Source organism: Cyprinus carpio, chromosome B1, assembly GCF_018340385.1.
Source record: "Cyprinus carpio isolate SPL01 chromosome B1, ASM1834038v1, whole genome shotgun sequence".
NCBI classification, from domain to species: Eukaryota; Metazoa; Chordata; class Actinopteri; order Cypriniformes; family Cyprinidae; genus Cyprinus; species Cyprinus carpio.
The window spans coordinates 24,893,573-24,965,661 of record NC_056597.1 but is presented as its reverse complement, the minus strand read 5'-3'; positions in this window follow the sequence as shown (position 1 = coordinate 24,965,661).

The window sequence follows — 72,089 nt, the reverse complement described above, 5'->3', positions numbered from 1 at the left end:
TCCATTTTAATGGCATTTCAGAGAATGCAACATGAAATAATTACTGAGTGCACCTTTAATGATATTTGCAGTTGTGACCCTTATACTCATACAGAATGAATAAATATTCAGTTTAACAAAAATAGCCTTTTACGGCGGCCATGATTTAGTGCATAAACATTTATTGTATAACCCAAATGCGATTTCCAATTACAATAAACAATAGTAAAGTATGTCAGAGGAAGCAAGAGTCTGAGTATCCTGATAAATGCATTGAAAATGAACTAAAAATGCATAACGTTTGTTTTTAATAAATTTATTAAAAATGTATCTTATTTAGATGTATATAGTGTAAATAATAATAATAATAATAATAATAATAATAATAATAATAATAATAATAACAATAATAAAAAAAAAAATTGTGATTAAAACACAGCCAATCAGGATGCATTATTCAAATATGTCATTTGTTACAAAATGAAGCCAAAAAAGGCAAAATGTTACCACCTTCCTGACATGTAACCAATCATTGTCCAGAAGGTAACCAATCTAGCCAATCAGCTTTCAGTATCGCTTTACTGCGATACAACTTTTAAAATATCTTTGAAATACAAATTATTAAAGGATCACAATACAACGACGGGGATTTATAAATTAAGGAGTGGAGGATGGAGTTTATTTTCACACAGGTAAGTAGATGTTAGATGGTTTTTCTCGTGTATAATCGTTACAGTTTGTATGATGCCCCTTACCAATAAATAGTATACTTGAAGTATATTTTATTAAGTAACACTTAAGTAAAGTTCAAGTATATTTTTAAGTATACTTATGTAGCAAGTATACAAATATCAGTGTTCTAGTAGTATACTTGTAAGTGTACTGTTTCATACTCCTTGGGACTAAATTGGCCCACTTTCTAGTATATAAAAGTATACTTTTCTTTTAGTATACTTTAGGTATAACAGTAGCAAACTTTTGAGTACACAACTAGTTTACCTCTATGTTTGTAGTTTTGTACTGCAGTTATACTAAAAGTGAACTTATAGGTATACTGACAGTTTTACTAATTAAATACTTTGTACACTGAAATATAGTCTCAGGTAAACTACTAGTTTAGTAGATTTATACTGCAAGTATACTCATAATTTTTTTTAAGTGAACTTTAAATCATACTTTAAGTATACTGCTATGTCCCTATTTAGGTTTTAATTTGTATATATTTTGCTATATGAATATCTGAACATACAAAACATCCAAAGAAAGAACAGTGTATCTGCTTGTAAACAAAAAACATTTTAATTCTAGCTTCATGCATGCATTCTTTTTTTAAACACTTTAATGTGGGTAAGTTTCATAAAAATATAAAGAACATTTTGAACAAAAAGCTGAAAAAGACTATGAATTAGATTCAGAATGATAATCAAAATGTAGATGGAGTCGATCAACACCCCAAAGCTTGCTGTAATTATTACCTCTTCATTGGTTGACATTTTATTCCTTAAAGTTACAGTTTTGATGCTGTTTCATGTCAGAAGATCGTGTTAGATTACATGTGTTAGTATCTGTTGTTTCTTTTTCTTCTTCACTTGCCATTTCACTTGCGACAAGAGCATTTTCCATGAAGATATTTTGTAAATTTCCTACTGTAAATATATTAAAACTTAATTTTTGATGCATAGCTAAGTACTTAATTTAGACAGGTGACTTTTTCAATATTTAGATTTTTTTTTTTTTTTTTTTTGCACCCACAGATTCCAGATATTTAAATAGTTGTATCTCGGCCAGATATATACACTATTAGAACACTAGTCACTAGAACACTAGTATAAAACCACAAGAGAGGGAGACTGCCTTGGGTAATGACGCTTAAATGGTGCTAAAGGGTCTCTGTAACATTTCACCCATCCCTGACACAAATGTGCATAGGGCAGAAGATTAAATATTGTTGTTTTTATAAGAAACGTAGGTGGATATTGAGCTTGTAAAGCAGGAGTTTATATTCTGTATCAGATGCCTGAGGGGAGTTCAACTCATTTGGGAAATGTACAAGGACTGTTTTTTGAGTCAGGGTTAAAACTGGAGCTGGTATTACAGCATGTGCTTCTTTACTTGCACAATGTTTCTGTTAAATCAGTTAATGAGAATCCAGGTAATCAGTGAATTGCTCAAAGTGTTTGCTGAGGCCAGCTTTTATATTGCTGTTGTGCATTAGGGATTTAGAGTTCATTTAAAAAAATAAAAGGTTCCTATTTGGAACATCCATGGAGCTTTTCTATTGCACAAAAGGTTCTTTAGTAAAAAAAAGCTTCTTTAGTTTATTAAAATGCAGGGATTCACGATATTATCAGAACGTTAATTGGAATCAGCTGATAAAGGCTTAAAATGTAAACATTGGCGTAGGCCGATTTGAAAAATTATGCTGATTATGATTGAAAAATTAGACCTTTAGCTTCTTACAATTTATAAAATAAAATTTTTGGATCTACAAATTTATTCATTAATTATAATTTTTAAAAAAAAAAATTTTTTTTTTTAACGGATTATGAAAACTTAAGGAGCTCTAAAAGAATTTTTAGGAATTTTTTGGAATTTTTACAGCTCTTTTGCTTTATATCATCTGTTAATGTTAAATCTACAAATAAAATGTTACGGTTTTTCACCTGCATCTGTCTAAAAATAAAATAAAAAAAATGGAGACTGATTTTATTATAGCTATTTTCAAAGCTTTCAACGTACTCTCATAAAAATAAAAATAACTAATGTTTATTAGTTGTAACAAATATGTTTTTGCTCAAATCTAACCAACGTTAAAAATAATTTGTTTATAATTTCTGCACAGGGCAGACATGGTGTTGTTTCAAAACAGAAGGAAATATATATTGGCCAAAATGATTTGAAAAATATCAGCATATTGGCAAAAATCTAATATCGTGCATCCCTAAAAATGCTCTTCACAGTGAGAGAAGGTGATTCTTTTAGGCTGTTTGGCAAACCCAAAAATATATTTTTTTTAAGTGTCAATGGTATACTAGCCTTTTATTAAAAAAACAAAAGGTAAAATGCAGAAAATAAGTGTGTGTTGTGTGGGGTTTTTTGTGGCTTGTGGCTTTCAGCTGCTTTTTCTGAAAGGCATGATGGTCTCAGAAGATCAGAGGTTGGCAGCTTTTTCCACCAGAGATGAGCAGAGAGAGTGAAGGCTTTCGAAAGCGACTTTGTACCTCATTGTGAAGGAGCAACGATGCAAGACCGTGACTGGCGGGAAGGTTCACACACTCGAGTGTTGAGGTAGGGTTAGCATCGAAGCCTTAAATCTGACTCTGGCAGCTACTGGAGCCAGTGGAGTGAGATCAGGAGAAGTTTGACGTAGTCTTCTTTGGCTCGTTAAAGACCAGATGCACATTCAGAATCATATGCCGAGGAGGGGTCTTGAAAAGAGCTTGGATGATAGATCTGGCAAACACTTTTGATCAGCCAGATGTTTCGTGATTGTTTAATCTAAGGGAATAGCATCAAACTGAATAAAAGGCTTTGTCTGGCCTACGAATGATCCTGAAACAAAAAACTTCAAGCACAAGGGAATAAAAGCACTTAATTGCACAATACGCAGTTGCTATAATCTGAATCAGTTGTACTTGTACTGTAATTATGTAAATTGCGTTATGTTGTCAAGGTAATGATTGTTTCGGGGGAAAAAACATCTTGCTGATGCTGAGTGCTCATCGGGGGAGCTAACAATACACTTTCATTTCATTTAACAGTAAAATATACCCATGTGTGCTAGCATCTCTATAGTGAAACACTACCGCTGTTCAGTTTAAATGCACAAACATACAAGGGGTCCATTAGCAACATGAACCGAGTGAGAGTCTAAATATGTTTGAGTGAAGAGTAGCTGAATGTGTACTGCATTGCTAAACCGTATAATTTCACAGGCACTTGTTACGATGTTGTTCTGCATCGTCCCATCCGTAGATTCGACTGCAGCCCGCAGCGACTGCAAGTGTTCTAAAACAGTGGGAGGCTTTTGAATGTGCAATAACAGTGGTGTAATTTGTGCTTGTTTACTGGGTTTGGGGCATGACGGATGCGTTTGCTAGGTGACAATTGACCTTGGGAACAGATGGCGAATCCAGCAACAACTTTCTGACATTTTTCTCTCTGTTTCTCTCTTTGCCTCTTCGCATTCATACAGCAATTAGTACCAAAGGGAGACTGTGCTTTAGGGAGACATTAGCATTTATAATGCATGAGCCTGGAGGAAGATCGCTCCATAGATCATTCTCCTTATTAGCACTTATTTTTGGTTGCCAGATCTCCAATGGCCAAGCAAAGCTTGAGGGTTAGGCAGACTTGGAGAGTGATGGATACTGGTGGGATGTACAATAAAAAGATTACATTAAAAAGACATAGTGAGTGTGTGTGTGTGTGTGTGTGTGTGTGTGTGTGTGTGTGTGTGTGTGTGTGTGTGTGTGTGTGTGTGTGTGTGTGTGTGTGTGTGTGTGTGTAAACTAGATTACAGTACAGTGCAATTTATTAAAAACTCAGACTACTAGATTTTTAATGTGTAATCTAAGAAATGGCTGATGTGGTAATCTACTGAATTTGAATTGAGATGGCAAACAATCCAGAACTGCAATACTAATTTAAATTGTTTGTCTTTGAGGTCTTGTAATAACCCAAAACAATTTGACTATTTAGTTCAATTTAGGTTGCTTGCAATTTTGAGTATCTTTAGATATGTATTTATTTATTTGGAATATCTGGGGACTCCAATTATTCTTAAAACATAACAAAAAGACATGGTATCTTCTAAGCTAAGGGATGGATTTTGTGAATTTTCACTAACAGATGATTGAAAACATCCACCCAAAATTTAAAGCTAAAATCACAGTAGTAGAAAAGGTGAGCAAGAGTTTCAGGAAAGGAAGAACAGACGCTCAAATTAAATTCTCTTCTTTAAAAATGTCCTCACTCCCATCTCTGGCATTTTATGAGTTTAATGTAAGTTGCATTTTAGCATCCTGGGACCAGAATTTATTAAATATTCTTAAGAAAAAATAAAATAAAATTGGGCTGAATGAAAATGAAGGAAACAGGCTCTTTAAAAGTACAGTCCATTAAAAAAGTGAATCCAAGTGTCCTTCAAGATGGTTGTGATGAAAATAGTGTATTCAATCAGATAAATACTGATTTTATTTTTTCTTAAGAATTTTTTTTTCTTTTCTTGAGCATATCTGAAAACCTTCAGTTTTTTCAAGAATTGCACTTCAGGCATTTATCTTAAGAAATGATTCTTACTTCTTAAGAAGACTTTCGTGAATCCCGCCCCTGAATGGTCCCCTGCACTGCAGGGTGTCTTAATGTATGGCAGGGACCTTGCAGCATCAGTTGATTGCATAAAGCTAACTGTGAAGTGAAGAGAAAACGATCGCAAACAATCAAACACGTTCCCACCGCTTTACACTGCAAGGTCAATTGGCAACTCGAGAACAAGCTGAGAGCCATCAAACACGTTCTACAGTCAACTGTTCAACAAGATTAAAAGCTTTAAAAAAGCACTTCATGGATTTTGAGTCTCGGAGGTCGTTGTAACAACTTCATAGATGCGCTGAACTATCTAACATTACATCGATTAAGTGAGATACAGTAAGTGGAAGCAGCATTCTGGAGAGCTGTGGTGCTGTTTTCAAGCGTACAGTAAAACCTTTCCCCTTGAAATGGTCAATTATAGCATCTTGTCAATCAGTTTCATTATGCTTGGCACAATTTGGTAATTTATTTTTAAATGTATTTGATGTTTAAAGAGGACATAAAGCAACCAAACCAATCACATTAAACATACTACAGACAAAATATACACAGACATGATTTTTTTGCATATACTTCAGTCTTTCTCTGTACTGTTGTTTCTGATTTAAGTACATACTTTGCAGTGCTTCATGGAAGTGGACGGTTTGCTGCTTCGCTCGTTTGCCGTGATTAGTGTTCTCTTCAGGATTATGGTTGTCAGTCTTCATTGGAAATTCACTGATTCACTTTACTGTATAGTGGAGGAAACGTACTTATCACATGAATATTAATTATACGACATGGCGTTCGGCCTGTAATCGTAATTGATTTGCTAAAAAGCAGACATGGGTAAGCATGCGCTAGTAGGATTACCCCTTACCAATTAGAATGGTTGCTGCTTATTGTATCTTTAAATGTTGAAGATGAATAAGCTTCTCTGCTTCTTTATTTTCAAAGCCTCTGCTGGCGTATGGGCAAAAAGGCATAATTGCTTTTAAATCAGAATGATTCCTAACCCAACAGACCCGCGTGTCTGCTTATATTGAAAACCCATTAGAATACTATGAGGGCAGCACAAACCCCCAGAGCATGTTTTATAATGCTCTTCAATTTGGTCTCACGGTTGGTTCAGTCGTTCGGTGGCGGTCCAGACAATATTTGCAGAGAGCACGCCGAGCCCTCTTGACAAGTCGAAAGAGATTGGAAAAGTTTGAAAGAGAAAGTTAGAGCCGCCCCGTGGTTCCTGAGCTGATTTTGCAGATAATGAAACGTCTACAAGCAGAAGGTCATACAGTAGTCAAACACTCGGTCATCAAGCAGCCTTGTGTCCCTCACTTCATAATAATTACACACAGTGGATCCAAAAGTCTGAGACCTCCAAATAAGACTTTTTTTATTATTATTGGATATTATGTTGTACAGGGTAATATTTGCTGTTTTAGAGAATAGCAGACCATTTTTGTTTTTGTTATTTAACCCTTATTTAACCATGACAGAAGCCATGTCAGATCACAAATGTCTCACAAATGTCTGTCCTGGCCGAGACAGGCAGCAACTTAACATTCAAAACAATACTAATAGTGATGATAATTATTGAATCGTCTTAAAACACACAAAATTTATTTAACAGGATGATATTTCCCCCCCCAAAATTTTTCCTTTCCTTTTCTTTCCTTTCCTTTTCTTTCCTTTCCTTTCCTTTCCTTTCCTTTCCTTTCCTTTCCTTTCCTTTCCTTTCCTTTCCTTTCCTTTCCTTTCCTTTTAAAAATTGCTCATAAAATTCTTGTTATGCTATTCTATTACCAAATATTTGTATGTAATATATATATTTTTTCAACTTGTTTTCTTTCAATCAGGTTTTTTTAAAGGTTAGTCATTTTTTGACTCAGGAACAGAAATTAGGTAAAGGATTTTCAGCATTTTTACATTATAAATTGTTAGATGAAAATTGAGTGACCGAGTGAAGACCATTTACTCTTTCATCTTTTAAAATTTTAAGCCTTATAAGCCATTGTAAAAACTATTTGTTGTGTGAGTGAACTAGGGTAGTTCCTCATTGTTTATGATGGCTAGTGTTTTGAAACTGAGATAATTATAAGTTTTTCTTGAAAAATGAATTCATAAAGAACATCATTTTAACACATCCTGATCAGTTAGCATGTCTGAAGGGACTGCAGTGGCTCTTGGCTGCATTTGCTGCATTGTCTCTCAGAGTAATATCGGCCACGTCTCAGTAAAATGAGCATAATTAAAACAGACAGAACAAACGGCTATTATTTCAACACCAGTGGATAATTTCCTCTGAATGCAAGAACTGAGAGATAATTAACAGAAAAATATGCTCAGTTACTTCTCTGTCTATGAAATGTATGCATGTTCTATTCTGGTAATATGTAACTTTACCATTGTAGACGTTTTAAATTGATATTTTATGTATCGTATGCTTGAAAGTCAAAGGGTTAGTTCAGCCCAAAATGAACAGTGTTATAAATTAGCTTTTGCTATAAACTACTTTTATGGTGTTTCTCTGTCCTCTTTAGTTAGTGTTTTTGCTGGATAGAAAAGAGTGTCATTAGATTCTGCTTAACATCTCCTCAGGAGAAATAAAGTCATGACAATGAGTTTAGATGACAGCATTTTCATTTTTGACTGAACTATTCCTTTATCTACTACAGCCCATTATGCAATGCGAGATCTTTGCGTCACATGTGATTATAGCTGGGGTTGAAACAGAAAGACAGATAAAGCAAAGCATGTAAAAGGAAAATGAGAAAAGACGACTCTTCCAAAATAGAAAATGTTCTTTAATATTTTCACTCTGATCTGAGATGGGTTTCTTCTCTTATCGTGCGCGTATAGCAGAATATTCAGCTCGGCTGCCCTTCATCTGGTGCTTTAAACACCTCGCTCTCAGATCTGCTGCTGTCGCCTGTTACTGATCTAATTACAGCTTTATATCGGAGATCTCTCATAACTGTGCTATTGATGTGCAGCAGAAACATGTTTTCTTGTGCACAATAACCATCAGAGGACAAACTCACAAGGACACTTATTTTTTACGTTTTTTTTTTCTTTTCTGAAGGACATGATACATAACTCAGTGTAATGAGTTGTTTATTTAGACAGCGTTTCAAAGGAATAACAGGCACAATAGGGCCTACATGTTAAAACCTAAATGTTAAAAGTAAAATTGTAAAGTAAAATAAAAGTTAAATTAAATGTTAAATGTTTTCTTTTTTATTTCAGCTAGTTGCCAAAGCAACATTTATCATTTAGTTTAACTTCATGTACCAAAATAAATAAAACTAAAAACTACAATTAAGACTTAATAAAGTAATACAAAAATAATAAATGACAAAAACATTACTAAACAAATTACTAAAACATTAACTAAAATTAAAATGTTAACACAAAACATCATTATAATCATTTATATATATATATATATATATATATATATATTTGGAACATGCAAAATATGTTTTTTATATAAAAAAAAAAATTACGCCTTTGTTATGTAAATGTATTTAAGTGCAAATTTTTTTTCAAAGCTTTTTTAAATATATTTTCAAAAAGATACAAAAAATGGCCAAAATATATTGGTAGAAAATATTTTTTTAAATATTTTTAAAATGTACGTTAGCATACATATTTCTATATATAGAGAGAGATAATTTTTTTTTTTTTTTGTTTACTTTTTGTGTATTTTGGAATATCTTAAATTTACTGATGATAAATTGTATTATTATTATTATCTTATTTCCTGCTGTATGGCAGGGCAGCTCAGTTTCTGAAATGGAGTCTTGAAACCTACCCTACGCATGTAGTGTATGCAAATGCATAAATTACTTGCTTGTTTAAAATCTTTTAGAATGCATTGCAGTTCATAATGCTTTTGGATTCTCAGCAATGGTTTCTGCATTTGTGTTGTATTTTTCCAGCCTGAGTCTACATGCAAGCTCAAACCTTAAGCTATTTGAAATCTGTATGAGTGTGAAAATAGCCTGTCTGTCTGCCTGCCTGCCTCTGCTCGCTCACACACACACACACACACACACACACACACACACACACACACACACACACACACACACACACACACACACACACACACACACACACACACACACACACACACACACACACAGCTCCTTCATCAAATGAAATTCAGCCAGTGAGTGGGTAGAAATGCACACATCTTCTCATGCGGCTCTCAGCTCGGTCGAGACGTGCCACTTCTTCAAAGTAATTGTGGCATTCTGCTTTTCTGCTAATGAGGAGGTAAAATATGATCAGCCATTGTGGCCTTTCTTTCTTTCTTTCTCTCTCTCTCTCTCAATCTACCTCCACACATCCGTTTGTAATTATTCCTCAGAGACACTCTCACCTGCGCCGGCTTTAATCCCACACAGGGGCAGAAGGGGAATTAAAGTTTAACTGCTATCTCTTCTCTTGTGTGTGTGTGTGTGTGTGTGTAAGAGAGAGAGAGAGAGAGAGAGAGAGAAGAACTGGGTTCTGCGAGAAAGTGTGTGAGTCGAGCGAATTCACCAAACAATTGTGGAAATATATGCGTTATTGCAACTCAAAAAACATGCAATCTAATTCAGCCCGGTGCTAAATGTGATGCTATAGTGCTGTGCTGTGAGTTTTTCAGTTAAAACACACCAGCTTTCCATGTAACACAGACTTGTTATGGATTGCACTCATTCACAAAATTCAGGGCTGTTTGTCTGCTGCAATTACTGTCATGCAATTCAAATTTAGAAGAGATGCTTACATTTTCTGTTGATCTTCGGTTTCATTCCACAAAAGCTTCTTTTGAAACCTATATTTTTAAGAGTGAATACCACAGAAGAACAATTTTGGGTTCCCCGGTGATCAGTTTTTAAAAGAACCATTTCTTCTTGGTCAAAAAACATTCTAATAATCTAAAGAAAGTTTTTCCACTATAAAGAACCGTGTTATGGAAAGGTTCCTTGCATGTTAAAGGTTCTTTAATAATCACTACCAATAAAGAGCATTTAGTTTTAAGTGTGTATAGAATGAGAACTTGGGGGATTCAATCCCATTTATGAATATGGTTGTCACTCCCAAAACTTATTTGTATGTGGCCCATATAGCTCCAGTAAGTGTGTTTATCTTATTACTCCCTGGAGCCAGTTTGGTATTTAATGTGCCCGCTGGGTGTTTTGTTACTTATTGTGATTGTCTAATTAATCACTGTTTGACTTCATGTTATCTGCAAACGCCAGAGAGTTTAAAACCCACTTTCTGGGGTTTGTGGGAGCAGATTATCATCGCATGATGTGTGATGCATGCATGTTTCCTAGTAAAAAAGTATTCAGAAACTTAGTTTGCACATTTACACATTAACATTTCAAAGCAACCATAATTTAGTGTAAAAGAAAAGACACACTTTTAAAGGAAAGCTTGATGTTTGTGTGGTTTGAAGTGAAAGTAAAACGTTAGATCTAATGTTGAAGATGAAGACTGAAAGTATTGTGGCACTATGAAGTCAATGTGAAAGAATAGACCTGTGGTTATTTTTGTTAGGACACCTGAATAAATCCTCCTAATCAAACCAGCATCCAGATCAGTTTAGTTGATATGAGAGCACCTTTCTGATAAAAGTTTGTTGAGGGGAACTTTTTTTGTTGGAATGAAACCGAACGATCAGCTTCAGGCTTTCGAATGAGACGAAGGAAGCGTGTGCGTTTCTCCGTTCCTTTAATGTGATATCAGGATGTCTGTGTTCCACAATGAGTCACCAGAATATTGAGATTCATATAAACAATTCTGAAGCGTTTCCTTGGCTTATGCTTATGAAACCAACTAAAGAGGCTCATGAGAGTAAGACTTCCTCGTCATTGCCGTCTTTAACAAAAGTGCATCCCAGTTTCATTGTAACAACATTATTTAATTTAATAATTATTTGGTTTATACGTATTTAATTATATTAAAAAATTAGAAAATTAGAAAATCATTTTGTTCTTCCTTCTCAAGGAAACATCTGACATATTTAAAACACAAAGGAATGCATTATTATGGATTATGGGCTCATGTTTTGGCCAGAAGCAATGGTTTGAAGTTAAAAACATCTTAATGCTGGATTTGTTTCAGCTTGTGTCTTCTCCAGATGTTATCTGATGGACTGGAGTGCTGTGGATTACTTGTGGTTTATTGTGATGTTTTTTATCAGCTGTTTAGACTCTCATTCTGACGGCACCCATTCACTGCAGAGCATCCATTGCTGAGACACTGATGCAATGCTACATTTCTCCAAACCTGATGAAGAAACAAACTCATCTACAACTTGGATGGCCTGAGGGTGAGCATTTTTGGCTGAACTATTCCTTTAAGTCTTATGTGTTATGAAACAGCAGTGCAAAGTTCCTCAGCTTTGAGCCCTCCTCAAACCAATGGGACCTGGTCTTGATGGTTATGTTGGTTTTGTACTGGCACAAGTTGGATATTATTACATTTTAATAGCTTGGCAGCAGAGGTGACATGCCTAAAGTAATATAAAACACCAAATATATACATTAAGTGCAAGTACTATATGTTTTTACTAACATGATGACACTAAATATATATACGTACAGTAACTAGCAGATGGTTGTAACTTCTGCTGATCAGTTGTTTTTCAAGCAGGAATCATGTGGTATGTAAAACTCAAATATGGAGTGCCACATTATTATCTATTAATCACTTACAGCAGGTTTCTATTTATACATGAGGAGCGTATAATGCGCGTTCACGCTGATTGGTCCCAAGAGCTTCTTCTCATTAGAGCTGGTCTCATAATTATTCACAGATATAGTCACGTTGCCTGCAAGTTTGCATTGTTGGCAAAGTGTACTTGTGCACTTTTAATTAATGAAGTTTTTCCCCATCGCATGTGTGTTGATTTCTTTAATTTGCTAATAATTTTTTCCTCCATAATTTAAGAAAAATAAATTGCTGGAGATCCTAATTATGTGACCTATTCATCAGAGGAAGATTAAAAAAATTAAACCAAACAAATCAGAGGGGGACACAAAATTATGTCTTTCTGTCCAGGAAATTAAAATGTGCTGGCTAATTTCTAATCATCATCTTGAAATATGAAAGCAGACAGCAGTTTCACTGGGTCCATTGAGCAGAAATAAAGCAAGCGACGGCTCTTTAAATGCTCGTATTTGTAGGGAACAGGACAGACATCTGTCCTTGTTCGTATGAAGTTAGCTAGTGAGAGGCATTTCAAATTACTTGCATATGAATATGAGACTGTATCTGATGCTAAATGTATTACTGGCCTCGAACCTGTTGCCATGAGATGCATTTATCCTCTTTGGCCACTTAATGTGCATTTTAATGAGAGCATGCAAATGATTTGGAGAAGCACATTAGAGCAATGTCATCTGTCTGATTTTGATAGATATTAGCATTTATTTTTTTATTTTTTTAATGACATGACAAACAGCGCAGTAATGGGTAGATTTTAAATCATATTGTATGCACTATTTGTTATTGAAAATATCATAAAGGCAAACCTTGCTTCCATAGTTTGATATCATTGCTAAGGTCATATTTAGTACTTAATATCCACTGCTGCCTGATGCTTTCACTGTTTAAAGTTTATTTACAGAGTCTTAGCTCTTTTGAGTGTGTACATTGATATTGTTTGTATGATTGTACCAAAATATGTAAACCCCAAAACCTATGTTTTGCAAGAAAATTAAGCAGCGCAATACAATAATCTAAAAATCATGCGGTCCAGATTTCTAAATAAATCACCATAAATTATTTACAAATACTAACATGATGTATACACTGGGAAAAATTTATTCACTTAAATTGAGCTATAGGAACACAAATGTGACCCTGGACCACAAAACCAGTCAACCAGTCGCAATTTTTCGAAATTGAGATTTATGCATCATATGAAAGCTGAATAAATAAGCTTGCCATTCATTGATGTGTGGTTTGTTAGGATAGGACAACCTTTGGCTGAGATACAACTATTTGAAAAATCTGGAATCTGAGGGTGCAAAAAAATCTAAATATTGAGAAAATCACCTTTAAAGTCCTTAGCTGTGCATATTACTAATCAAAAATTAAGCTTTTATATATTTACAGTAGGAAATTTACAAAATATCTTCATCAGAACATGATCTTTACTTAATGTCCTAATGATTTTTGGCATAGAAGAAAAATCAATCATTTTGACCCATACAATGTATGTTTGTCTATTGCTACAAATATACCCCAGCGACTTAAGACTGCATTTGTGCTCCAGGGTCACAAATGGTAATATTTATTACAGCTTAATTTTGTTGTGTTCAGTCCATTTAAACATTAAATTGAAGTATTCTTGGTCCATTTGTGTTGGGACTAAATTAATCATTTTTGCATTCACTGAAACTGCATGGGTATATATATGCATTGCATAGGACTGAATTAAGAGATTGTGTCATTTTATGCATTTTTAATTAAAGGGAAAGACCCATTTGTTAGTATTGTTCATTAAATTTAATGTTATTATTATTATTATTATTATTATTATTACTATTTGTTGTTGTTGTTGTTGTTACATGAACATTGAACAAAAAAATTCTGAAATTAATTTAACACTCAAGTATACAATAATAAGAAAATAAGAATTATGTACTTACTAATTTTACTGAGCTTAGTTAAGTGTATTTTACTCCATTCCATCTGTGAAAAAAAAAAAAAACCTAATTCAATTTTAATTTTGTTTATATAAATGTACATTTAATGCAAGACAATTAAATTTAAATTGTAGGTGTTTTTTTTTTTTTTTTTTGCGTTATGCATTTTGACAAAAATGTGTTTAATTGTCACCATGTCAAAATGCACAAAGAAAATAAATAAATAAATAAATAAATAATAAAAATAAAAAAATAAAAATGAAGCTTACTTTTAGCGCCTTTACGCAAAATCTTTTTTCTTTTGACTTAAGGGGGAAATATGAGCAGATCATCTTGTCGGTTTTGGTGAAATTCACTCAGTCGTTCTGTATTCCAATTGCATAACGCTATGCATTCATCAGTCCCCGACCCTGCCAGCCCTGCAGAGCCGCTCTGGAGTCTGATAGCACATGTGAAGGAGCCGCTGTGATGGAGTTCTGTGCATTGTTTGTAGTAAGAGAGCCGCCTCGGGCCCGACAGGTCTTTGCTTCTGAGCTGCTGTTCTGAGGCGCTTCCTGCTGTCATTAAAGACGACATCCATCCCTCGCTGTCCTACACAGATACGGATCACATGCACAGGCACTGCTGAGAGTCAAAGAGCATTCAGAAGCAGCCCAACAGGGGAAACACAAAAACTGACAAGCGCTCGCTCAGCCTCATGAATTCAAACCAAGACTCGTGTTAGTTTTATTCCAGGAGCGCTTTATAATGTTTCGGTGAGCCGGCAAAACCCCGACGCAATGAGCGATGAGGGAAAGCTGAAAGGTAAACACGCCGGAAAAAGTGAAAACCTCAATGGATATCAAGAAAAAAATGAGTTTGAGTCCTGCAATGCTGACTTTTGTATTCGCCTGCAAACATATCAGCCTTTTTGTTTTTTTTAGCCCATTGCTATGCAGTGTCTAGGATGTTATGGTTGGTTGCCAAGGTGTTGCTATGCAGTTGATAAAGTGTTCTGATTATGTTTTTGGTCATTCTTGTGCCATTGCTATGCATTCTGGATGTTGTATTTTTAAGCTTGTTGCTATGTCTAGAGTGTTATAGGTGGTTGCCAGGGTGTTGCTATGCAGTTGCTAAGGTGATATGAATGGTTTCACATGTTGCATTATGGCTGTTGTGACTGGTTGCCAGGGCATTGTTTTGCAGCCACTAAGGTTTAAGCATTTTTTACTATGTGTGTGTGTGTGTGTGTGTGTGTGTGTGTGCATTTAAAGGCGTTGCTAAGTGTTCTGAATATTTCACTGAATAACTCATTGCTATACAGTGTCTAGTATCTTATGGCTGGTTGCCAAGCTGTTACTATGCAGTTGCTAAAGTGTTCTAAATGCTTTTAGTTTGTTGCTATGCAGTGTCTGGATTGTTATGGGTGGTTGCCAGGCCGTTACTATGCAGTTGCTGAAGTGTTTTGAATGCTTTTATCTTGTTGCTATGCAGTGTCTAGGGTGTTGAGGTTGGTTGCCAAGGCGTTGCAGTAGAGTTGTGTAAGTGTTCTGAATGTTATGGTTTTTAGTGTGTGTTGTCTGTTATGGGCAGTGCTGGGTAGTAAGTGATTACATAATCAGATTAAACCAATCCAATAGATTGTTACAAACATGTAATGTTTAATCAGTAACGGACTACAATTTGTAAGTTGTGTGTATTATCTTTTGGCATTGGTGGTGTATGTGGGTGGTTTCTAAAGGGAGTCTCTGATACTCTCAGCCTATGTATAGGCTAGATTTCTATTTATTTTTGTCTATACCAGGTGAAAATTGTTCACCTTATGACTTACAACAGTAATATCACACGTCTCCTCAACAAGACACATGATCTGAGGATTCATTCATGTATGTAACACATCAACATCATGCGAGCAGTAATAATAATGCTGGTCTCAGCTAACAGCGCTGCTTATTAAACTGCACTGAAACACAGTCGGTTCTGCTCCAGCACAGTGTTAACAGAGGAAAGACACAGCTGTCTTCAGACCACACAACGGCCCGCCAATCGATATCACAACATGTTTTCTTCATGCCTGACAGCAGGATTCTTGAGATAAAGCCATAGGTCAGACGTCCATATAGGATACGTGATGCTCACTCAGCAAGACTGGAGGAGAAAAAGTTCACCAGGCAGATGCATGACTGAAGAATATGGACATTTATCATGCAATTCCTGTAGAGAAATAAAAACAGACACAGTCAATAGTTGCAGCTTAAATTGTATGGTGTGAGAAATGTCCATAGTGAGACTGGTTTGGAGTATAATTTATATTTTAAGTGAACCTGAGCACAGTTTGAGACATTGTTGAGATTTCTCTCTCTCTCTCTCTCTCTCTCTCTCTCTCTCTCTCTCTCTCTCTCTCTCTCTCTCTCTCTCTCTATATATATATATATATATATATAGTCCTATATAGGATATATAATCATTCTGTCACTTATTGATAGCAATAAATATTATGAATTGTTTATTTTACAAATCACAACTTCTCATATTCCTTTCACTTTTTCCCAGCCTCGTAATTTTCAATTTGTCAGAATCGTCTGTCAGCACAAGCTGTGATATGAAGGAAAAGGTGGTTATTTTCCATCCCTGCAAACCTCTAATGGAACCTTTAATTATATCGCATGTCAAATTGCCCTTAATATCAGTGGCAAGTCATAATTTGTTAGTCTGACATTGACGTTTCCAAATTTCCCTTGCAGTTTACTGAGAATTCGGCACATTGTGTTTCTTGGTTAACTCATGAATGACTTATTGACCTTATTTCCCGGTCTTTGTTTTGATACTAGATTATATTTGCAGTAAATATAGGAGACATCATGTTTGATGTGTTCTGTCATTATATGTGATCTTCTGAGTAATAATTTACTGAATTACAAACCCTCGGTTGCACGGAGTGGATAGAAATGAAACCATGATGAAAATGAATCGTGATTTCAAAGAACAAAAACACTTTTCTGACATGATGCATTTGATATTTAATACCACTGAGAATAAAGAACATGCTTCAAAAACACCACTGAATATTTAACGATCTATAGCATTTTTCTGGATGACATGTATATACTCCTTCACTAAAAAAGCGTGTTTATCAGGGTTATTATATTTAACTAAAACTAGAACCATAAAAAACATTTTTGTTACTTGAAATAAAATAAATAACAGATTTTTTTTTTCATACTTTCTCATTATTTAACATAACTTCATGTGCTAAAAACTATATTGACATTTAAAAAATTAAAAAGCACCCAACAAATGACAAAACAAACAAACAAAAAATGTGTGTGTGTATATATGCATGCACTTTGAGCCTTTCTAATTTCTAAAATATAGAATAAATGTTTATTTTAAACTTACAGTAAATGTGCTTAGTTCTTTATATTGATGTCTGTTTTCATGAATCACCTGTGATGTGTGTATGGAGAGACACTGAATAATTTTGAGGTGTGAATGTTATTTCTAGTCAGGCTCAAGTAGGTTTAGATAAAGCTCATAAATCTGCTCTTAAACTCCTGAATGATGGTCTAAAGTCGAGATGGCATATCTGACTGTATGTGCTTACAATGCCAACTAGATTATCGACGCTGAGACTTCATCTTTCCACAGTCTTTGATTTCCCAAAGTGCTTTAATTCCATGAAATCCTTTTGCTCATGCTAAGGCAAGCATCACTACTTCTATTGTGTGTGCTAGGCTGTTTTGGTGTGGACACTGCATTCTGCAATTTCGCTCGCTGGTTGAGAAAATGTGTAGAAGATTTACATTGAAGAAGGGATCCGAGCTGATATCTGGAAACTAGAATATCATAGACAGTAAGAAACCACCTACAGTAACCATACAGCAAAGTAATATCCCGCTGGCTGTCTTATGAAAGAATGGAAACGGCAAATACTATGAGATTTTCCCACAAGAACATAAACAAGGCGTCTTGTTCACTTTCATCAGCACAGTCCTGCCTCTTGGAGCTCTGCTGCTATAAAAAGAGCATCTCACCGCTCTGTCAGAAGATGCTGCTGCTTTCAATAGCACTGAACATGCAGCATGAACCGCCAGAGAAATTAACGCTTGACACTCCTTCGGCATCACCTGCCGTTCAACTGTTGCTCACAGCGGGTTATTCTGCTAACGATAGAAAGATGTGCTACTCCAAAGGGCTACTTGGGATTTATGAGTGATTAATGATGTAACAGCCTGCTGTCATTCAGATACTCGCTGCTTCAGATGTTCAGATAATTAGATGCAGCTTACACTGGGAATGGCATGGACCAGGAAAACAGCATTTTTGTTGCCTGCCTAAATATTTTTGAGAAAGACAATGACTTTTTTTTGCTAGTCAAAGTTAAATTTGCATCTTTGCATGTTTTAAAACCTAATTTGCTGCCTACCTAGATACAAGTAAAAAAAAAAAAAGGTAGTTTAAAAATGTTAGAATTATACATTTTACATCTGTGACCCTGTTCCACAAGATATATTTGTAGCAATAGCCAACAATATTTATGGGTCAAAATTATAGATTTTTCTTTTAAGCCAAAAATCATTAGGATATTAAGTTAAGATCATGTTCCATGAAGATATTTTGTAAATTTCCTACTGTAAATATATAAAACTTAATTTTTGATTGGTAATATGCATCGCTAAGAACTTCATTTGGACAACTTTAAAGGTGATTTTCTCAACGTTTTGATTTTTTTTTCTCCCTCAGATTCCAGATTTTCAAATAGTTGTATCTCAGCAAAATATCGTCAAACCACACATCGATGGAAAACTTATATTTCAGATGATGTATAAATCTCAATTTCGAAAAATTGACCCTTATGACTGGTTTTGTGCTCCAGGGTCACATATAGGATTTGTGATCTGAATGTCTGCCGAGCTAACGGGGATCGTTCTCATCGTTTCTCAGAATGCAATGCAACACTGAAAGACTATTTTAACAATTGCCTGGATGACCCGTTGCCTCAATGGGAGATGAAGGGGTTGGAGATCCTGGACTTTTGGGGGTTTACCCGTTACCTGCGCCATCGTGCTCAGTGGGATACATCAACCACACTTGAGTCTCCAGACAAGATGGCCGCCAGCCCAGCGCCACAGCACAAGATGGCCGCCAGCCCAGCACCACAAGGAGCCACCGGCACGCCATCATAGAGGCCGCAAGAGGAGGAGACAGGCGTCAGCCGTTCCTCAAAGCCCGGAGGACGTTCCCGAGCAGGCCGCTGCCGTCCAGGAGGACGTTCCCGAGCAGGCCGCTGCCGTCCAGGAGGACGTTCCCGAGCAGGCCGCTGCCGTCCAGGAGAACGTTCCCGAGCAGGCCGCTGCCGTCCAGGTGGACGTGTCCAAGGTTCCCGAGGCGGTGCCTGATGCCGAGGCAGTGCCCGAGATGGTTCCGGAGGCCGAGGCGGTGCCCGATGTTGTTCCGGAGGTCGAGGCGGTGCCCGAGGCCGTTCCGGAGGTCGAGGCGGTGCCCGATGCCGTTCCAGAGGTCGAGGCGGTGCCCGAGGCTGTGGCCGAGGTTGTTCCGGAGGTCGAGGCGGTGACCGAGGCTGTGCCCGATGCCGAGGCTGTGCCCGATGCCGAGGCTGTGCCCGATGCCGAGGCGGTGCCCGAGGCCGTTCCGGAGGTCGAGGCGGTGCCCGATGCCGAGGCAGTGACCGCTGCTGTTCCGCAGGTCGAGGCGGTGCCCGAGGCTGTGCCCGATGCCGAGGCGGTGCCCGATGCCGAGGCGGTGCCCGAGGCCGTTCCGGAGGTCGAGGCGGTGCCCGATGCCGAGGCAGTGACCGCTGCTGTTCCGCAGGTCGAGGCGGTGCCCGAGGCTGTGCCCGATGCCGAGGCGGTGCCCGAGGCCGTTCCGGAGGGTCGAGGCGGTGCCCGATGCCGAGGCAGTGACCGATGCTGTTCCGCAGGTCGAGGCGGTGCCCGAGGCTGTGCCCGATGCCGAGGCGGTGCCCGAGGCTGTTCCCGATGCCAAGGCGGTGCCCGAGGCTGTTCCGGAGGTCGAGGCGGTGCCCGATGTTGTGCCCGATGCCGAGGCGGTGCCCGATGTTGTTCCCGATGCCGAGGCGGTGCCCGATGCCGTTGCAGTGACCGATGCTGTTCCGCAGGTCGAGGCGGTGCCCGATGTTGTTCCCGATGCCGAGGCGGTGCCCGATGTTGTTCCGGAGGTCGAGGCGGTGCCCGATGCCGTTCCGGAGGTCGAGGCGGTGCCCGATGCCGAGGCGATGCCCGAGATGGTTCCGGAGGCCGATGCGGTTCCGGAGGCCGAGGCGGTGCCCGATGCGGTTCCGGAGGCCGAGGCGGTGCCCGATGCGCAGGCCGAGGCGATGCCCGTGTCCAGGGCCGTTCCCGAGGCGGTGTCCTTGTCCCATGCCGTTCCTGAGGCCGCTCCCGAGGTGGTGCCCGAGTCCGAGGTCGTTCCCGAGGCGGTGCCCGAACCCGAGGCCGTTCCCGAGGCGATACCCGTGTCCAAGGCCGTTCCCGAGGCGGTGCCCTTGTCCAAGGCCGTTCCCGAGGCGGTGCCCTTGTCCAAGGCCGTTCCCGAGGCGGTGTCCAATGCCGTGACCGGGCCATCGCCACAGTCTGCTCCTCACTGGCTCCCCCCGAATGGCAGGTTCCGTTCGGGCCACTCAAATGGCGAATTCCTCCCTGGCCGTCTGCACAACGAGAATGGACTGATCCACCGTGGCCACCTGAACTGCCTGGGCCCTCGTGGTCCCCTGAAACTTTCGGGTCCACCGTGGCCACCTGAACTGCCTGGTCCCTCGTGGTCCCCTGACCTTTCGGGTCCAACCATGGCCCCCTGATCTGGACCGAGCCACCTGGGCTACCAGGGGACCCATCGCTGCCGGTCCCAGTTCCCCTACACGGGCCTGGCCCGCCATCCCTCCCCCTTACTGTTCTGCCTCCACCAGTCCACCTCCCTCCTGGTCTCTTTGTTTTGTGTTTGTTTTGTTCTGAGGAGCATCTGGAAGCTGCTCCTTAGAGTGGGGGTAGTGTCACGGTGTCTGGTTTGTGTATCCCTGGGTGTCCACTAGGTCTCACTTCCCCTTATCGTCACCCCACTTTAGGTCTGCATTTCCCATAGTCTTGTCTGTTTCATCACTGCTCATTGCACTCAGCTGTCTCTGGTCATTAATCATTGCACTCAGCCAATTCCCCGTTAGTATTGTAATCACCTGTCTATATATACCTGGTTTGTTTCTGTCTCTGTCACGGAGTCCTTGTTTAATGTCACCTGGTTTTGTGTTTCCTTGCTTTGTTCGTGTTTCTTGTTTTGGACTGATTACCTGGATTTTGACCGTTGCCTGACTGGATTATGAGTTTTGGATTATCCCAATAAAACACTGCAAATGGATCTACCTGTCTGTGTGCGTTTCGTGACAATAATATGCATTTGTTTGTACCTTATTTGCGCAACGACTCCCAAACGTCATGCTGACGTCAACATGAAACATCTTGGGATTCATAAAAACGACTCATTTAAATGACTCTGAGTCAGTTCCTTCTTTTGAGAGACAATAACTTTAAACATGAATTTAAAACTTTGCAGGATGTTTTCATTCACTTATAGCTGACACACAATGAAAGAAAATTAACAAAAAAAAATAATAGGGGCACTTTAAAAAAAAAATGTTACTATTAGTTTTAGAATGTTCAGAGAACATTCAAAAGTAACATTGCCATAATGTTTGCAAAAATGATAAAATGATTCTGATTTCATTAGGCACTATTGGTAAATAACTCAAAGAATAACAAAGTGTTGTAGTAAACTGTAAAACTGCAAACAAGTGTATTTATGTTTATGATAATAAATATGATACAAATAGGTGTGTAACAGTACACGTATTCGTACTGAAAATTTATGATAGGGGTCTTATGGTTCGGTATGCAGGTGTACCAAACAAATCATTAAATTTTTTTCAGGAAATTCAGACAATAAATGGCGTTTTGGTGCTCTGTGACAGATAAATACATAAACAGCACAGATCGAGAGTAGCGTGATCAACGCTTCCTCTTCTTTACTAATAGTTTTAATGTGAAATATACATGAATTACCACCTCATGCCTCGTGTAATCGCACAATCAGTGTTTCACTTACGGAAAGATATGATTAAAATGGCTTGTAAACAAAAATGTCACGCAGACCCACCTCAGGCAAGTCATCAGTGTCCACAGCTCGTTAGTTCACCAGAGAAATCAAGTCGCCAAATATTAGACTATAGTCTCATTATATTTCACTTTACCTGTTAGTGATGTCCTAATTATTTAATGTTGGCTATATTTAAATAAAATCTTTTATTAAACAAGTTATGATAGCCACTGTGTTTCAGCAACAGATAGAAACTGTATAATTTAGAAGTTAATTTAAAAACTGCATTGAGTGCAATTGACATGTTTGCATACTTCTTTTGTTGATTATTATAGTTAAAAATAAATAGTAGCCTAACTGAATTTAAGTTTGGGTTATGTTGTTAATTGTAACCTTATAGAAGAAAAAAAAAAGAGCTACTGTAAAATGGAGCTAAAATTAACTGGAAGTGAATGATGCCAGAAACCTTGTGTATTCAATTTTACAAATGGTTGCAACCAGTTTTGTGTTTAAAAATAAGGTGGGTATCTGTTCCTGAGGATATCTATCTTACTTGCTGGCAAATGCATCAAATAAAACCCTGAATATCTTTTTGTTGCAACTAACCTTGAAAACTTGACTGCCAGTCTGTGGGCATGTGGCCTTGGGTCTTGATGGTGTTGGATGTGTGCCAGTATGTCCGTCACGGAGGTAGTTTCAAATTGTAGTTATCACTCGCCCAGATGAGCTGGCAGTTTTCTTTTTCTCCTCTTGCGTGAGTGTGTTTTGACAGTTACCCGATGACTTCTGCTCACGCTGAACACCCTGAACATGAGCTGCATCCCAGTTCACACACTATACGCTCTGATTAGAATCAGTGCTTCCCAAGTGAATGTGCATCCCACGATGAAAATATTGTTACTGTACTATATTATTTCCAGTGCATTTCATTATATTGCTCACAAGCTCTTTGTGCAAAAGAGGATGTTTCAGATTCTGATGCTTCTCTTTTTGAATATTTGTGTTGTACATCAAATTTAGTGTCAGTAATTGTTTTTATTATTTTTACATTTTGACACAATTTTGACTTTTTTTTTTTTTGTTACAATTCAGACTTTTTTTTCTTGTCATTTTTGAGAATTAGGAGTTCAAAAGTCGCAATTACCTTTTTTATTTGCATTTTATTAAATTTAAATTTAGATGTGGTGTAAGACATTGTTCTCACAAAGTTAATATTTCACAGTTCAGACTTTTCTGAAAAGGTAATTGCAACTTTATTTTCTTTTCTCTTTTCTCTGACTTTAGTGTAATTCTGAGTCTATATTTTACTATTCACACTTTTTTCTAAGTTTTAATGGTTTTGAAAATTGCATGGAAGCCCATTTTCCCACTGAATAAAGAATTTAAAAAAGTAATTGCAACTTTTTATCTCACAATTCACTATTGTTTCAACTATTGATCACTATTGTTTGCAATTGAATCTTGTAGTTCTGACTTTTTTCGGAGAATTGCATTATATAAACTCACAATTGTAAGAAAATCCATTTTTCTTTCCTTAAAATTGGACTTAATATCTCAATTCTAAAAAAGCAGTCAGAATTGTGAGATTAAAAATCGATATTTCCTTGTTTTATGTTCTATTCAATTGCTTTGCAAAAGCCACAAAATAAGTCTCCATTCAGCAACATAAATTGCATGAATTTAGGAGATCTGTTAGTCTAAACCAGTAGAAGATGTGCAATTCATTGAAAATGTGACAAAATGATTAGTTTTGTGGTTTCGTTCAGTGATGTTTATCAGTGCAGAAGCTGCACACTTCAACTTGAAACATTTGCTAGATCTCTGTGCGTTGAAAAATTCATCACTGACGCTGTCTCAAAATGACAAGTTTGGAAGGCTTCTTTAACACGAGGACACAGAGAAACAGAGACAGACAGAGAAGGATACGTGCTAATCACACTGAACGCCTGCCAATGTGTCGGCCCTTTATCACGCTCACAATGGGGCCACACTGACATTAAGCTCCATCACTGTCAGCGTATCAATGGGGAACACATCATCTATCACCTGACTCCAGGAACCGCTAACTCTCCTCTTCTCCTCGCCCTCTACAGCTGATACCACAATCCATTTTTTCCTCAGTTCAGCCAGAGAGGGAAGAGCAAAAAACGAGCCCGGGTTTTATCACGTAATATAAAAGATAAGAGACGGAGAGCTGGCTGAGAAAGGTCAGGCTGCAATGGGGATGAACAGGCAGTGAAGGTCACAGAGATGTTGGATGAGATCTAATGACATCTGAGCCCCTGAGTTTAATTGTGTCACTGCGATATCTGTCCACCTTTTGGATTTCGTCCCACTGGAGCTTCAGCCGAGGAAGTTTCAATCGCTTTTATACTGTAAGAGAAGTTTTCACACGAAGGTTAGGAGATCATCTGCTGATCTTTGACCTCGTGCATGAGACTGATATTTACACACGGCGTTTAGTAGCAGATGCTTTTATCAAGAGCATATTTGCATTTATGCATTAAGCAGATGCTTTTATATAAAGCGACTTTCAATAGAGGAATGCAAGCCAACAATATTTAAATGCAATAACACTGTATTCATATTAGATCTATGCAAGTACAATTTAATTCCCTGCCTTCTCTAAAATAACACCGTTTTAGTAGCGGAAACGTGTAACTTGGTAAGTAAACATCGACTTAAAAGCTTTTAAATCAAATTATGCATGAATTGAGCCTGTCCTTGGTAGTGGTCAGATCTTTAAAAGCCATTTTTTGTAACATTGTAACTGTAACATTGAAATACATGAAGGCCTTTACCTATAATTTTATATGACTTGTGTGCTTTAATTATTACAACTTACGTAAAAGTTTAGGATCAGTAAGATGTTTTTGAAAGAAGTCTCTCCTGCTCACCTGTATTTTTGGATCAAAAATACACACACAAACAAAAACTTAAAAATAGTAAAATATTATTACAACTTAAAATAGCTGATTTTTATGTGATTGCATGTTAAATGTAATTTATTTCTGTGATACGCAGCATCATTACTCCAGTCTTCAGTGTCACATGATCTTCAGAAAATCATTCTAATATGATGATTTGCTGCTTAAGAAACATTTCTGATTATTATCAATGTTGAAAACAGTTGTGCTGCACAATATTTTGTGGAAAACTGTGATGCATTTTATTTTTTTTAGGATTCACAGATGAATAGTAATTTGTAAAGAATATCATTTATTTGAAATAGAAATCTTTTGCAACATTATAAATGTATTTACCGTGGCTTTTGATCAATTTAATGCGTCCTTACTGACTAGAAGTGTTAATTTCTTTAAAAACTGTACTGGCTCCAAACTCTTGAAAGGTATGTGCATTGATTTTGGATGATGAAGATGATGATGCCTCAATTTTTTTAATTGCACACTTGTAACTCTGAATATCAATCAGGAATATCAAGCTTGCCGGTTTCTCTATTCTGGTGTTTTTTTTGCGTCATTCTTCATACTGATCTCCAGCTGCTGCAGATGTGGCCTCAGTAATGCACTTTGTCAAGCATCTCAGCGCTTTGATGTTTGCAGAGCTTCTCTCGGCTCAGAGCTCATGTACTAATGCATTTTGCCTCCAGCCACTTTATGCAGCAGTTATCTGTGGACTCATGGACAAACTCTTCACTCACACCGTCTGCTTTCATACACGCTTATAATACGATGTCTGCCCTGGAGCTCGTGTAAACCCAAAACTGTGACTGTGTTAATGTGATCATGCTCATCATTAGTAATCATGGTCACAGTAACATATGTTTAATTGTGTTTTAAATGTATTTCTTTCACTCTGACGAAAGTGTGCATGAGCTGTAAATGGATGACATGTTTATGCATTCATAAAATGATAACGTCAGTGTTCAATAAATATATTGCTAATAGTAATCTATCAGTCTTATAGTAAGTTGATGTTACATCACTTGTATTAGGCTTTAAATGTGGCTCATTCAATCAGAATATGTTTTGATTTTATAATGCAACTTTGATGCTTTCCTTGTACATAAAGGTGATTTTGAAAGTGGTTTTCTGTTTGCTTGTATGCTCTCCACTTGCTTTTCAAAGCAGTCAGAAATGCATCCAAGACTTTGTTTCTGTCCCACAGTGTTTCCAACAGCTTGACCAAATGTTAAATAATTTGTCTTTTATCTAATCTGACCACTACAAACAGAGTCACCTCACCCCATATGTAAGCAGAAACTGCACTCAGCATCCTTATTACACCCAAAAGTGGACATTCTGTCTTCATTTACTTTCAATCCAAACCTGTATGAAGTACTTTTTCCTCCTTCTGTGGAATGCAAAAGAAGATTTTGAAAAAATGAAAGAAGTCTGCGCTTGTGAAAAAGAATCACACTTTTACATTAAAGTATATGTTCTACAAAAAAAGTACTATTTTTGTCTTTCTGCTTTGTTGAATTCAATGCATTACTAGTAATTATTCGTATAAATGTAAATGTATAATTTGTGAGCGAAAATTGTTTCTACAAAAGTTTTTTAATTAAAGTGTACTTTAGAAATAATATATTTTAAAATAATACTTCAGTATGAAAGTGAATGAGATGTTTTTGTCTTTGGAAACATGGTTAATATCATTTTGATTAAAAGTTATGTTACATACAGTGTTTAAATATATTTGAATGTAACATATTTGTAACGAAGCTGCAAATTTAGTACATTTAAAATGCCTTTTAAATGTTATATCAAATAACACTACAGTTAAAATTAGTCAAGTACTTTACATGTGATTTGGAATATTAGTTAACTAAATTTTAAGTACATTACAAGTGCACATGCAGTGCATTAAGTGTGTGTGTGTGTGTGTGTGTGTGTGTGTTTGTGTGTGTGTGTGTGTGTGTGATTTGTTTATTTAATGTGTGTGTCCTTTTAGAAGAAGGAGACTTATGCAGGTTTGGAACAACACGTAGGTGAGTAAAGCTAAACTATCCCTTTAACCACCCAGCTCGCTTTTAAAGTTAGACATAAAACACTCCTTTTATGAACGTACCCTAAACCGTGAAAAAATCCCCCCATGAACCTGAGAACTAACGGAGAGCCGCTGTAGCTTTATGGGAGCTCTGATGAGGTGCTATTAGCTTCAGGTGCCTCATCACAGTCTGTAAGCGGGACTCTGTATCTGTGCCGCCGCTGGAGGGGTAATAGCTGGGGAACGGGTCATGATGACACAGGGAAGTAGATCCTGCTTCACATTCGCCTCTAAGCATCACCGTGATCGCAGACACAGACACCTGCTCTCTCGCCACACAGGTGCGACTGCACTGAAGTCTGACACTTGTTATTGCTCCGAGCTTCTTTCACAACTCTGGAAAAACTATTAGAGGTTTAATTGTAAAGTTGATAACATCATTTAAATTGGTAAAAAGTAAAGACATTTATAAGGTAACAGATGATTTCTATTTCAAATAAATCTTGTTCTTTTGAACTTTCTATTCAGCTGAAATAAAATGTATCACTGTTTCCACAAAACTATTGTGCAGCACGGACTGTTTTCAACATTGATAATAATCAGAAATGTTTCTTGAGCAGCAAATCATCATATTAGAATGATTTCTGAAGATCATGTGACACTGAAGACTGGAGTAATGATGCTGAACATACAGATGCGCATCACAGAATTAAATTAAATTTTACATACATTCACTTAGAAAACAGCTATTTTAAATTGTAATAATATTTCATAATATTAGTTTTTACTGTATTTTTGATCAAATAAATGCAGCCATGGTGAGCAGAAGAGACTACTTTCAAATCAGATCTTACATTTTTTGAAGGAGTTAACTTTTGAGTTAAGCAATAAATAATAAATGAACGAAACGACAATTTTTATGAATTGTATTCATTTAAATATATTTGTCTGTCTTTGTCACAATCATATTATGTGCAGATGTGTGCACATAATATAATAAATGTATATTTAATAAGTATGCAAAATATGTAATTTGTGAATATTGTATTAATTGTCTTGGTAAAAAGACTGAAATAGAGTTTTCTTGCATACCATACTACAATGATTTAATTTTTATTTTATTTTTTTCGTGTTAAAGTGCATTTCTGTGAAACAGAGACCCAACAATCACCAATTGTTACACTTTTGTTATCAGTAAAGTTATTTGATTTGATATCATTTTCAAAACAACCACTTCAAGACATCTTTACATAAGATTTTTACATAAGATAAGATGAGGTAGAGTTTCAGTGTGCATGTTGAAGTGCTTTAACTTACTTACTTTTCACCTCTTTTTGCTGGACCAGTTTGCTGATTTCAAAATGTTTATATTTAATTCAATATGGCATTTCTTGTAATTATTTGTGAACTTCTCTTGCAATTTCCGAGTGAACAATTTTATAGTTACAGGATTCATATTATATTGACTTTAAACATTGTAAGCAGGGCATATTCAGTGATAAAAAATCAATCATCAATTCTGCATTTAATTTAAGGTTTGAAGGCACTCCTCGAGTAAACGGGTGATGTTACCAATTAAAATGATTCACAGAAACCGAGCCACTGAAGAAACCTGAGTTTGTTTTCCCTTTCATCATTATAAATCATCTACATGCAATTAGTGATTAAAATGAAACTGATTATCAAAGGCTCTGTAAATTCAAAACATTAATCTGAGCTGCTCCCACTTCTATATTCTTATTCTTACTGTATAACCAATGCATCTGTATGTTTCTTTTCTAAAATGCGTTTAGCAGCATCTGATCCTACTTAGTCATTTTGCAGACACTTTTATCCAAAGCGACTTACAATTGGGGAATACATAAAGCGATTCTTCTTAAAGAGGCGAACAGACACAGGATGTGCTTGTAATACCCAGTTTCCAGCCATTTGTTCAAATAAGTACAAGATAGAAGGGAAGGAATAAGTAAAGGGAAAGACAAAGTCGTTTTTTAAATTTAGGATGAAGGATCCTGTGATGAACATCCAGTAACTGAGATTTTTCCAGAGATATGAAAAAAAGCAACATCAGCTTCTTTTTTACTGAGCTAAACAGACAGAAACTGATTTATACCTGTCAGTAAAATCTAACTCCAAACACGCGGTTTGTATTGAAGATGATGCACGGCAGTGAAAAGAACAGAATGCATTATACATGCAAATTCTTCTTCTTTTTAAAATGAATCGGTTGCATATTCTCATCCCCCGCTGATGGAAATATTCCCGTAACAGTCGAGTTTCCACTGGTTATGTTTTTGCCCACGTATCATTGTGAGCAGATGGAGACAGACTCTGATTCGATTGGACAGCTGCCTATAATTGATAGACCAGCATCTGCTGTACTTCAGGATTCATCTGCCAATAGTCATTGCATTGAAGGAGAATATCCCCACCATTCATTTAATGCAGGCGAATGACGGACACACATTTCAATGCTCCAGACTCATTCCTCCCACTGTTTGTTTTTTTGCGAATAACTTTGGTCGCACGAGCACATTATTTGGTGCGCAATTTATTTATTTTTTGATAAGAAAATAAAATTTTAATACTAAAACAAAAAATTCTATACACATTTCACTTTTTAAGACTAAAACAAAAGATGGATTCTTTGTTATCCTTAATTAAAAAGCACAACAACAATAAAACGGTAAGATACTATGACAAACTAGCTAACAAAACGTTTATTAACAATAATGAATAAGATGAGGCATGGCGTACACCACATTCTGTATTATATAACGACTAATAAGTTACAGAATGTTTAGCAAACACTGAGGAATCTTTTACTTTAGCCTGAAAACCTTCCATCGTTTCCTCAATATTTGCGTCAAATTCAAGCTAACAACAAGTCAAGTCATTTGAAAGTACGTTTACAATTTAAAGAGGTCATATGACGATGCTAAAAATTATTTTTTTGTCAGTTTGGTGTAATGCAATGTGTTTACATGGTTAAAAAACACATTATTTTTCACATACCGCACATTATTGTTGTTCTCTCTGTCCCGCCTTTCTGAAACGTGTTGATTTTTACAAAGCTCATCGTTCTGAAAAGCGCTTTGTGCTTTGATTGGCCAGCTGTCCAGTGCACTGTGATTGGCTGAATACCTCAAGCGTGTGATGGAAATGTTTGACGCTCCTTACCATATTTGGAAAACACACAGCGTCTTCACGACAAACAATACTACAGCGAGGACAATAAACGTTACGCTTTTGTCTTTCTTTGCATATGCATTTGGGTGGTATTATGCAAATCTTTCCCACATACTATATATGAACAAACAGCTTGTACACTCCAGAGACAAAGGAAAACTTGAAATCGCATCATATGACCCCTTTAAACGAATAGCTTCCCCCAAAATAAAATATTTCTGTGGTTTTTTTTTTTTTTTTTTTTTAAGAGCTTCAGTGCAAAAGAACATGGAATTTGGTCTTTAGAAATTCTCCTTTTGTGTTTTCCCTGCCTGCAATAAAGCAAGTCTGGAACATCATGAGAATGACTAGCGTTTCATTTTTGATTCATAATTTCCATTAATTCAGGTTTTTAAACATTTTTGGTTTCAGTATTAGTTGCATTTCACTTTAGGTCCCTTTCTATTACGAGTCTGGAGTTTTAGCTGGAAAATTATAGCATACAGTTGCTAGAGTTCATAATCAGCTTGCAAGCTTCTTTTGAAGGTGTTTTATAAAATAACATTTATTATTATTAATATTATTGCTATACAAGTGAAGTTATACTTTATATTGCATTAGGAAATTAAAATGTAAGTCTGCTGTTTCCAAAAACACTGCTGTTGGCTTTAGAAAACGCACTTCTATTACATAAATTGCAGGTGCACGCCAATATTTTTTCATCAATATATTTTCAATCTAGATGTTTTCTTAGGCAGATTTCTGTGTTTTTTCTCATCGCACCTGAAATGATCCCTGCGACTGAAACGCTGTTGTGTGCAAAGCAGAATAATTTAATAGCAGCTGCGTGCTTGTTTTTCTGTTATTACAGTAATTTCCACGCTGCTACAATATTCTGTTATTGCATTCAATAAAAGCATTTCAGCAAGAGCACAGGGTGATGTGCATATACATAATAATAGCCATAAAGATGCCATTATTAATAGGCAATGATACTAATTTCAGCTGCTGTGACTGGGAGGAGATGATTTGTAACTATAATTTGAATGTGACCTACTGAGTCATGTTTTGATTTATTTCTAATAGATGTTCTTTTGATATTTAGTTTCATTCTGTATGCGCTGCACAGAGGGCTGAACTGTGCTTAATTATTTTGTCATCTCTCACCTTACCAAACAAATTACGCTCGTATTCATGGCATACCAAATGAAGATACTGTGTCATTTGGGCAGAATAATGAGGAAGACCTGAGATATGAGTTTTGAATCAAAAAGTCCATGAAGTTTTTCAAATGTTTTTATACATTACATGCAGCTGATTGTTTATTTCAGTTTGCTGAAATCCATGATTTGATATTTTTGTGAGTTAAAGACAAAAAGGGAAACATATAATGTGGCCTGTATAATTTTTATTTTTTTCACCATACCTCGATTTACAGTTTAAACAAAAAATTATACATATAATTCAGTGTAGCAATAGTTCATATACAGAAAAATCTTAATAAAAAATATAATCATTTAGTATGAACTTTTTTTCTTTTTTTATATTATAATCAGTGCAGGTCAGAATAAATATGTTGTATGAGTGGCAAAACAAAGCCATAATTCATTCTCCTTTTGCACGCATACATTTCTATTCTCACAGGCTTACATTCTCCTTTCGCATACATACATTTCTATTCTCACACACTTACATTCTCCTTTCCCATACATACATTTATATTCTCACATGCTTACATTCTCCTTTCCCCCATACATACATTTCTATTCTCACAGGCTTACATTCTCCTTTCGCATACATACATTTCTATTCTCACAGGCTTACATCTCCTTTCGCATACATACATTTTCTATTCTCACACACATTACATTCTCCTTTCCCATACATACATTTCTATTCTCACATGCTTACATTCTCCTTTCCATACAACCATTTCTATTTCTCACAGGCTTACATTCTCCTTTCCCATACATACATTTCTATTCTCACACACTTACATTCTCCTTTCGCATACATACATTTCTATTCTCACACGCTTACATTCTCCTTTCCCATACATACATTTCTATTCTCACACACTTACATTCTCCTTTCGCATACATACATTTCTATTCTCACACGCTTACATTCTCCTTTTGCATACGCATATTTCTATTCTCACACGCTTACATTCTACTTTCGTATGCACATATTTATATTGTCACCACGCTTACATTCTCCTTTCGCATATGCATGCACAACAATATCGAGCTAAAATAGTATCTGTCACTATTTCTAAGTATAAATAGCATCTAATTAGCTACTATTTACACATTCCAAAGATCTGCTACTTTTACAGAACGTAAATAGAATGGCTATTTCACTTACAGTACACAGTGGGTAAAACGGTGCATCTCTAAAAATCCTGCTGTTTTCACTTAGTGTAATAGTACCTATCACTATTTTCACTGTAAATAGCATCTATGCAGGTGCAAAGTCCCGGCGCGGGCCCGAATACGGCCAGTGGATGAATTTCAAACAGACTGCAGCTTTGTCTATTGGAATGTAGGCCAATTAGAAGTGGCCCGCCAGTCATAATTTACAAAATCATGAAGTTTTTACCATGTCAACACAAGGTGACAGCACTAAATTTTAGGTCAGATCATGTATCAGTAAAACGTGAGTGACAACAATTTTATATAACTCATGTGCTGCTGTCATGTCTTTAGTGCTACTTGTGTGAAGCGCGCTGCATGGACCATTATTAGCTCTGCCTAAATACAGCACAGCGTGTGCGGGTTTACAACTCGCAGGTCTCGGTCAGGCGACCACCAAACAGCGCTGTGAGAAGCGTTCGCATTTGGTGCAGAGCTCTCCCAAGCGCAGATACAAACCACAGGTTCTGCTATGTGTGATTTAAACCTAGTTTAAAAGCAGATGAAAACGGCACTGCCATTATCAACAAACATTTTGCATTGTGGGAATTGTTTTTCATGTCAACAGAGTTATGACAACTTCTAATACAAATATGTTTTCAACGACCAGAGTTAGACAAACTTAATTTGGTAAGCATTAACACAATTAAGTTGATTACTCAAAACATTAAGTTTCTGTCATAACAAGTCTCGGAGGGATTGCAGCCACAGCATGCGGCTTTTGAGCATGTACGAAATACTGCTGTGTGCACATATATGAAAGATAACCCCATATAGCATACATGACTCACCTCGTAGCAGATACAGGTGGAGCTGGGGAAGGTGGAGGGTTTCTGGAGTGCGCTGCAAACTGCTACACGCAGGCACTAGTCAAGTATTTGAATGTTGACCATCAAGCTCATCTGCTGCAGATACAAAAATCCAAACTAGCATAGCACATGCTAAATGTAACTTATTTTATTTATATAAGTTTAATGAACAAGTAAAGCTAGCCACACACTAGACGATTCTCAAATCTTAACCGAATTTAAAAACCATCGGATTGAGACCACAGACATAAAGACAGATTCAACCGATTTAAGTATCGCCTTATTAATCCTCTGAACAGGGACGTAAGTACTCTAGATGATTGCGAGCAGGAGGGAAGACACACGACACGACGGCACACCATTTGATGATAAGGTGTAGTAAGACGATTCCTTCACAGTGACACAAGATCTCACGGAGAGCTCACAAGACTCAAACGTGACTATAGAATGCATACACAATGATAGAGGCACAATCAACATCGTCAGCTGGCCCTCCTGCCACATGTCGATTGTTTCTCACAGTAAAACTAAGTATACACAAAGAATATGGGTGATGTTATAGTGGCCATGTTTGTGGCAGCTTGCCGTCGTGTTATGAGCGGCTTTAGAGTAGCACACGACATCCGTAAGTGCCGCGCCGTTGCTCGCTCTCTTGGCATTGGGGTACCACCGTCAGAGGCAGCCAGATCAAGAGTCCTACATATCAACCACATTTGAGTCAGGGACTCTCCGTCTCGATCGGGAGCAGTTAAATATCGTAATGACACCACCCAGTAAAGGATTTTTTTGGAGAAAAAAATAGTTTTGCCGACTGACGGCCAACCTCCCGCTCTCTCTCTCGTGAGGCCAACAAGGAAGTGACTAAAACTGCAATTCATCGACCTGGCCGCTGTGAGGCTGGCTGCAAAAGGGAGTCAGTCCCATAGACTCCCCATGTTTAAATGCCCAACTTTACAGCAGAAAAAAAAAACATGTTACAGGCTGGTTCATTTTGCCCTTCATGATAACTTGTGACGGGGTTGAATTTTAAACTCATCCGTTTAAATTATATAAAGCCTTTAAGTTCTGCATAATTAAGGGCGTGGCCACTTGAGTGACAGGTGGATGCCGTTGCTGACACTGCCATCGCGCTAGGTGGGCGTGGCTTTCAGCACCAGCTCCCCGCCTTTTTGCCCATTTTCTCTTATCCGTGAGTGACGTGCGGTGACGCTCCCCGCTGCCAGTATGCCGACAGCCGCCGCAGCTTTAGATCTGTTTGTGTTACTACCATGGTCATTGCTAAAGAAGTCAAAAATTTAATTTGATGTAGATCAAAATTTGTATGTAAATAAAGTAGGGGGGGAAATGTAATCAAACACTTAAGCATCAAAAATAACGGTATGAAACAGTCTTTCTACGTCCTAACATATAAAATAACACTTCAACATTTACTCCCTACTCATTCATATGCAAAGCACGAGATCGACTGCCTACTTTCCAAAGTTAACAAGACAATTTTATCAATTAATTCAAAACAATTTTAATTAACAAAAGAAATGTACAATAACACACACAATATAGTGTAATTAATCAACATTATGTCAAAAGCGAAACACTTGATGTCAAAAATATCAAAATACATGTTGGCAACTTAAAATTCCAGAATTAAATCTGAATTCAAGTGGAATTTTTAAAAAAAAATTTTTTTATTCAAAAATCAATTGTAGCCATGTCAAGTTGTGTATAGCCTACAAGGTTTTTTTTTTTTTTTTTTTTTTTTTGCACTGCCTTTTGTATATCATGTTGTGGTTTCTTAACAAGAACCCAATGAAAATAATAAAAATCGTTTTAATGGGTGTATTTATTTGGATGGTGTTGTTTTACAAAATAGTATTTTTTAGAGGTAAAATGCGACATGGGCATGTTCTTGACAGATCGCAGTGATTCGCATTTGAGATCCATTCCTAGCCACACACACATACACGCGCGCGCTCGCGCGCGAGAGAAGAGAGAGAGCGAGAGAGGAGAGTGAGGAGGAGAGAGAGAGAGAGAGAGAGAGAGCGGCTGGATCGGCTACTTTCATTCGGCTCACTGAGGTTTCGACTCGCGACACAAGCGGCTGTCTGTCACTCTCAACCTGCTGAACAATGATGCTCAAATCCACCTGTCTGCTGGGATCTTGCTGCTCTTCGGCTTGCTCAAGGTAAACGAATCAACATTTTTTGGCACATTTGAGTGGGCGGTCTCAAACAGCGGCATAAGTTGGGCAGGCTTCGGCTCTGTCTGTCTTCGGTCTGACTGAGGGGAGATATGGGTGGTTTGCGGTGCTATATGGATGAACACTGAATTATAGACAACAGTTGTGCTGCTATTTGAGCGAGAAGATCCTGCGAGGAGAATGAAATGGCGTGTCACGGGATGTTTACTGTTGAATTCCTCGGCGATAATTTATGATTGACACATGATGTGTGGTAAACGTGCGGTTTCTGCAGTTAAACGTTCATCTTTGAGAAAACAATCAGTTTTATCAGACTTTAGTAGCTGATCGGATGTTTATGAAAATATGGGATTTGTTTTGTTAACACATCATCAATACACTCTAGAAATGAAATAATCCGCACCGTACCAGTGCGTTATGATGTCCCCTCTACTTTTAACCGTTATTTTCGTTCCCGCGTTAAATTATTTGAAACGGGGGCGCAATCGTCCTTTTCCTCAGAGTTTGATTGATTTGTATTTGTTGGTCAGCTTGTTGTTCTCAGTTTTTATCTGTCTCTTGTAACATGATGGATTTTATTCAAAGACCATGTGCGCTGTGATGTTTTATAACGGTTGTAAAGTCCGAGGAAGGCGCTTATTAAATCCTGGCACGCGCGTTTTGGAGGTGACACTTCATCGCGTTTATTACAACTCCCACCAAACGCACAATAAACCGTCCGATGAATTTAATTCACGAAGTCTGTTGTGTTGGGTTATCTGTGGACATTGTAACTAACTGTGACAGAGTTTCAACGCGTGAGGAAAGAGCGATGGAAAACGCGCTTCTGTATAACGACCGAAGGGGATCAGAACGCCCCGCCCTTATTTAAAATACGCTCGATTACTTGGGCGCGCGTTTGTACAACGGCTTCGTTTCATTATAACGCTCGCGTTCTAGATTGGTATATTGGCAGATACGGACAGGTGAGAGGTAGAGTGCTGTTTAGTCCATATCATTTGCGCTTCTAGTGTATATACGCATCTCTCTGTTCAACCACCATCCAGATCTTACCATGGGGGAATCTTTGGGAAAAAGCATTTGGGAGTTGCTTTTAAATTAGTCGTGGGGTTGTATGCCTGTCTTTAGTCTGTTTAGGTTCTAGTTATTAGGCAGGTGACAAAGTAACTGTTTGCTGAATGGAGAGTTTTACAAGCCTTTGTTCTTTTTTTTTAAGTTGCCATTGAAATAGGTTGCCTGTGTCTGTGAAATTAAAACCACTTGTTTCGGCCCCTCTAAAGCGATTTATATCAACAGATTTTTTGTGAGCTTATTTTAAATGCTGGAACTCTATACTATTGGATGGTTCAAACTCTTAAGCTATTCATTTGAAATGTAAGTGTGCCTGTGCCCAAACCAATGGACATCTTTCCTTTTTTGGATATTGTTTTGAAGACTGTTGCTTAAAAATATAATCAGTGCTACTTTGTTTTTATTGGGGGGTCAGCAGCGATGTTCTCGATCAGGATGTTGCCATCACACGCAGTGGATGTACGATAAGGAAAAATTAGTGGAGACAAAATACCATTCTTTGGGGCTGGTGGTGAGTGCTAATTTCCCCCCCCTGATAATATACCCACCATGCGTTTAAATGATTACTAGATCATTTCAGGAAATTTTGATATGTGTAGCAGTATCTGATATGTGTTGGGACTGGCATTTAATGGATTTTGAATGAGTTGGAACCAGCTGTTTCAGTGATACATCATCCATGTTCAATATCTAGGTGCATTTAAGTAAGTCAGAATAATTGTCCATTTACATCTACTATTGGCTTGCGTCCCAGAACAGGATAGCTAGCCTAGCTAGACAGTCATTGGCTCAGCTAAGGATGAATTCATTTCTGCCTTAGGATAATGCATGATCTACTTAAAGTCTATAGACCTTACTGAGATAACTCTTGTGAATGCTCTCAATTGATAAGAATATGATAATTCAGATAGGGGCCGCCTCATTGGAGCCTCTAATGGCCTGAGAAATGACCAACATTACAACACCCGCATATAATCTTAACAGCTTTATGTGTTGTGCAGTTTTGAAAGCTTATTATGTTTAGCCTTTTACAAATTAAAGCGGGAGTCTTTAACACTATGAGCATATACTTTTAGAAAGTCCACACTTTAAATCATTCTCTGAATATTTTGCTGTAAGTTGCGAGCGCGAGCACCGATCACCTCACGTGGTCGCACGACGGGAATTTCGACTCATTTTCACATAGATCATTTTTGATAAAGTATTAATCATTTATTGTAAGGTTACATCACTACTAGCCAGTAGAATAAACTAGATTGAGTTAAACGGAAAGAATTTACAAGTTAGCCATCATACAAGTATAAAGTTATCTTTCCTCCGTTTTATTGTTACTCAGTCGCATGGCTGCCTTACTGAAATATTTTGATGAATAGAAAAACCGCTCGGAGCACCCAGCTAAAACCACAAAATACACTGTTCTCTAATTAAACATTTTGCCCTAACGTTTAAACATTAGAGTTGTGAAACATGTTATTTATGCTCATAGTCGGGGCGTCCTGGAACATTCCTAAACACCCCAGTTTTATTAAATAAATGTTTTAACAGTTTTTTACTTAGATGGTTATGCAAACATGGCATTTTTACATTTTGCAAACATTTGCTGGCGGACATTGTTACTTTTGAATGTTACTGCTTCTTCTCTGCAACATCTCTCGCAGTAATAGTAGCAACATCTTAAAAAATACAAAAGCACCTTTTACTCACATCATTAATGTCCCCCAAACTTATCAACATATTTCAAGAAATAAAAAGTAGTCCACCGAGCAACTATGAATAAAACATGTCTATCTCGCTAATGTTTACTGATGAATATTCACACTAATTAAAGACCAGATATTACTTGAATGATTATGAGACGTTATGTCTTAATATTTTATATGACGAAACATTTTCATAACAGTTCGAGAGGAGAACGTGCCCCTGCCTTAGTAGATTCGCGTTAATTTATAGGCCGATAATAAATTATAATGTTGTCAGAATCTCTGCAACATTCAGCCAGAGAGTGTACATCTAGTCAAAAAATACAGTACTTTCTGTTTAAAATTTAGTAGCCCCTGTGTATAAAGTATCAATAATGCATGTATGAGCATAGTCTTGCCAGACTGATCCCACTGAAGGATTTGTGATGCGTAAAATGATCAACAACATGGCCAGCGCTAGCACCCAAAACACTATTCTTCTATGAGCCTAGATAGCCGTTTTTCAATCTTTCGTCTTAAGTTTTAGTGAATTGGTATAGCAGACATGAGCTGAAGTACTTCTCGCATTTTTCCTAACAATTTATGGACTCTGACTCTGTCGAAACTGGCTATATCATTGATTTACAGTACCTCTCTATCTCATAAGTTCTCAAGTTCAGTATCGAAGTCATTATTTAGGAAGGATCAACTGCAGCATTGATATTCTACGTTAATGTTTAAAAAGATGTTCCAGTAATTCAATGCACTTACGACAAGTCGGGAAATGTTAACTGACTATGAGAATTGCCGTGAAAATTTGTAATTCATTTATATTTTGTCCCTTTTTAGGCTGGCTGGCTACAGAACAATTGTTTGCTTAAAAGGCGCCTTTTTCTCAAGAAATCTCTTCCTTTTAGTGTTACTCCTCACACCAGAATACATTCTTGAACGATATAATAAAAATCATTCCGGTCCTCATTCCGTCTTCACGCCTGCCGTGTTTTTGGAGGTCTAGGCCCAGGCTCTCCGAGCGCAGTGAATTACTGCGCTACGCGCGCCCAGGGGCTTGAGCTATCGGAGTGCTATGGTTATAAGTTGCCATACAATTAAGAGATGTTTCCTGAGTTGCACTGGTCTGTGAAGAATTCTCATTCGTGCGTGGGCAGCATATATAACCAATTGATCTTTTATCCCTGTCCAGGTGAATCAGTGCCATCTCACACTGCGAGTACGCCGGCACCACTGGGGCGACGGAAAAAAAGGACATGCTTCTTAGACTTTCCTATACTTATTTTTAGCTTACCTGGTCATGCGCTCATTGCTTGTACGCAAAACACACGTACACATGGGCATGATGTCGCATATGCCTGCTCTCATACATATAGTGACAAGCAGGACTGGAGGTAACCTTATTTTTACCTCTGTGTGCCTTGGGGAATATTTGCCCACCACCTGCAATGCACACAAAAATAACAGTTCAAAGGAGATATTAAAACTATTTACTGTTAAAATAGTATATATGCTGGGTCTTTATTTACTGCGATTACGAATATCCACTCCACTTGCTCTTCGAACCGGCATCCTCTGTCACGTGAATTGGGTGCCGTCAGAATATAGAGTCCAAACAATTGCTGATTAAAAAACCGTCCATCAGTTAAACTTCTGGAGAAGGACACACACTGAAACACAAATCCATCAAGACGTTTTTAACTTTGAGAACCGTTTGACTTCCATTTTACATATCAGCTCCATTAATAAACGTTAACCTACCAGTGGAAATGATGTTTTCAGTGGTTCTGAAGCAGGAGAGAAATCTGCCCCAGAAGAATGCACTCGCTTTTTTTAAAACAGGCTCTAAGAACAATATGATGAACTGGGATTTTGATGTAGCAGCGCAACAACAAGCGAGGATGCCATCTTTTTCACTGGAGAGAAGTGTAATTTTAGTCCTTTTCTATAGGAATTATGGGACTCGCTATTTAAGTTAAAAAACATCCTAATTGCTGGGGATTGTGTTACTTACAAAAAGTTTTTATTCTCCAATTCACGTTGGATGAACTGGCATTGGCTGATAAGATTATTGTGAGCTTTTCGGTCATGATGTTTGGACTCTTCATAGTCTCGCACGGCACCCATTCACCGCGCTAGTGCCATCCATTGAGCAAGAGCATTTTGCAATGCTACATTTCTCCACAATCTTGACGAAGAAATAAAACAAAATCATGACCTAATCTCTTAAGGTTTGAGCACTGTTTTTCAGCCAAAATTTTCGTTTTTTGGGTGAATTTATTTCTTTTAAGGCTAGTTTCAAATCCCCAATTTTTCGACTCAGTTACTTGTTTTTGTTACAATAAGGCATTTCGGTCTGTATCTCGTCGTAAAAAGTCACAAAGCATCGTTTGATTAATGAGCGGAGCGAAAGAAAGGATGTATAGGTATAAAAACCTTGAAACACATGGAACATATATTCAAGCGACCTCTCCTCACAGGGGAAATATATACACGAGAAAAATCATTTTATAAAGTGCTAGTTGCATTCAGAGGCTTCAGCGCTGCATAACGTGGTAATTTCAGTGATGTAGAGCTGCATTCATATATATAATATGCTTTGATTCACATGAGCCACAGAATCAGGGCAGATTTGCATAGATTCTAACTCATAAATACAGGGAATCTGAGAACCGTTCACGTGTTAAATAGCTGACCCAGTTTTATGGTCTGACGGAAACAAGCATATAGGAGTTTTTTAATCCGAGTTTGGTTGGTTTATACTCCAAGCAGAGGTTGAATTTAACGATGTTGTGCATTTAACAGTCTTTTATCCAAAGCAGTTCTTAGTACTTCAGCAAGAGCGAACAGAGATGTTTCATTCTAAAAATGAAAGATGAAATCCTTCAATGCAACGTTTGTGTATGTAGGTCGCGCCACAATTTTCTGATATACAATTTATGCTATTTAACCACGATTGCATTATGCATCCAAAGCAAACCTTTGAGGGCCATAAACCATTAGTCAGACAGAAGCCAACGATCAGTAAATATTACATTTTCCAGGAAATATTGCCCATAATACTGGTAAATAAAAATAAAATGTTTACAGAACATTCTAAACATGTACACGTTTAATCCCCATATTTAACGGTTATAAGAGAATAAGAACGAAAAAAAAAATAAAATACCAACATAAATTAAAGGCCAGCATGCATTTTAAAACCATTATTTATTTAAACTTAAAGCAAAAATTGTTAAAATTGTTAGCACAAACGAAGCAAAACAAAAACAAAAATTCAGCACTTTGACAACAATTTGTTTGTTGTCACACTCAGCATGGTGAATTTCAACATATATATATATATATATATATATATTATATATATATCATAATATATAAAAAGATATTACATCGCAACTATCAGACATGAGTCATGTAGCTCAAATTCCCGATGTTTGGTAGTTAACCCCAAAATTAAAATCTCCTGTGCGACTACAGCCACATAATTGTGTACTCGCTCTTCACGGCCTCACCAGGCTCCCCCCTATGTGTAGCGAATTTGTGTTCTTCAGATCAGCGCATTTGTGGCTCTCCTATCTGCAGACTAACCACCGATGAGCCCATTGCCATCCAGTTGTGTCGTCAGCAGCATAAGCATGGCCCTCTTGTCTTGTTACAGGAATGCGGTTTTTTGCACAATCCCGAATGAGGAGTCCAAACAGCGGACTGCATTAAAACCACGATCAATCAATAATCACAAGTACCTTCACTACAGCACTCCATGCATGCAGTTAACATTCTGGAGCAAGACCATCACTCAAGATGAATTAATACAAAATCACTTTAACATTACGAGGTTCTTCTCCTACCGCTCCACTCAATATGGAGTCCACATTAGAACTTCATAATAACACTTCCTCATCCCAGTGCAAAAGGGACGCTCGCTGCCTTTCCCTAGCCGTCTGCGACCTCCTCCTATCAGGGAGAGAAATCCTTGCCCACAGATAAAACAGCCTAAAATATATTTTGTGATGTGAGCTTTCCTGAGACAAATGGGAGATGGACTTTTTCTACTGAAGGACTCACTGTGTTGGCTATTTAGTATGGACTAAACACATGCATGATTGAATGAATTTGTTTAACGTTTTGGCTTCACTAGATGTGTCCACTGATGGGACTGAGTAAGTACGAGGGGGATTACTTTGTGGATTATTGATGATGTTTTTATCAGCTGTTTTTGTTGAACCTCTCATTATGGACGGCCAACCATTCACTGCTGCTGAGCATCCATTGCTGAGACAACTGAGTAGCGATGCTGCTACATTTCTCCTAAACCTGATGCAAAAGCAAATCTAATTTTTGCGTCTGTACATGATTTCTTTAATTGTCTTTTCAATTCCATGTACATTCATGCCATTTAATCCATTCCATTGTTGTTCATGTTCATACACCCAGAACTAAGAACGGGTTAACAAAATTCTGGTGTGGATGTGGATTAAAACGCAGAGGTGAAAATTTAAGAAATGGGTAAAAGGAAACAGTTGTTTGGATTTAGGGAAATCAGAATGCTGTTGTATCTAAATGCAATGTCTGCTGTGGAATGGTTGCGATCTATTATCTGCTCCTGCGTTTCATGTGCTACCCACCAACAGTGACTCAGTCGAAACAGGCTTCGGTTTACAAATCCTCCTCCTCTCGTTGCTTGTGCCGCTACTGCCGAAGAGTGGAGCAGGAGAAAACACAAATCGCAGCCGAGAAGTTTGAGACGCTTGCAGGCAGATGGTAGAGTGGGCGTCCAGCGAGCCTGTTCAGAGGAGACACAGACTCTCTCCCCCCCCCCCACCCAGTGCTCTGTGAAGACTTTCTAACAGTCCCCAGTAGTGCTGCGTCTCAGTCACTCCCACAGGAAAGAACAACACAATCAGACCTCCTACGAAATCTCGCTGTTCTCCCAGACAGCGCTACGGTTATTGGAGAGCCTATAGGGAATGCGCCAAGTCTTAGCTCGAGAAAAAGCTCTCTGTAGCTCACAAGTTCTGAAGAGATCTCAACAATGTCTCACATGTTTCCAAGCTACGTAACCTGCAATCAAAAGTCAGAGTTATAAACTCAGGCACGAGTTTCAATCCGGCGTGGGAATAGGGATCGGGGGGAATAATCGTTGCTGCATTCAGGAACATGCTGTGACTCCAATCCAGGCTGAAAGTGAAAGCTGCTGTATGACCCAGTTTGATTCTTTCATGCCAATAACTAATAATCTCTGACATAGACTGATTTATCGGAAATACTATAGATTTGTTTAAGATTAAGCGTTAAAATGTACCCGATGAGAAGGGGAGAGGAAACAATTTTAGATGAACTCACTTTGAAACCTGCTGACCACATTTGTGTGTCACATTTCAGCTCCCATTACTCCAAACAAGACGAACTTATCCAAAATTGGATTTACTATATTAAATCATATAATTAATAATTATTTATAATCCTTAGTTGAACCGCTGTAGCATTAGATCTGTCATCTCGCAGTCCCCAGATCGCGTGCGTGAGCTTATTCTCACTAATCACGATCCCTGGAAGCCTTCTTAGTATTGCTAATAGCCAAAAGCTTGTATTACACTTACTACTACTCCTACTGATAATAATCACTACTTTTGCAATAACGCTAATGTGTCTATGTTTGGGAACACTGCGCTTCCGTTGTCGTCCTGTGTGTGATTAGCTTATCCCAATCACATTTTCCAATCTACAGGTTCTACGTCCCACCCATCTAGCGCATAACCCTGATCCTTTCGCGACTATCTTGTATTGTCGTCCCCAACCACCCAAAAAGTAACTTATTTTAATGACCATTTCTTTATGTTATTTGGTCGCGCTTGCCTGACTTGGTTTATGTTGTTTATCCCTCAAACTTCACTGCTACATATTCTGTAAAAGCACAAAGCAAAACAAAAAAAAAATAAGACACATGCTTTAAGTCTAATAAATGTTCAGACAATCTCCGGGACCTTATCTGTGCATACTCTAACACGTCTACAAGTTAATACTGAGGCAGTAAAGTCATGAGTAATTTACTCTGTGCACCCGAACCGATCTGCCTTAAGCTTTAACATGGTCAACTGTGGAAACGCCTAAATGTTCTGTGTGTTTGTATGTACTCCTCAAACCTTGGTTGAGTTCTCCCTTGTATCTGCAAGGGGCTGTATTTCTCCTTACACAGCTGTTGTTCTAGGTCCCCAAAACAAAGCATCTCACATTTCTGCACCATTGTGGAGATAAATAGGTTGCGATCCATCCAATAAATAACATACCACCAATTAACTGCAGTATGTCGAACAGTTAAATGAGGACTTTGTAGAATAATCCTTGGTATTACGCCTTGACCGGAATTACTTACTTGCTGCTTTATGAGATCCATAGGGGGCATCAGGGTCTGTGAGACATGGATTATAATTATGAAAAACACCAGATGAATGCCAACGCCATTAACCACGCAAAAATATACCATGTGTTAGAACCCGGCACAATTACACACGTGCATTCACCCAAAATAGACACTGCCACTTCCAGTGTATAGCTTCCTCTGCTTGAGAGATTGGCCTGAAAATTTGAAACAAATATGTAAAAACCATTGACTTTTTAAAAAAGAAAGGTCAACAATTGACGATTTAAGGTCCTAACAAGAGTCGTGAAGACTTGTTCTTGTTCTCTATTTTTTTGTGATAATGGCTTTGCATATCGCCACACGTTGGCCTGCATGACAGGGCTCAATGACAATAGTCGGGAGTGCTTTTTTTATTTTAAAGTTTTAGTTGCCATGTTTGGTGTCTGATTCTGCAGATATGGTTGTAGGTTTAATCTAGGCCTGGTGGATCTTTATATTGCATTTGTCTCGTGTTTGTTTGATGTAGTCTGCGATTATGATTCAGATTTTGAATTATTATTGCGGTTTTGTCTTTGAGGGTGTAAATGTGAAATTGTCAGCTCATTTCTTGTATTTATAAAGCTTGTCATGTTATTTAATAAATTGGTATTTGCCAAAATGCTTGAACCAGTGTTGCCCAGAGAAGAGAAAGGTTTTCATTTTATTTATTTTTTTGCACCAAAAAGGCATAAGGCCATTGACAGCAAAACATTTTATGTGTTTTCTGGTTCATCAACACACCGGCGAAGGTTTTTTGCATCATTTTGTCAGTCCAATATGAAATTCACCCAGCTCCACAAATATGTCACTAATTGGCACCCCGTAATTAGCATTTTTTTTCTCCTCATTGTTGGACTTATCTTACATTATAATATGGCGCATGGACAGGAACCTCTTTTTTTCTTGTGCCTTTTCTTCAGCACACATTCTTTTTGAATCTGGACTTGAAAAAAAAAGTTGTCAGATTCAAAGGGTAACGTTGGCTTAAAATGTAGCTTTCTAAACAGATTTTACAGATCTACCCACTACTTTTAAAAGGATAGAAATTTGATTTGGTATTGATTGCTATTATTTGTTTTCATCCACTGAAAATTGACTCGTTTTCAGTCCTAATAAAGCTATAAGAATCCACTTTGATTTCATGCCTACCACATAATAACCTAATCCAAAAAAACGATCCAGAAATATTTTTAATTAGGCATGAAACAATGAACAACTTGTAATCTATAAGCAAAATATGACTCATCATTCCACACCCGGAACCCCACCACACTTGCTATGCACGCCTGGACCTCATCCACTGACCTATGCACCCCTGCCCCAAAAAAAAAATTAAATCAAGTATAAAATTTAAATTTAGCACATTTTAAAATGGGACTCTATCAATGTAAGAGTATTTCTAACTCGAATTAGTAATTTAAATGAAATTGTCAAAATAACACCCCCGCCCCAATGTGTTTTTTTTTTTCTTGTTCAAAAGCTGTTTTTATTCAGAAATATGTCACAATTTTTTTAAATTTCCTTGCCTGAATTACACAGAGGAGGTCTACGGCATTTAATTAGAACAGCTACTGTGCAGCGTCCTGCAGCCACTGATGGTCGAGCCCTTTGGTACTTCTTTTTTTTTTCAGGGGTCCTTTATTTTTTTTGAACTTTTGCATTTGGCATCCGTTTGACTAGTGAGAATCTCTTCTCTTGAAAGCAGGTCAAAGTTGTAAAATCCGATAGTACGTCGTTATTGCATGTTTGATATCAAGTAGCTGACAACACAATTCTGTGAAAAAAACACGGGGAAAACGTTTTTTGATGATGGTCGAAGGTTTGTGTATGTTTTCCTTTTTACTCTGAAAATGAACAGAAATGTGTCTCTAGGAGTTTCAGCTTCACTGTTGATTGCTCGGTTTAGCTGCGCTAAAGAGCATGGACTGTGTTGTTGTATCTGTGTAGAGTGGCCCGCTTTCAGTGAGGATGAAGGGACACATAAGACACGAGGACGTCCACGTCAAAACAAGACGATCTCACGAGAACACTCGACTGAGACTGATCTTCAAACGCAAGCTCAGTGTTCACACTCATTCCTTCGGCATGGATGTGGATCTCTCTCATTTTTTCTTTTCTGTTTCTTTCTGTTGGTCTGTCTCTCTGTCACAGAAAGCTGTTTTTTATTTGCTCCAGAAGTTGCTCTTATCATAGCTCGAAAGATTTCCCTGTTGAAAAAGACCAGCATAGGTTGTGTTTTGGATGCTGGCGTCGCCATTAAGCTTTTTAAAACCCAGTAAATCATTCTAAGCACAAGTAGCGCCAGCCTCACCAGTTAAAACTGGTGAAAAGCACGACTATGCTGGTCTTTTCAGACCGTTATTAGAGGATCCCATGGGGTATTTTGTATTTGGCACATTTAAACACTGTCACATTCTTTACTTGCATTAAAAAAAATAGAGATCTAAGATCTGTTTCTCTAAGGTATCACTATAAACTAATTGACTCAAATGTTCTCAAAAGTTGCATATGAGAAGTAAAAGTAGGAAATGAGTAGGAAACACCTATGAAGTAAAAGTTTTTTTTACTTAATTATTTGAAATGATCAGTCTGCGCAAGAAACTGAACATTATTTACAACATTATTACCTGTAATCCAGTTGGTAGTGAACGAATCAATTCTTTTGAACCGGATCGCTTTAGTGAACTGAATGAACCGGGTTCATCAAATCAGAGGATTCATCTGAAATCAGTTCAGGTCTTTAAGCAGCACCAGATCTACAAGTTACTCAATCAAACTCACTTTCAAGCGCCTGACAGTCAACTCTGCGACTGGAAAATGAGCTGAAATAGTGGAGCATCTGATCCTGTGATGAATTGAAAACTGATTCAAATGCTTCAGTTCCTCCAGCAGTCACCCCTTGAATGAGGAAACCCTGAAACTGATTCTTGAGCATCAGTGAACCCAAACACGAGAATGGGGGGCCCGCGAAAAATCAACGTTTTTATGGTTTCTTTCATGGTTTATGAAAAAAGTTGCGTATCTGATGAAGGACAGTTTATTATCTTTATATGCTTAAGACATGAAAAACATCCCCACGTTTCATCATCATTATTGGGTGCATTTATAATACGTATTTGATAATTCATTGTTGCATGTGAGTCGTGTAAACAAACACACATGAACTGAACCAATTCATTGAAAGCAAACTGTAAGAACCGAAATCCCTCAATCAGTTCTACAGTTCAGCATTAGATTTCCCCGTTTGTCTGAGGATGCTCGGATTACCGCGTAATAATGTTGGAAATACTGTTCAGGTTTCCTTGCCCAGACTCTTGATCGTTTTTTTAACTTCATAAGACCTCAATATATCATCAGGAGCCACGGGGCATTAATTTTATGCCCCTTGCCTGTTATTTGCTTTCTTTGATTACTCAAAGTGCCACCCCTGGTAGCATTGACTTACACTTTTACGGATATCCCCAAGGACCACGGTTTTCAGCTAAAGATCTTGGTTTACCGTTCTACTGAAGAAAACACAACACATGTCATCTACATCTTGGATGGCCTGAGGGAGAGTTGTAAAGTAACAATGCCAGGACATTTTCATTTTTGGGTGGACTGTCTCCATTTGCTCTCTGGCCATAATCTCGTTGATCTAAGAGAAAATTGAATCTCGATTTGTGATGTTTCCTTTTCTTTCTCTCTTTTTTCTTCCATTCTATTTCCATTAGAACCCATTACCTCATCATTTTAATTATTTAATTATATTAAGCAGTTTTCTGCAGAGGCCCTCCGAAGCAACTTAATGTGGAGAGATTTGAATCAATAGTAATTTAATAATAAATTAAAAACCGGCATGTAGACATCATATACTTACACATGATTAAACTAAATTGTCCTAAATGCACCCATATTTGTTGTTCCTCTATCTGTACCCAATGGAGGCACACACAGACTTTACACAATATGTCAGCCGTCTCAGTTTGAGCACTTTTGTGCATCTCAAGTTTTCTCATTAAACTACCTTCTTCTTTTGTTCTCGGCTGGACTTTCATATATTAATTGCTCTGTTGCCACAGGATGTTGAAAACGTTCACTAGAATTCAGTGGGAAAATGCGAGTGGGCGCTGCTCATCCAGGCTGTACGTTCAACGCCGGTTTCAGAAGCTGTATGCAGCGTCGGCGTTGAGCGGTGAAACAACGCAGTTACTGATGTTGAAGTCTAGGACCCAGGCGTAATAAATGAGCGTACTGTTATATCAGATGTGGCACATGATAACTATGCTACTGGAACACCGCGCGCGGATGACTAAAGCAATGACGGCCGGTCTACAACGCTAAAGCAGGTCTGATTTCGGTTTCTCGTGATAGCGCGTTTGCATAACAGAGGTAAGAGGGTTGTTATCAGGACGCGGTGGTAGCCGACGAGTTGGACTGAGTATTACCGTTTGTGGACTGGAGCTGTGACTACCGCTAGGGGCAGTCAGATGGATGCATAGTTATCACAGCAGGCTCGGTGAAGCATTCACACACCACACACCCAGACACGCCCGCCGTCACTCACGCTCCTTGTCTATGGGACGCATACAAGGCGGTAACACGTCGCTCTCCGAAGAGGCACTTAAAATCACCGCATCTAGCATATGACAACCGTAACTACATTTCCACGCTTATCCCGCCGTCCCCCCGACACCAGGACAGCTACTGCTTGAGTCGTATCTGCACGTACACGTCGTTAATGTGAGTAATGGCGTGACAAGCATTACCTAAAATAACAGTAATTGTTAAACCAATGCACCTATTTTTTTAAATCAAAAGGCATGATAAGAATATGCTAATCCCTCATGTAAAAGTGATAAATTTATTCTTGTTAATCGCATAGAATAAAATTGGCGAACACTAAGGTGGAAACACACAGCCGTTGTAGCCTGTGGCAATTGTGAGATGAAAATGAAATCGTTAGAAATTCGGTTTTATTTTTTGTACCACATTCACTTTCTTCCATGTTAGTTTTAATACTCAGGTTGTTAATGGTACATTCTTTTTAAATAAACAAAAAGTATGTATAAGTTTGAAGGTCTGCTTAAAGTCCACTAAAAAAATGACGTTTTTTACGGCCCTATGCACTTAGCCTTATTTTTTCTTGCACATGTTTTTTTTTTTCTACCAAATTCAGTTTTTCATTTTAGAATTAAGTTACTTCGTTATTAGTAATTAAGTAATGTAATGTAACAAGAAATAGGGGCCTGATGAAAGCCCCACACCCCCACCAATAAATGTAAAAATAAATATAACCAATATATGTGTTGATTGTGTTTCTGCTCCCAGGAGTAAATGAGGCACCATTAAACAATAAACAGTTGAATTAATGTTTAATGAAATAAAAAGTTTTCCAAGCACAGATGCTATCTATGTGAGGTCTGAACTCATAGTCACGGTGCGATTTAAAGTTCACTTAAGGTTATTTTTATCTGATCTGATTTTAAAAAATTTCCGGGTCAATAATTTGTTGAAATTATATCATTAGATGAACTAGTGCATAAGCTATTTTTTTGGGGTAGTGGGGGGAGGGGGGGGGCTCTTCGCAGTTTTGCGCACCAAAAGCAGCAACGTGCAAATATTTTTAAAGAAACGAAAAGAAATAATGATCCTAGTTAGTATTATTGCCATGATTTACAGGCTCTTGTCACACTGAGCATTGACCCATCTGCTCCATGAAAAACAGTGCAACAATTTACTCTATTTTTTTCTTATATCTCCTTTTGTGGCCATGCATCGACAGTCTGATCTTCCCCATGGTTCATATATTCATTTAGAAAAGATGTAGGATTAAATGATTGCATGATGACTAAGTGTGATATTTTAGACTTAATTCATCCAAAACTATGCATGATATTTAATCACCCATGCATGCTTTTTTCGACTGTAAATGGCTACTTCGGAGGACTGCATCTGCAGAGATTTCTCTGGACCATAAGATGAAAACTGGTAGCCTTTTTCACAGATTTTCCCACAGAATTCTTCAATACAAGCAATTCCTACTTATCCATCAGCTTCCTCATAATAAACAGCCATATTCTCTCTACTGTAGATCATACACGATGAGAGCAGTCCCCCTCGATGTTACCTGATGCACCCGCACAGTTTAAAATCTGTTTGAAGGAGTCCTGATGACGCATGATTGCATCTTCAGTGTTTTTGAAACATGCTTGATAGTTTTATAATGAGGTATAAAAGATGAGCTTATGTTTATGAACTGTGTACCCACGCGATTAATTAACACTCTCATTTTTGAGTTCCTCTCACGGACTGACCCTCCTCTTTACCAACCATCGAATGCTCGCCGGTTTCAGACAGATCAGCGGGATCACATCTCTGCTGTCCTAATCCAGCCGTTTGTACAGTTTCACACGAGTGAGCTTGGCTCTCCTCGGCCTCTCTAAGTGATGTACAGTCAGCCACCAAAGCGGAGGAGAGTGCCCAGCGAGCGCTCAATGACAGCAACGACGGCGGAACGAGAGTAGCTAGGCTGCGGCTCCCGAGAGGGATGCGGATCCAGTGGTTTGGGCTTCTCGGCCGCTGCCTTGAAGCTGCAGGATTGTGGAATACAGGACCCTGTGGGGAGATGGCCAGGCCATTCAGGTCCCCTCACGCAGAGCAGAGGAAAAGCGTCCAAATAACTAAAGGCACCAGGGGAGGATACTATAGGAGAAAGGAAAGATTTTAAATTATTATGCTGTCATGAGGGTCCTCAGTTCGTTATAATCTTAGTGCCCCTTTGTGCTTGTGAGTAGCTCAGATTGCCTGTTGATTACGAAGGCAGCATCGGACAGGTGCTGCAACCCACGCCCTGGAATGGACAATCACAGGTGCTTTCACACAAACAGGTGGATTAATGTGCCATCATTGTCAGCAAGAATCAGATGAGTTTTCCGGCTTGGGGACATTAGATGTTCCGGGCGTTGTGTCCCTGATGTAACTCTATCCATGTTGATGTCCCCCAGCTCAGCTCGTAAAATAACCTGGGGTCACTATTCCTATTGTGGGACATAAGTCAGTCAAGGTCAACGGAATACAGATGAGTGTAGGTGATCGTCCTATTCACATCAGGAATCAAAAGTCGAAGGGAGTAACCAGTGATCTGGCTTGACTCTAGCCCCGGGAAAACCCTTCTTCAAGTTTCTCTACAGGACAAACAACAAAGACAGCGCAGATGAGGTGGCCGAACACGGTCGTGTTGGCCTCGGCGTAGATTACGAGTTATCAAGCAAAAGTCACATTGACGCTTTAAACAGGCTCTCTCCTCTACAATGATATCAACTCAGGGGTCAGCCGCTGGCCGGCAAAGCAGAGCTCTAGTGGAAGGATAAGCCACAATCCACAGATTAATGTTAGCGAGCCGCCAGCGCTCGGCGGCTTCATTTAGAGCAGTCCTGCTAAATAAACTCACTTGAACAAGCTGTTCCAAAGGGACGAAGCAAATCCAGACGCTCCCAAAATACCACGTCTCGCGTTTGGGTGAGGAGAACACTCGCACCCCATAGGAGGCCTCAAGTAACCAGCGCCACGGAAATAGGCCCTTCTGCCGTGCTTGTTTGTTTTTCCTCACATTATGGGGTTAGTTTGTGGGAATTTTCTGTTGCTCTTTCTTTGCGGGTACATACCCGAGGGATGAACCGGGGTGTTGGGGGTGCGTTTCAAACTCCCCTCCTAAGTCGCCAGATTAGTGTTGTTGTTTTTTACTTTAGACTGCAGCCACACACACGGATGATAGCATACACAAAAACACTGCTACCAACAATACTTCAGCTGTTTTAGCTGCTGTTTTGAGTGATGCAGTCTTTCTCATTCATTCACCCTGCTTAAATGGAAATACTTATTACCTTTGTTATTGATTAAAATACGTATTATAACAAATTACCTATTAAAAAGAACCAGTTGTTGCCTGTAATGAAAATACTACCATTGGTGTTAAGACTGGCTGTTTTCAGTGGTGGATTATTTATTATTTACCTACATATTACTACTTGGTAAAATATTGCGCCTCTAGCAAACTATTTCCTTTTTCTTTTGTTTCAAATTTTTATGTATTTTTGCTTAGGTGCCAAAACGCATAAGAATGCTTCACAGAAATAGACTATAAATGTATATATACATCATTGACATAACATGGGGTCTTACATACGCACATAATAATTGAAAGGCTAATTAACATAAAAAAAAAAAAATAAAAAAAAAAAAATACTAAAAGAAACAAAATAAAAGAAAATAAATAAAATCCCATGGGGAAACCACCCGCCCTTGGGATCACGATCCCCATATCCAATCGCAGAGTTAAATCTAACGCACACGGAGGAGGGCAGCAAATGAGTGCCAAGCCTATTGCGATCTTGGCACCGTGGACTTAGCTATGACAACTCCAAGTAAACAATATCCAATTAAATTAAAAGCCCAGCTCGAAAGCAAGATGTTGAGTGTGGAGGTTCAAGCGCTGGCAAGTAGTTTTTTAGCAGCTGTAAGTCAAGCCAACAATGCCCTTCTTTGTCCCGTGCACTCCCAAATTTGAAAAATCACAAATAAGTGTAGCAGGTACAAGGCAGTTAATCTTAAACAACTTAGAGAGGTTAAGGCAATCATCTTCCCAAATTCAGCCACTGGGGAACAGTCCCTAGAACATGTATGAAAGTAACTGCCATATCACTTTAGCGACAGAACGTCAAGTAGGTGATCGTCAATAACCTCATTTAAATGCAGCGTCTGGGGGTAAAATACACCCCTATGTACAAAATATAATGAATTTGATGGTTATCAGGGTTTTGGATGATAAACCTATATTGTATCCACACTTTATACCAATCAAATGCGGGTGACAAATTGGCACAGCTCTCATTCCACAGTGTCCAACGCCAGAGGTCGATAGCCTATCGCAGCAAGAGCCGTAAGAGTCTGGAACAAAACATGTGACGCCCCGGACAGAGTAAAACAATTTTCCGAAGGATGTGATGGTGAGCGGAGCTTGTAAGGGGGCACGTGCTTAGCGTCGATCTCAACTGTACTTATTACCTCTTTGAAAAAAATCTTAAAATGTTGTTTCTACTGAAAATACTTGCAGCTTTGTTTAGTATAGCTGCTGTTTTGAGTGTTTACTGAAAATACTTGCAGCTTTGTTTAGTATAGCTGCTGTTTTGAGTGTTGTGATCTCTTTTTGTCCATTTGTTCTCCAATTGATTGATTGATTGATTTGTCCATTCATTCATTTGATTCTCTGTTTATTAATTAATTTATTTACAAATACATATTGCACAGCCTCTGCCTCCGGATGTTGGGGTAAATACTCAAACCCACTTCCCAAGTATCCTGGGGGTGTGACTCAAACTCACTTCTCAACACTCCAGACAAGTGTTTTTTTTCACTTTTATCACCACACACACAGATGACAGCATACACGCGATTTCTGGACAACTGAACGAGATAAAGACTTGACAATAGTAATAATCTGTGTCCAAGACCTTGCCGTGGTTTCTCCGTTTATTCCCAGCTGATCAGATTAGCTGCTATTAGCATCCCTTTCATTATCTAAAGCCTCAAATCCGCTGCGTGATTCAGGAGGATCAAATCAGCACAAGACGCTCGACAAATAACAATGATCTGCAAACAGAGGCGGGCCGTTGTGTTAGGATTAAACAGGCGGGAGGCTTACGGACACTTCCAGATACTTTGTGGCAATAAAAACGCACTTCTGATGCCACGGAAGGTCAAAGCACTTTCCGCAGCTTCTTACATTGGGATTCTTACGACGTATAAACCTGAATGCATTTGCTTTATTAGTGGGTCAAAGTTCTTTGAACTCAACCTCACTTTGAGCGCTTATAACTTGACTTTCTGCATTGAAGTGGATAAATAAAAACTCTCACAGATGCAGTGATGCGATTCATTTGATTTGCCCAACACTGCACTGTAGAGATGGCACATACTGTAAGCAGTCTATTAAAGTCATTACACATTGCCTGTGCATGAGTGGCATGACCAACATTTTATATCAACGTATTTATTTGCTTGTATACTTTTTTGTTTTTGTTACCCTCATAATGCAGTCAAAATCTGTATATGATCTGTTTAGAACTGGAGAATTGTTGTTTTATTAAATATTCTTTACAGTCTCACCTATTTATTGATTGATTGATTTGTTTGTTTGTTTAAATACCATTTATTTTTATTCATTTAGCCATGCCTACTTTATTACTTTTATTAAATACTTACCTCATTTACCTGTTTTGAATAAATAAAGTTAATCCAAATAATACAAAGCAAAACTAAATGTAGTTTTGGCCACCACTTTGTGTATTGCAATCTTTCTTATTTTGTTAAGCTATGTCTGCTTTTTGAATTACATATTGTCTATTTTTAACTAAATGCTACTTGTTGTTGCCTCTATTACAAACAAACAAACAAACAAAACAATTATAGGCAGCATTTTCAGTGTTGATTTTTCCTATTTTATTTATATATTTAGCCATGCCTATTTCTAGTTTAAATACTTGGAACGGGGAGGACTATTTTGAATGTAATATTTTGTTGAAGCCTCTTTATACTTGAGTTTACCGTGTTCATATTTTATTCAGCTTGCACACGGGAGTGCTCTAAATACATCATCACGATGGTAGAAGATGTTATTTTTGATGGTTAATAATGAAGATGACATGAGGTAGATGATTTACAGGTCATGGATTGATCTCGTGCATTGTTGCAAAGCCTCTTAGAATATTCAATGAGGGGGCGGGGTTTAGGGATGCATGATGTTAGTGTCTTTCCACACATGAACAGCAAGATTTAGTTTTCATCAAAATGCATGCAAATGCTAAAGCTAATTTCTGCAGTGGTGCTTTTGGTAATTCCATTAGAGGAGCAGATTTATACTCAGCGTGTGCTTTGAGATCAGACACATCTGTACCTCAGCCTCTCGCTCGCCAGCGCTGTAAACGTCCTGTGCTACCTCAGCCTCTCGCGCTCAGTTTGTTCCGCCAGCGCTGTAATTCCTCTTTTGTAAGTTTGCGACTCACGAGCCACATGATGATTCAGCAGAAGTGCATGTAAAACAGCCACGAGCCCCAAACAACCTCATTTATCCACTTCTCATTGCTGCTTATAGAGCAGCACCATTCGTCCACATCTCATCTGCTCTTCATTCGCTATATATAGCCATGAATTCATCATTCTCATTGGTTAATATTTTATTTGCTGTGAACATGCCACTGTCTTATGCACTCACACAATAAATAACGTGGAGCATAACTCACCATTAGAAATAGTTTTTTTTTTTTTTCATTTTTTTTCCTGAAGGAGTAAATTTCCCTTATCTATCTATCTATCTATCTATCTATCTATCTATCTATCTATCTATCTATCTATCTATCTATCTATCTATCTATCTATCTATCTATCAAAAACAATCAAAACTTTACTAATAATAAAAGTAATATGATTAAAATATACAAATAATAAAAATAATAATAAAGCATAAGATTGATTTGTTGTTTGTTTATTTATTAAAATGCATTTTTAATTAATATATCTAATACATTAATATAGCTTGTTTTAATATATTTAAATGTTATTAGAAACATTTAAATATATGTCCCGTCCGTTTAAATTAAAATATAAAATTATATATCTTTTATATTTTAAATTTTTATTTTTTTAGTAATGTTTTCAATTGATTTCTAATAATGTTTAAAAATATTAAAATATAAGCTATGTTAATGTATAAGATATATTAATTAAAAAAAATAATTTTTAATAATATATCTTATGCTTTATTATATTTTATCATTTGTATATTTTAATTTTTAAAGTTTTGATTGTTTTTGATAGATTAAAATATTAATAGGCGATTTTTCATAAATATTATTCACAAAAATAAATATACACATAAAAACACATTTATAAAAAACAATTTAACAAATACAATTAAAAAATTTTAAACATATTTTAATGTTTATTAACAATGTGTTTCATGTTTTTCATGTCAAATATATTAAAATAAAAGATATATTCAAATATATATATATATAGCTTACATTTTTTTTAAATGCTTATTTTTAATTATTATTTTAATTTGTAATAATAATGTTTAAAAATACTGTTATTTTTACATTAGATAAGTACATTTTTTAAAACTAATGTTTTTACTGCTTAAAAATAAAAACATTAAAATACATAAAGTATAAATATATTAGCTTTGTTTTATTAATATATGTGGTACTTTAATATAATTTATTTTTATATATTTTAATGTTTGAATTTTTAATTTTATGAAAAATTTTTTTGTTTGTTTGTTTTTCTAAACCATTTTTTTCATAGCATGTTCTGTAGGACAAAAAGCACTAAGAATGGATTGCATTTGGTAATAGTGTTGATTGTTTGCATGCGTGTCTGCATTGTTTGAGCACTTGTTTATACTGAAGCTGGTGTAGGGTTGAGGGATGGGTGGGTGGATGATATCTGAAGAGGTCGGGCGTTCAAGAGAGTAATCAGAGTAAAAGAATAATCACGGCATAGTCATCATAGCCTAATCACTTTTTCAGCCCCATTCATATTCAAATGAGAGGCAGACGAGAGCAGCACATGCTCATCAGCCCCTTTTGAAGAAAAAAACACAACATATGATTGGAAACACTCATTACTTCTGTCTTCCAGCTCATCAGCTCCGACGCACTGCTGGGAAACGACTGCAGTCTCACTGAGAGAATATGCTTAACTCCCAGAAAAGTCTTAACTTTGTGCTAATGTTTAAAAGCTTCGCTTTAAGGAGGCAGAGAGTTTTGTTCTGGTGGTGGTTGAAGAATCTCTCTCAAGGGTTTGCTTTGATGAGGATCTGTTGGCAGAGCTTTTAAACATTTAAATCTCGTAGCTAGTTAGATTGGTTAAGGGAATACTGTAGTTGGGCTAAAGATGAAGAATCTGTTTAGCAGAAAGCTCCTTCCTCTGGCTTTTAAAACGGTCGACTAGTTTCGTTTTGTGTGGAAACAAGGTGGAAAGCTGGGAGGTTTTAAAAGCGTGCTAAGGGAATTATACATATGAATATATGAATTCATTAATTATATGAAGGTTCTGACTATCTTCAGAAAAGATTTGATGGAATTTTTTCATCTTTGCTCCCATGTAATACCTAATAAAGTAGTGTTTTAATCCCAATGCGGTTTTGTTTTGGAGTTACAGCGGAAACCGATGTAATTCTGCTGCTCAATAAGCGCCACCTGCTGTCAGAGAGTGGATTTACAGAGAGTTGGATTTGAAAAACCAGACCGGATTTGCATGTGCTCCTGTAAATTATTTGGGGAGCAGATAAAATACATTCACCCCTGGTTTCACAGACAAGGCTTCAGCCTAGTCCCAGACTAAAATGTAAGTCTGAGCTGTTTCAACTGATCTTAATATATTTCAGTGCCTTCGTTTTGTCTCGAGATGCACACCGGTAATATATTTTTTTCTAAGGCACGTTTATAAAAATTACTCAAAAGTCCTAATTGAACTATGGCCTAATCCTGGCTTAGTCTAAGCCCTTGATCATTTATTAATCAATTATCATTTTGACTAAACCCCTTTCTTTATTTAAAGGCTGAAATGTGAGGTTTAGCATTTTATGAAACCTTTTCAAAGTTTTATTTGATCATTTCATATGTTATTAGATAAACTGCTGTCAGAAATGTTAAGATCCGGACATCATCATTGGTACTGTAATTGCTTTAGTGTTTATGCAACCAAAAGTAATTTTATTTGTTGTTTGTTGGTTTTAAAAATAAAACTTGGAGTGACGATTTGTGTGTCAGAACTTTTTGAACATTTCCAGCACATTTTAACTGATAACCGTGATGTTTTGTTCACTATAATCATGATAAGAAAGTTTCTCTAATTTTGATGCGAGAGACCTTTTCACTGGAGGAAGAGTTATTATGGATTACTTTTGGATTGTTGCGATGTTTTTATATCAGCTGTTTGAACTCTAATTCTGACGGCACCCATTCACTGCAAAGCATCCATTGGTTATAGCTCTTGCATTTTGTACTTTTGCTTCAATATTTGCATGCATGCAAGCGAAAGCTAATTTGTGACCCTGGAGCACAAAACCAGTCTTAAGTCGCTGGGGTATAATTGTAGCAGCAGCCAAAAATACATTGTATGAGTCAAAATGAATAATTTTTATTTTGTTCCATTTATTTGTTTTGTAAATTTCCAACTGTAAATATTTCAAAACTTAATTTTTGATTAATAATATGCACCAAATTTGAATATGCACAATCTTCTTTTGTGGTATTTTAAGCTACTTTTTGTCATTATCAGAAGCTGATAACAGTGTATTTTAATTTCATGCACAAGAGCAGCTTTAACATGGCTGTCCTATTGCTTTAAAAAAGACTCTAGGAATGATATGATAAACCAAGAGAAGGAGTCTGGCCTTGACCAGCTTTAGAAAAACGCATTGGAAACATTCAGCCGCTTCATTATTTAATCTCCCAGTCTTTTTTTTTTTGAACCATGAAATATCCCATTTCATGCAGAGAAAATAATCCACGGCACATTCTCCAGCCGTGCAACCTCAAACCCGTGTGGTTAACCCTCGATGAACAGCTTGGACCACAGAAACCCTGTTATGATGTACAGTATCTGGGCAGCAGATGTCATGTTGTTGTTGTTATGGATGGTGGTTCTGTGGCTAAGGTTTGGTTAAAGCAGGTTAGGACCTACTTTTGGATCCTCTAGAGAGGTTTTAGTGATAACCTTAGATAATTAGCCTCAGGTCTCCTGCTGCCCGTGCGTTTGGGAAGCGTTGGTAGATAAAGCCACATGTTGTGCACCAGCGTAAACATATTTATCTCCAGATGCACCTGGCTGCTATATCTACAGCTGTAGGAGATACATTTCAGTCGGTAAAACCACAGGATCACACCGTATCCCCTCAAATATCCCCTTGCATGTACTTTATCATGTTCTCGGGACATTATTCAGCCCAGTTTCACATCGGAAATGGCACTCGATGTCCTCATAAAGAAGTTAGTCTTTATTTTGTGGCTTTTCTCATCCTGAATGTGGGTTTATTATGATGGCACTCAAAAAGTGCACTTTTCATTGTAATAATATGAACGGTTGGGGTCAGTATGAATTTTTAATTTTTAATTTTTTGGAAGAAATTAATACTTTTATTCAGCAAGGACGCCTTATTTAGATCAAAAGTAACAGTGAAGACATTTAAAATGTTACAAAAGATTTCCATTTCAAATAAACGCTGTTCTTTTGAGCTTCTATTCATCTGTGAATCCTGAAAAATAAAATATATCACGGTTTCCATAAAAATATTGTACAGCACAACTGTTTTCAACATTGATAATAATCAGAAATGTTTCTTGAGCAGCAAATCATCATATTAGAATGATTTCTGAAGATCATGTGACACTGAAGACTGGAGTAATGATGCTGAAAATACAGCTGCACATCACAAAAATAAATTACATTTAAACAGATATTCACAAATAAAAAGTTTTTTATTTTTTAAATAAACATTTTAATTTAATAAAATGAATGCAATTCCAGTTTTTTCTTTCTCCCACATTAGCCCTTTCTGCCAAAATGAATTAAAATATACATAAAATATAAAAAAAAAATAGTATATATATATATATAAAAATGTAAAAATCATAAATAGCATACAAATTAAATAAAGAGATCAGAATATTATACACTTTTACAAATAAACATATCTGTATCAAACATAAATGGATGAATTTAAAAATAATGAAATGATGATATAATGAAATAAAAATTTTCATTGTCTCAAAATATGTGATTTTGGGTTTCCAAATGCTACCTTTGAACATATCCAGTTACCTTAAATTGTAATAATGTTTCACTTATTACAGTTCTTACTGTATTTTTGATCAAATAAATAAAATACAAAATAGCAGAGACTTCCATTCAAAGACTGACTCTACCTCATTTGCATAACCCCGCCTCCTGTCAGTGATGTCACAGTCTCATTGTAATGTGAAGGCTGAGGCTTGCATTGCTGCGTTAGATTAAAAGCAGCCATTCGCATCGACCTGCAGCTAACGCAATCAGACAGATTCAAACAAACAGCCAATGAATGAATTATCTGAGGAGGACGAGCTGAGAAAATACAGCCTTTCTGCCACTTTTAAAAGCGTGAAGCCAGTTAAATGATTTTCTTTTCACATCCCTGGCTTCGGTTTAATGGGAAACAATGATTAAAATGAAAGACTGAAAGCGTCTGAGACTCATAGTGGCTTTCTATCTCAGAAATGACTTTAGTGCTCCATTAGTGTGAGTTTTTCAAAAGACGATGTCAATATTTAGAGTGTATGCATTGATAATAAATGGTCAGATAGGACAGCTTTCTGTAGCATGTGTCTGTGTTCATGCACATTCATGTTTTCTGTCATGTTTGTGTTGGGAAGCCGTAGTTGCTCCTAAATGTACTGTTTTTTACTGGAGCGTAGGATGTTGCATGAAGCTTGCATCATTTGATTGTGTTAAGACTGTTTTGAGAAGAGAAGGATTCAGCTGTGAGACCTGCTGTCCTTTACTCAGACGTCACAGAAGTTCCTGCATTCACATCAGCAGGAGAGCACATGATTTCAAACCAGTGATTCAACTCTATTAGCTTAGTGTTTTTTCATGTTTTATTTTGGTTAAATTTTTAATAATAAATAAATATTTTAAATATTACTATTTAGGGTTTATTTTATTTGTTTGTTTATTTATTCAATTTAATTTGTCACTTATTTTCAGTTAGTAGTTCTAGTGCTTCAACTTAGCTAGTTGCCAAGACAAACATTTTATTTTATTTTATTTTATTATTTTTATTTTGTAATTATTATTTAGTAATATAATTTTAACAGTTAAATGATTTTAAAATATTTTACAGCTTTTGATTCAAATACATTAGTTTACATTTAATTAATTTAACTTTTTTTACATTTAAAAAAAAAAATTGTTTTCTTTTTCTTTTTTTAGTTTTTAGTAAATTTATGTTCTTTTGTCTTTTTAAGTTTCTTAAGGTTTCTTTTTTTTTATTTCAGAATTAAATTTAATTAATAATAATAATAATAATAATTACCATTTCCCCCAAAAATGACTTTTAACTTTATATTTATTATTTTTTTATTGTATCATTTTATTTTAAACATTTATACATTTTATTTAATTTCAGCTTTGTTTTACTTAACACAAAGTGATTTTCATGGTTCCAGTTTAAGTTTTAATTCAGTTTTAATTCTTATTTATTTCTATTTAGTACTAAGTTTTTGTTGGTACGTCTTTACAGAAGTTTACTTGGTTTTATGGGCTCGTTCACACCAGTAACACTAATTCTGCCTTAACAAGCAGCACTGTTGAAAAGAGTGCAGTTAATAATGTCACACAGTGTCCTTTGTCAGGACTCCAGAAGCAGCCCAAACGTGGCTCTCATGCGATGTTGTGATTTGTAACAATTATTTGCACCTGACTCTGAAAACACGGCCCGACTGGCACATTTATCCATGTGATTTTTCACACGCTCGCTGCGGCCGTCTCGCAGCATCCCAGCATGCCCCAGTGTTTGTGTCTGTGTTTCAGAGGTGCTGAACTCGATGTGTGTTTACGGGTCCGGAGACGAGCTGCCAGGGCTTGTGGGTAATTGCAGCGAGAGAGACATTTGCCTTCTGCTGTTGGACGTGTGACAGCGAGGCCTCATGGGAAGGTCACATGCAAACACACACCGACACAATTAACCGCCGAATGCAGCCAAAGAAAACTCTGAGTAGTGTTATTTTAGTATTATTTATATACTATAATTTTTATTAATATTTTGAGTTGGCTTTTGTTTAATATAATTATATTTCATTTATTTATTTGTTTATTTATAGTATTTTTATTATGGGCTTTTGTTAATTTATGGTATATATTTTGTTTTAAATTATAAGATTTCATTTTATTTATTTATTTAAAGTAATTTTGTTATGGGCTTTGTCATTTTATTACTTTATGGTCATTTTAAATATTACAATCAATCACACACACACACACACACACACACACACACACACACACACACACACATCAATCAATCAATCAACTCATCCATTCAGTCATCCATTCATTCATTCATTCATTCAGTCATCCATTCATTTATTCATTCGTTCATTCATTCATTCATTCATTCCGTCATTCATTCATTCATTCATTCATCCATTCATTCGTTCATTCATTCATTCATTCTTAGTTTTAGTTCAGTTTCCAGTTAGTAATTTTAGTGCTTCTACTAAAACTTATTTTAATTAGTAAGGCAACATTTAATATTTATTATTTATATTTGATTTGATTTTAGCTTAATTTGAATTAATTCATGTTTTAAAAATCGTGTTAATGGTAATAACCCTGACGCTGAGACCATAATAAACATACAGACAAACAAACAAGCAAGGAAAAGTTCTGAAGTAATTTTAAAAATAATTATTTCACACTTTTTGACAAAATTGTTTAGATTTTTTAAAGTAATTTATTTTTATAATTAAGTTTTTTTTTTGTTTTTTTTTTCGTTTGCAAATTCTGTTTGTAAAGCCAATCATTTGTAAAGTGATTATGCAAATCTGTTTATTTTCATAAAATGTATTCACGTTAATTTAATCCATTTCTGTAGTTTGATGTCAGGACAAATTTATTTCAAATTCCACAATCTGAAAATGTTAAAAGCTCAAGTGAGACGTTGTGCAGGTGTTTCCTTTGTCAAATTTAAAATAAATATAACCTATAATAGCCTTCGCAAATGATACAAATATTAACAAAAAATTAACAAAATCCATTGCCACAAACTTACCAAATATTTTCTTCCGAGACTGTGAAAGTTAGCTGTGAAAATCCCCAAAAAGGTCAGAGAAGACCCCTGGACTCATGCTTCAGTCTCTTTTGAAGCTTTTTGTAAAGATTAAGCATGAAAAACAGCATTAAAATCAACTGCAATTCAGTGTTCTGGTGTAAATGTCAAACAAGCGATCGATATCATGTTGAAATGAAAACGCTTTTCTGTACATAAGAAAATTCATCTCTTTTACATCCAATTGTAAAACTACAGTAAATTTAGTTTCCATTCCTATCATACAGGAAGTTTTATCCAGTTTTGTAATTGAAATAGAAAGAGGCATAGCAAGTCAAAAGAGAACTCGATCACCGCAGACCGTGCAAATTATGAGAATCTATGCAAATTGAATCTTTCATGGCATTATGCATTTGTAATTGACCTGCCGTCTGAATCACAGACGCTTGTTCTTACATAACGTCTCTTATCTGGTGACTTTATGAGGCTTCTGAGAGGTTTTGAGTCATTATTTCATGAGCGAGAGTCTGACGCGCTGTTCTGGGGTCAGACTGAACATCAATGAAATATAAATCATATTCACTTCGATGTTTGATGCAACTTTAAAGGACCTGCAAAAGTTAACAAATGCTGTAAAAATGTTAATGCGTTAATGTAAACTCTTATTGTAAAGGAAACTTACAGAGCGGTGAAGTAAAGGAGGATTAAAAGTAAACATTCAGAGATTTCTTTCGAATGTAAGGCAGTTTGTCCTGCGCTGGGCGTCGAGAAGGTGTTGATGTGCAGAACGAATTGAGGCTTATTGAGAACAAGGAAGCTTAAAACCTGGAGAAAATACAGAGAGAAAAATAAACCGCTGGCAATATTCATCATGCTTTTCTCCACACATGGCTTCTTCAAGATAAAGGATGTGTCTGTATTCAGACCAGTGTTATTTTAGTATCATTGAAATACTATTATAGTTGTTGTTAATATTTGAATTTAGTTTATTTGTATATTTTCTGTTTTTAAATTTAAAGTTGTAATTTTTAAAAAAAAAAATGTATATATCTTTTATTTCTGTTTTTTTTATTTTTTATTTTAGTACAACAAATTTAACTAAATGAAAATGAGAAGATTTAAAAATAAGTTTAAAAACAACAAAATTTCTAACTGGAGATAGATCAACTAAAACTGAAATAAAAATAAATTAAACCTAAATAGTAATATTAAAAAAATGTAATAATAATGAATGAATGAATAAATGAATAAATACATGAAAAAGGTATTATAAAGTTTTAATTCAATCTTCAACAAATAAAGGCCTAAAAGGTCTTAAATCATAGCAGAAAAAGCTTAAATTCAGGGAACGGGAACTCCCCTTAGTAATAAAAAAATAAAATAAAGATTTACGTTTAATAGAAATGCAAAAGTCATTGCAAATCTGTTGTGTTTTTGTCATTTTAATTACTTTAATTTTTTTTATTTTATATTAAAACATTATTATGTAATATCATATTATATACTATTATTTTATATTAGAATATACTGTGTGTATGTATATATATATAGAATATATAATATATATATATATATATATATATTATATATATATATATATATATATATAATTTTTTTGTTAATTTTTATATTTGTTTTAATTATTTTATTACATAAAATTCAAAAAGAAAGTTAGAATTTCCTCCTTGGAAGTTGAAAGTAAAATTACTAACTGGAAATAAATAAAAAATAAACCTGAAATAGAAATAAATTCAACCTAAATATTACTATAAAATAAAGTGTGTGTGTGTGTGTGTGTGTGTGTGTGTGTGTGTCAGTGTGTGTGTGTGTGTGTGTGTGTGTGTGTGTGTGTGTGTGTGTGTGTGTGTCAGTGTGTGTGTACGTAAACATAATAAAAAGACAAAAAACATAAAAAAGTATCTAAAAAAAAATTAAGGCTAATTACAATCAATAAAAAACAAGGTGATTTTTTTGCTCAACTATAATAACCCTGATTTATACGGTTTTATTGTATGTTTCTCATGTCACGTGTCGTGCTTTTATTCGTCTGGAGTGAAGTCAGATCTCTCACCTTCAGACTAATAGAGGCAGGGATGATGTTAATGAACAGTGAACCTCTCCGCTGTAGGCTGACGTCCACAGGTTCAGATAAAGATGTGTTTAATTAATAACAAAGTGTCGCCGGATCGATGGGAAAATGAGATACAATGCCTCGAAATATTATTTAGTAATGCGTCCTGAGCATTAGCACAGTACAGAATTAAATCTACCTAGAGGAAACAAACTAATAAAGATATACGAGATAAAACGCAATTTGTCTTTATTATTTTCCCCCAGTGGTCAATGCAGGAACTACAACAATAAAATGGACACAGACTCATTGACGGCCATCAAAAACGTGGCCATGGATTGTGGGAAGCAGAATGAAATGGTTTGAATGCTACATATAAATGACAAAGATGTTTGCCAGCTCTTATTATCTTCCATAAAACCCATTGTTGACAATGTATGCAGGCCTCTGGTGAATATCATATTCATAATCTTCCAAGGCCTGTTCCTAAACGAAACCATTAAGCATCCATTTCATTACCTCAGTAAATGACAGCGGGCCACACACGGGGGGCTTGCGGCGGATTCACAATTAGCCGCGGCGTTTGTCTGTGTGTTTAATAACCCTCTGGAGTCTAAGGGTATTTTTGGGGCCGGAGAACAGTTTTGTCATGCCCTGACATTTGTGCTTGTTTTCAGTTTCATATAAATATCTAAATGGCTGGAAGTCTAATCTCACTGTAATCAGCAAAAAACTAGGCTATCATAATATGTGAGCAGCATGTATGTACATGATTGTGTTTTTGAGAAAAAAATGTTATGCGTGGTTAGTGAAAAACTAAAAAGGTTAAATCACTTGAATAAGCAATAAAAAACACATACAGAAAATTGGTTCCCAGGAATTTTGAGAACTGGAGCTTGTAGCCTGAGAATTTTTTTTTTCTAAATGATGTGAAAATCATCTTGTTTACTCACTTACAGAAAACAAATATAATTGATTAAATTTTCTGAGACACTTTTTGTTGGTAAAAGTCATATGCGAGTAAGCCGTCAACTATCATGAATTCACACCTGAGAAGACAAAAGGCCTGCATAATGAGCTTGCATAATGAGCCATTCAGTCAGCTGTGTCACCTGAGAGGGATGAGTTACAAGAAAGAATGTGAGGACAAAATAAATGATATATTTTTGTAGTTTGTAGTTTATTTAGAATATATTTAATTAATATCCCACAACAACCCCATTAATATTCACAGGTTGTGAGTGCAGTTAACAGTTTATTTAGGAATGCAATCAAAAGCTGACTTTCAAACTGAAATTTTTTGCACATCATTACTCCAGTCAACCAATCCTTCAGAAATCCTTTTACAACAATCGATGTGCGTCTACAAAACAACCATTTTGTATTGTTATTATTATCATATTCGAATTATTATTATTATATTATTATTATTATTATTAATTAATGTTGAAAAAGAGCTTAGAATATTTTTTGTTTTAGGTTTTTTAGGGGGGACTAAATTGAAAGAACAGCAATGATTGTTAATTATGTTACAGTTCCATTTATTGTTACATTTATATTATTTACATCAAGCTTTGAATGGTATAGTAGTGTATTGGATTGTTATTGAAACTTTATAATATTTCACTTGATTATACATTTAGTCCAGAATTATAGTTGGGAAAAAGTCTTTGGGAAAAAGTCTAACTAGTAAAATGTTTACACTTTATGTGAAAACTAGTACAAGTATATAAATAAATAAAAAGAGACGTACTCATGTTTATGATCTCTGCTGAATAGAAGTGCTTCATTCTTTTTTTTTCTTGAGGAAATCCAAATCTCAAATCCTCAACCACATCACATCTTTTTGGGTGAACTTATGTCTTATTCCGCTCTCATCGCGAAGCAAACACGTAAAAATAATAAAAACTTGAACAGTTCTCGCTGCGTTGGTCTTCTGTTGTGTGGGCGTATTCAAAATAGCGCGCGCCTTCAGTGAAACATTTGAATCTCATTCAAAGCGCGATGTCGGCTCGGCAGGCGCGGGTGGCGTGGTGTCGCATTACAAGGATAATGAAGGGAGACGTGAACAAAACGGACATCGCGTTGTTTTCATATGGATTACCTTTATCACAGAATATTTGTTTTCAGCAGCACTTGTTTAGTTTAAAAGTATGAACATGTCAGATGCTTTCTATAGATATCTCTCTCATGTCTCTTGTTGAGATATTCACTGAGTTACACGCGTTCATTTTAAATGACGCATTTGTATCTGAAGATCAGCGCAGACCAAGGCTGCAGACAGGCACTCCTTGTTTGTTATCTTGTATTTTATAAGTGCACAAAGTTTCTGGTTGTATTATCGTCTGTAACAAAAAAAAAGTAGACCCTTTACAATGAATTCGAGTGATGTATTGCCCAGTATCTGTACGATCAAACAATGAAAAGTGTAATTTAAGTTCTTTTCGGGGTTATCAGCGTAAAAATACCCCAAAACACGCGTATTACGCGTTAATCGACTCCAGAGGTTAATACCCAGCAGCCTGTGTTCTGATGACTGGATGTAAAACAGAGCCGCCCACAGCGAATACTGGCAGATCCGTACACTAGAGCCTTAATGATACTCATGAGGTCAGAAGATGGTCAAAGGTAGCTCCCCGAAAACTCAGAATAAATGAATATTCAGGATTCAGTAGCGTGAGGCACTATAAAGTGTGATTACACACAAATAAATAAATAAATTTCAGTTTGCTTGGAGGTACTTCCGAACTGGAATCAAATGGGAAAAACCTTAATTTAATAGCCGTACATATTAATAACAAAAAATGTCAAAATGTAGGGCGATGTACACACATAATTGTTGATTATTCCCTCGTAACATTGGTCGTATTGCGTTTATAAATTATGATTATCACAGTTTACATTGAATTATGTTTATACCATTGTTTGATGCAACCGAATGTCGTATTTTTATATAAAAATAATCAAGCTGAAAACACTGTAACTGAAAAACCTTTAGTGCTTTTCTATAGTGTTAAGCCTTAAATGTCAACTATGCATCGGTTTCTACTTTAAAATATAAAAAAAGTAAAAATATGAATGGTATTATGATGTTATACTAAAACTAAAATTAAAATAATGGGAAAAACCCTTAAGATTACATGTAGAAAGAAAAAAATGCGTCTTTAACACGCAGAATAACGTAAGCGGACTTTGAACGATTAATTGCCCGCTTTGAGGGCGTATTACGTAATTGGTGGGCAATCCATGATTGTAATCCGCGATCAAAACATGCAGTAAAATTAGTAACAATTGTTAAATATTATTTCATTTCACAAGAAAAAATAGCTGTTTGCTGTGTGAAATATCTGTTAAACTGTAATTGTATTTCTGTGATGTGCAGCTGGTATTTTCAGCCCATCATTTTATCCAGTCGGTCAGTGTCACATGATCTTCAGAAATCATTCTGATATGAAGATTGGCTGCTCAAGAAAGAATCATATATGAAAGAAAGTCTAAAACTAATGGCTGTGTCTAGAACAGCATGATACAATTTCTACCCTTTACTGTTTTTTGAACGATATTGTGTGCATTTGTTGGTTACTGTTATTGTACTTTTGTTGCAATGCATATAGTAAGAAGCATAACAGGCTGAGTATGTTATATCCTGAGGTTAATTATCTACATGAGGCAGTAAACCGACCATGTGTGGGGGTGCTAATGGGGCCGAGTCACAGAAATCCTCTGTGTCCATCCTCGTGACAGGGGGCCGCCTGCAGAAAAGCGTGTCACACTGTGAACAACTTGTTTTTCTGAAGATAAACCGCGGGCGCGTACGTTGTGATCTACAAACACTGCAGAAAATGGTCAAGAAAGCCTCGTGAGATGTCACGTGCTCCGTCTGTAAAAGTGCACAGGAAGCCCAGGGGATAAACACTGAAATGAAACAGAAAACCTGGGCGTTAAAGGGATAGTTTTACCAGGACTAAAAGATGCCAACGAGCCGTTAAAGGGATAGTTCACCCAAAAATTTACATTTGCTGTTCATTTACTCGCCCTCACACCATACAAGATTACTTTTTTCTCTCTCTCTCTCTCTCTTCAGTAGAACAGTAAAGAAGATTTTTAGTTAGAAACAATGCGTGATTCATAAAATGCAAGGTCAATAGCTACCTGCGCTGTGAGTCAGACACATATACAGGGCAGCTTACAAAATGAATCTGAATTGGTAATAAAACATATACGAGATCTTATCAAATAGCTTGACACGGTCATGTTTGTAAACTGAGATTTATTTGCTTATTATTCACCATGTAGGAAAGACCAAACGGGAAATCAGTTCTTTCCACGAAACTGATTCGTTCAGTGTAGTGACCTATAATGATGCTTAACATATATACAATCATATTATTATCCCCAGGGGACAATGATGTAAGCAGAGAAATTCAAATCTATAAGGGACGTAGATAAACTAGTCTTTCCATCAGGACAAAGATTTGCCAACGATAACCACTTGAGAAACCATAAAAGCGTTGAATAGATCACTCCATTCAATAACATGTTGCATGGTTTACTTTGATGCTCAAATCAGCTGACTCAGCTCTTGATCCAGTGAAGTGTGTCCCTCAGTTCAGTGACTACTGGAGGAACTGAAGCATTGAATCAGTTCATTCATCTGCTATCAGGCGTACTTTCTTCAGCTCATTTCCAGGTACAGTAGACTTGTCAGGCGTCTGAAAGTGAGTTTGATTGATAACTTGTAGATCTATGCTGCTCGGGCGAGGTTCGGATGGATTCACTCTGATTTGATGAACCCGGTTTAAATTTCAGAGGCACCTAAAGACAGTTCAAAGAATGATTCACAAACTGAATCCCCATTGGTCTGATGCAATATTAATGTTGTACGGAAATGTTTCAGATTATTCCCTGGCAATGAACGTTTCTCTTCATAAGATCTCAATCCCTATCATCAGGAGCCACCCAGGGATTAGTTCGGTACTGTATGTTTTTTCTTTTTGACAAGTGCGGTTGCCATTGACTTGTATTTTGCTTGGAAGCTCACCAAAGAACGAGGTTCAGCTATAAATCTCTTTACTGTTCTACTGAAGAAAAAGTTATCTTGGATGGCCTGAGGGGAGAGTGAGCGGCAGAATGTTCCATATTTGGGTAAGACTATCCCTTTAATGAAGTTTTTATGGTATAATCCTTCGGATTCAATGTGTTAGTATGTTCTCTGATATCGCTCAAAATCCATGGCGCAGTTTCCTCATATTCAGTGACTGTGCTGGAGGAACTGAAGCACCATTGAATCAGTTTCTTCATCACAGGATCAATATGCCCCACTATTTCAGCTCATTTCCAGTCTGCAGGTGACTGTCAGGCGTCCTGGATGAAGTTTGATTGAGAAGTAACTTATAGATCTTGCTGCTTTCTGCGCAATGAACTGAAATCTAGATGATCACTCTGATTTGCGTGAACCGGTTCAAATCGCCGTTCACTAAAAGACACCGGTTTACAAAAGACTAACGATTCAGAAACTGGTGGGCTATGTGATTACAGGATAATAATGCTGTAATCATGTTCGGTTTATTGCACAGGCCGATCGTTTTCTCTTCATAAGATCTCAATATATCACAGGAGCCACAGGGATTCATTCTGTGATGCCTGTATAAGGTGAACTTTTAAGCCGTTTTGGACTTTCAAAGTGCCGGTTGCCATTGACTTTTAATTTATCCCCAATATAATGTAAAACTATTTCAGCTAAATCTTCGTTACTGTTCTGCTGAAATGAAAACCGTTATCTTGGATGGCCTGAGGGGAGAGTAAATTAACGGCAAGCATGTTGAAAATCATTTGAACTTTGTGTCTAAATAGAAGCGAGGAAATGAATGAACTGTCACTCATTAAAGAAATATTTTAGCGTATTTCTCAGCAGTCTTTTTGTTTAATGATATACCAAATAAAATACTGTGTATTGAAATTATACATAGCATAAATAATAATAACTGTATATTTTTATTAATGACTAAAACTAAAATTTTGTGCAGTGTATATATATATATATACACTGTGTAATGGCTAATTAATAGTTATTTAAAGTGGTATCATTTAACATGTCAGGTTTCAGCTTTTGCTTGGGTATACCACGTATCAAAAACTAAATTTAAGAAGTTGATTTTAAGTTTATGAACATTTTTTAATTTATTTTAGCTAGATTTTTGAGTCAAAAATGTCTTTTAATTTGGTTTTTTGATTATAGATTTTTTATCCGTGCAAAATTATATATGTAATTTGTTTTTGGTATATATATATATAAAGCTAGGGAACCGCTTAAACGCTGTATATGTATTATATACAGGCGGGTCGCTGAGAATCCTATTCAGACCCCTTAAATTTTTGGCTCTTGGAGTCGGCTTATATTAGCAGCCATTTGCTAAAATCTGTTTGGGTTCCATTTTTTTTTCCTC